This window comes from Gymnoscopelus braueri (genome assembly GCF_963280865.1).
Source record: "Gymnoscopelus braueri genome assembly, chromosome: 12".
In the NCBI taxonomy this organism is placed as follows: Eukaryota; Metazoa; Chordata; class Actinopteri; order Myctophiformes; family Myctophidae; genus Gymnoscopelus; species Gymnoscopelus braueri.
In genome coordinates this window covers 44484165-44556253 of record NC_137614.1, presented here as the reverse complement: position 1 = coordinate 44556253, position 72089 = coordinate 44484165, and the positions used below count along the sequence as shown (strand labels likewise).

Below are 72089 nucleotides of genomic sequence, written 5' to 3'. Positions count from 1 at the left end.
CACATGATTTTGGGGGTCCTTGACATGAAAAAGGAGAACCACTGACATAGAAACATACATTTTTCAGAATACTGTTGGGATTTAGAAGACATTTGTAGAATCGGCTTCAGGTCTTAATGGGTCAAATAATAGTTTCTGTGAGGTCGAGGTTAGGGCTAGGCATACTTTTTGTGAGGTTAGGTTTAGGGTTAAGGTTAGATTTAGGCGTATAGTTTTAGTGAGGTAAGGTTAGGGATTAGGCCTACCTGGGCGAAACACCAAAGAAAGAGGGAACAACGTGTCTTTACCATAGAAATGTATTGCATATACTCACATGTTTTATTTTATTGTTATAATTAATATCTTATTTTGATCAAAGCCACTGTTATGGTATTTGGTTGCATGCATAGTTCAGTTACAGTTATACTACTTGAAGAAGCCTTTTATTGTTGTGAAACTTTTGTAACTGATATGTTTTTTTTTTCCATTTCCTCCAGTTTTTTGTCTCATTGGAGACCATTTTTTTACACGCTTGATTTAGAACATACGTTGGATCAATGGTCACAATTTTCTCACGCTTTGCGCTAAACTTTATTACATTTATTTAGGGTTTCACTTGCATCTCAGTTGACGAGATGCTTCAGCAAGGGAGGTTTTGTGGGAAGGGGTTTTCCCCCTCTTCATACTGTTGTACAGTTTGTTTGTTTGTTTTATTCTTGCACTATTAGGGTCAAATCAGATCTCTAGCATACATTGTGGGCGTCCTTTTCACCTGTGGTTCTCAAAGTGGGTTCTGGGACCCCCAGGGGTCCTTGGGGGGTTTCAGGGGGTCCTCAGCAAATTGTGTTAATACAGCATCACAATCATTTTAACCACTTTATCGATGTATTTTTGGCTATTCAAAAATAGCAGATTTACAAGCTTGTACACATCTGCTATTTAAAAAAAACAAGACCAGGAGACCTGGTTCTGCCAGACCCAGAATGAAGTCCTAGTATGTAACACACCTACAAACCACTTTATAACTGAAGTTCATGATGTCATGAATAGTTCGTGACGAAAGGGGACGTCACGAACTTTTTTTGGGCTGGGGCCGGAGGACAAATGGCCCCTGCCCATGTATGGACGAAACAGGTACAAAGCCTCATGTAAGCCCGACCGACCCCTTGGGTCTGGCAACAAAAATAGGAAAAAATGATTTTGAATATTTTTTTGAATTTTCCAACACAAATCTCTTTTGGGGTCCCTGGCACAAACCCGAACCTCTAGTTTTATCACTGGAGGTCCTTAACACATTCCCTGCCAGGTATAATTGAATTAATTCATCCGCTGCTGCCAGCATTTTTTACCTTATTTTGACGATCTTTGGAGAGCCGCGGAAGCCACGTTGTGGAAACGGATGTAAACAAAGAGTGGGGGTGGGGGAGGGTCTCCTCTATCCACGGAACAATTTTGCCGGTGGATAGATTGGTCATTTTAGTTGCTATCGCCCGTTGAATAAGGCTTGATTTCACCAACAAATAGAAGAAATCCGAGCTAGATGTGTTTTTCTACAAATCCTAATATAGGAGTGGGCGGAAGTTTTTTTTGGATGACATCACATCCGTCCATCCCTTCTCTCAGAGTCGAGGGATCATTCCAAAGTTGTGTTAGAGCGCCCTCTTGTGGAATTGTTTGAATTGACGGAGATCTCCATCAATGGCAGGGAATGTGTTACATTACATTACATTACATGTACGCCATTGGCATGACTCAACATCTGACTGGGATTTTAAGGCTAAGATGTACACGCTAATGGGTGCCTCGAGTCCAATGAGAACGACACGATCTCTCGCCGCGCAACACGTGAAAGCACTAGTCATCCAACGTGGGCCTTTCCCTTCGGGCTCAACCTTCCTCCAGGAGAAGGTCACTGAATTGAATATCCACAGATCAGATGTGGAGCCGGCAAATATGCACAGCTCTCCGTTGTGGACGAAGGCTGAATGAAACCCACTTTTTTCTGGAAGGAGCTGTGCACTAGGCAAGCTCAGCCAGCAGTTGGTCTCTGTGTCAAACACGCTGATGGTGTTGTACATCATCTGGCCCCCCCAGCCCCCACATACAAACATCTTCGCCCCGATCATGGTGGCAGAATGCCACGCTGAAGTAGGTGCCGGAGTTCCTCTGGTGTCGATTGAAGACCAGACCATTGAGGCGGTGTCCAACTTGTAAATGTCATTGGTGCATTCATCCAGCTTGTTGAATCCTCCATGGACGTACATGTCCTTTCCCAAGGCACATACAGAGTACCCTTCCGTTACCTCTGGAATAGTCCCGGAAACATTTGGCTTGAACCATCGGTGGGTGCTGACATCAAATGCATGTAACACAACGCTGAAGTCCCCATGGCAATTAACCTCACCCACGACGTAGATGATATTTTGTATCAGCACAGCTTTGTGGCCCCAGAACGTAGAGGGAACCGCAAGGGGAGGTTCTCCTTTAGTTGTCACTGCGGGCAACTTCATCCAGCATGAAGACACAGTGTTGAAGACGTATACATTACATACATGGATCATCGTATCATCCATGTTGTCCACGCCGTCATCGTCTCCAAAGCAGAACACCATGTCCCCCACTGCCACGGCAGCGAAGCATGTCGTTGGGCCTCCATTCACTTTTGTCAGCGTCCAGTGCGACATCTTAAGCACAAAATGGGTAGAATGGGCGACTGCACAAATCGGCCGTTGTTAGGCAACATGCTTTATGTTTTGTGTGACATCAGACCTTCGCTCTGGTCAGCCTACAGTATATAAGGTTGTGCGCAGAGACGTCAAGAGAAGCACACATCGATAGACATCAAGAGACGGGTTGAAGACAGTGAAAGATCACTCAAGAGAGATTAACCATTATCAGGATCAATACTATGATGACATATGACATCATCAGGGATCCATATATGGACATATACTCGGAGGCCAGTCTATGATGTCGGTACTGGGACATCATATTGATGCCATCAGGGATCCATATATGGGGATTTGTGTATTTATGGAATTTTGTGTATTTGCGCGGCCCTAACACCTCACTGCCGATCCGGCCGATATGGCAATATATGGAGATCGGTTTCTGTCATTGCTTGCCCCTTTATGCCCTTATATGGAGATCCCTGATGTCATCAGTACATGCCCATATATGGGCATTTGTCGGGGTTATGTCTGAGTAAAGTAAAGTGTAAAGTAACTATGTATATTTACTCAAGTACTGTACTTAAGTACAATTTTGAGGCATTTTTGAGCCCTATATGTGAGGTTTGGACCCCACCCATTGCACCCCCCCCAACCCTGCGCTGTGATTGGCCACCATTATACCCCCCTAACCCTGCACCGTGATTGGCCAATCACAGTCTATTCAGGACTGTGATTGGCTAGTGAAACATGACACATGTGCATAGCCCTATAAATAGGACTATGCACTTAAAAAAACCTCATTTATGTTTTTTTTTAAGTTAGGGGTGTACAATGGTTGGTCCACAATATTACTTTTCTTTAAGTGAACTTCCATCACTGTGATGACCACTGTGACCACACCGCCCACTTCACACTGGGTGTGATTTTTACTTTACTGGAGTATTTCCAATTTTCAGTACTTTTACTGCACTCCACATCTCAGAGGCAAATATTGTACTTTTATTCCACTACAAGTATCTGCAAACTTTAGTTACTTATTCTTTGCAGATATACATTATTATATTATAAAGCATACATTAACCACTTTAACCCTATTTTATCTCTAGGCTATTTGAACAGATCTACAAGCTCACAACGTGTCGCATCGCGACACGTTGTGAGCTAGTAGATCTACTACATTTTAGTACTTTTACTTTTGGTACTTTAAGTACATTTTGTTAACAATACTTTTGTACTTTTACTCAAGTAAATTTTGAATTCTGGACTTTTACTTGTAACAGAGTATTCAATAATGCAGTATTGATACTTTTACTTAAGTAAGAAATGTGAGTACGTTTTTGTTGTACCCGTTTGTCTGTCTTAATGCCCATATAAGTAGATATCTATATTTCTGTCTGTTTCCCTTGTGTCCAATTCATGCACAGATATGGAGATCTCTATCCATCTGCCTGTGTCTCCTTTATGCCCATATATAGAGTTCTGTGTTAGCCAGGCCCAAATATGAGTCCAGCCCAGTCTCATGGGATTTGCGGATTTATCTGTACTAGAGGTTCGGGCCCTCACATCTACAGTAGAGCATTAGTTCTCAAAGTGGGGTCTGGGGACCCCCCAGGGGGGTCCTTGGGGCGGGGGTGTACCTAGCAAAATTAGTTAAAAAAGCGTTTATCCCCTTTATCCATATTTTACACTTTGTGGCTATTCAACACGACTAGGAGACCTGGTTCTGCCAGACCCAGACTTCACATGACGTGTCAGCCTGTGTCTATGCCCATGTATGGACGAAAGGGGGACAGACTTTTATGGCTGGGGCCTAAGGACAAAGTGACCAAAACCAGTTTTTTGCCCATGTATGGAGAAAACAGGTACAAAACATGCCCATGTATGGACGAAAGGGGGACAGACTTTTATGGCTGGGGCCTAAGGACAAAGTGACCATGCCCATGTATGGAGAAAACAGTTACAAAGCCTCATGTAAGCCAGACCCCTGGGTCCGGCAAAAAATAAGTGTACAAGACTATAATCAATAAAAGGTTTAAGCATGGGTTGAGAGACCTCTTAACTCGACCTCAGCTGGGAAAAGCTATTTTTAAGGGTTTTGAATGCGGTCTACAAGGCCTTGAGGTCTTTTGCAGGTTTGTTCAGCTTCGGCAGGGCAATGATGGCAGCATGGGCCAGGTTTTCAGGATCTTGGACCTCTGGAAACACGACGAGAAGAATGAGCAGAGCCAATCAGATTTCAGCTGCTGTGAAGTCTCCTGAGAGATTTGCAATGGCGCTGGCCACCCTGGAGAGAGAAGACGCCTCATGCGACATCAGGCAGGCAAAGTCTGCTCATGAGTCTTCCCCAACCCATACACCCCGAACACAATGTTATTTGCTCATAATTTTCAGGAAAAAAGAGCATTTCCTCCTAACGTCCTCTAAAAGCTTAAACATCCCACATTGCTCATAAAAGCAAAGTTGGTGCATAGAACTCCCGTCCCTGGGCCTAGTAAAACATTACACCGGGGATAGCAGTCAGCAGGTGCAATTGAGGCCAAGTGCTTCATTATAGAATGTTACTCCTTGAGGTTGGTTCAGCCTTCAATGTCACTGGCTGTGCACAGGACTTAGTGTAAAGCCACTGGAGTTGCTGGTGCATGTCCGGATTGTCAATAACCTTTTCCCCCATAACCTCTCCCGAGGACTTTAAAGAGGTTAGTGGACAGTGGACACTGGCCCATGAAGCTGGCTCTGATCTAGGTTCTGTTGTGTTCTGAACCATATCAGTCAAGAAAAGACAGGTTTGCTGCTTGGGGGTGGGAGGGTGGGGTGTGTGTAGGGGTGCGAGTGTGTATTGCATGTTGATCTTCAAAATGTTGGAGCAGCAATACAAATTTTACACTGAGAGGCAGTGTGCAGAATGTATTATTTTTCATTGTTCTTCAAAATGTTAAAATGCTCACTAAATAGATACATGCCTCATATACTGTATGCACACATACAGTACACAAAAGTACAGAAGCACATGCGCGTCCCCCAGTGCACATACACACACCTCACTCTTCCAAGGTTCATTTGTCAAGATGACAGCTGGACTCAGGCTGAGGTGGAGTTTGCCAAACCGAACCCTCGCTGGTTTAGTAGCAGCCAGAACATCCTGAGAAACATTCTGACACACATTCAGTCCTGCAGTGTGTGTGTGTGTGTGCGTGTGTGTGTGTGTGTGTGTGTGTGCACACTCATTTCCTAACACACACAGCAGCAGCAAGGTGCGGTCCAGCCACTCTCCAGCTTGCCTGTCTTTGGCATGGGCACACTTGGCGGAAAGAGGCACAATTTTGCGGCTCCCACTCAGTCAACATTAAATAAAAAAGGACCCCTCACACACACACACACACACACACACACACACACACACACACACACACACACACACACACATACACACACACACATACAGTATGTTTACCTGATAACGCCTCTGAGGTGTTGTTCCCACTAGGCTGGAGGGGGCGCTGTAGCCTACACTTACAATACACTACACTATGCTCTCCAAACTGCCGCCCCCAGCTGTGTTCACAGAAAACCACAGGATGATGCAACAGGATGTTGGTAAGACTAGACCGATGGGGCAACATAAGACAGATTGAGGCGGGCAGCGTTCGATCAAGCCAAGGCCACAATGTGCGGTCAGGATAGATGATTCCGTCCCCTCTGCTCACACCACTTTGCAAAAAAAGATTTCTCGTGCCAGGTTAGTGTCCAATCACAGTCCTCAGCGACCCCTGGCCGATGTCCCATTGGTCACCTGGCTTCCTGTTTCTAGACAGCAGGGCTCACATCCCATTACAGAGTTCTGCTGAGGCAGTCAATTTAAAGCTACTTTGCTTCTCCCCCTCCTCTCTTCCTCCTCTCTCTCTTTTTTTACTCATATTTTCTCTCTAGTCTGCATTTCTCCCCCTGGCTGCAGAGTGCTGGATCTTGAATTGAGCACAACAAGGGAGGGAACCAAGGAAGCGGGAGAGGGAGGGTGTGGGGTGTGAAAGATGGACATTGTGTAAATGCACATGCAAGGAGGGGTTAAATGACACAAGTGCAGTAGTAGCAAATTTCCCCCAATGTCTCCTTGTCTGTCTTTCTGTCTCTGTGTCTCTGTCTCTGTGTGTCTTTCTCTCTCTCTCTCCTCTCTCTCTCTCTCTCTCTCTCTCTCTCTCTCTCTCTCTCTCTCTCTCTCTCTCTCTCTCTCTCTCTCTCTCTCTCTCTCTCTCTCTCTAAATGTCTACCTCAGTCTAATTATCCAGATTGTGTCTCATGGGGGTGAGGGGAGGTGGAGAGGGCTCCTTCATATTGTCCTTGTCAAAGCCTGAGGGATTGGCTAAAGAAGTCATGCATGCAAGTACAACCATCACATTCCTCATTCATGACTCAGAGAGAGAGAGAGAGAGAGAGAGAGGAGAGAGAGAGAGAGAGAGAGAGAGAGAGAGAGAGAGAGATATGAATGAAATGGTAGCCCTTTACACAGTGAAGTGAAAATGAAGGGGTGTTGCCTCTTTTTGTCTGCCATGGACAGAGGAGATTGAGCAGGGAGGATTTGTTCCATTGTTACATCCAGGGAGAAAAGCATCCCTAATTTGCCATAAGCCTGCGCTATCAAAGACCAGGGCCCTTTTCTCACACAGGCAATAATTGGAAAAGTCATTCACCGCTTAACTTCCATTAACACGGATTTTGCAGTGATGTGGATAGAATTTCTTTTTTTTTTACAGTCTCAGCTGCCTCATCTGTCCGCCAATCAAACTACAGCCACCAAAGTACACATACAGGATAGTGTGTCGGCCACATACTGTAATAGTAATGTCCCTGGTATGATTTCCCCCTCTCTGCCCTCAGTGTACTGTCTCCCTGCTGTCTATGTTAAAAAATAATAGCAGTACCCATACAGTACCCTTTCTCTTAGCCTCACGCAATCTCTTTTTCTCTCAATCTTCCTTTCCCTCTCTTAGTTCTCACACTCGCACACGTGCACATTGTTTCAGATCTTACCCGTGCACGGTGTGTGCACATGGGAGTGTTGTACTGTAGGTCTGCATGCTCACGTGTATCCTCGTCAGACTTGATGCTGTTAAGTCAGTGTTTTCATTCTTAAATGCCCATGCCGGCGTCAGTACAGTACATGTCATTGTCTGTTCGTATAGCTTCCACCATATATTGTATTTTATGTATGTAGATCATATTTCTGTTAGTGGATTTCTTTTTGGCTCAAGTTCAATATTTTTTTATTTATTTTTTAGACGTGTTTCTATACTAAATCATTGAAACATTACCAAACGTACCTGAATAATTGTGTTGCATGGACATTATGGCCCTTTAAATTGATACCTCGAAACATAAATTCAGTCATTTGTTTTCTTTTGAAGGAACACAACGTTCAGCAACAAAACAGAACAAAGGTCCCCTTAAAAGAGCGGACCTGACTCAAAGCGTGCGTGCATACTGTATTTTACAGGAACGGATCTCCTTTACTTATTTATCTTTTAAGTCTGCTTTATATGATCTAACAGACAAAAAAATATAAAGATCTATCGGCAGATCGCAGCCTCCTCCTCATCTGCCTCTCGTCGATGCTCTTTCTGTTCAGAGCTAACAAGCTCAGGTTGTGACCTGTTGGCCAGTACCTCTGTATCTCTGCTTGCCCGTACAGCCTCACCACCATAGTGTTAAAGGAACATCTCTCTCTACTTGTTTATATGGAACACCTGGCTCCCTTTGCTTAGGGCACTCAAGCTATGGTGGGCCCAGCTATATCCATGGCTTTCAGATGTTTAGGTGTTTGCTGTGACTTTGCTGTCTGCTGCAAGTGCCAGTGTCTGGGCTTAGTTGCTACTTCAGCACAGTCACTCCCTGAACCACCAGCACACCACACACCCTAATTGGTACAGTTATGACAGGCCTGTGTGTGTGTGTGTGTGTGTGTGTGTGTGTGTGTGTGTGTGTGTGTGTGTGTGTGTGTGTGTGTGTGTGTGTGTGTGTGTGCGTGTGCGCGTGTTTGTTTTTGTTTCTGTGTGTGTGTGTGTGTGCTTGTACTGTATGCCTTCAAGATTTTTCTGAAATCATCATGAAAGAAAATGCATTCCAACAGCTATTTCACTTTTATTCATGTCATTACTTTTCCCTCAACATTGTGTATCGTCTGTCTATCTGTCTGTTGTAAAGTACAGTAAAGTTGTATTGTTATTTTCTGTCTAAAGAAGCTATAAGACCTCCAATATTTTTTTGAGTGGACAGAACACCCATAACTCTGGGCAATACCAATTGGCTGGCATAAGACTTGTGACCGATGCTCTGACGTCATGACATCACCACTCCCGTTATCAGCCCTCGGTCACCTGGCTCATCGCTCTTTTCTACAACTTCTCTCACTTGGCACGGAGAGGAGAACCTCCTGGACCGACACGCTTAAAGGGATAGTTCACCCAAAACATTACTTTTTTTCTATTGATTAGTCACCCCATGGAGACTTGAATTCATGGATATCTTTTAGCTTTTGTCGCATTCCTAAGCCAATAATTTCATGACCAACGGAATTATTGGCTAAGGAATGCACCAAAAACTAAAAAATATCCATGAATTCAAGTCTCCATGAGGTGTAATAGATCATTTTGGGGGTGAACTATCCCTTTAACTGCCCCGCATGGAAGCTTTCTACACGGAATTCGTAGAAAGCTTACCCATAAAAATGTACGCTACATCAACGCCCGAGACAGCCACTCACATTGTGTCGGTTGTCTGGGCCCGGACCAAGCACGGTACTCACTAGAGAGTGACGCTGACTGCCCTCACTGAATGAGGATCAGAGCCAAAACCCTTCAACGCAGGTGCTTCAAAGTGCGTCACACTCTATAGCGTGTGATGAGATTGTGGCTGATTGGGGTGGCTGATACTCTATAGTCTATACTATAGAGCATTGGTTCTCAACCTTTTCAGGCCGCGACCCCCCCTCCCCCCCCCCCCCAGGGGACCCCCCACCCTGACAAGCACTTGGAATTGTAGGAGTTGTGAAAATAGCCGATCTACAAGCTCACAACCCTAACCCACAGGTTGAAAACCACTGCTGTCTTTAGTATACCTGGAGTATCATCCACCCGTCAGCGGAGACACAGCTTCAGAGAGAGATCATATCATTGATTACCAAAGAGGTGATAAGAGAGGTACTCCCTCATCAAACTGTGGGTTTATTCTAGCTATCTTCTCCTTCCGAAGAAAAGGGGCTGCATCCTATTCTGGACCTTTCTTTTCTTTCTTTTTCCTTTATTTATTCAGGGGAGACCATTGAGAGCAAAGCTCTCCTTTTCAAGGACGCCCTGATAACAGCATTTAAAACAAATGAAATGCATACATAATGAAAAACCATAACAAACATTTGAATCAAATTACGATCATCACAGATACAAATAAATATAGTGTTACATGAAACAGGAGCAGTTACTATGCAATGTGTCCTCAAGAAGTACCCTAAATGTTTCTACTGAGACCAATCGCTCCAGTTTCAGAGAGTCCTGAAGTTTGTTCCATTTGTGTGGAGCATAATACATGAAAGCAGTCTTTCCTTGTTCACTGTTCTTCCGTGGACTTGTATATCTAATGTGTGATTGTGAACGCGTTGCATGTCCAGTAACCTTTGGCTCTAAAAGTGAAGATAGGTACAGAGGAAGCTTACCACACAAGGCCTTATAAATAAATAACATACAATGCTGCTCTCTCCGCACTGCGAATGAAGGCCAACCCACTTTATCATATAAAATACAGTGATGAGTGAGATAATCATCACCACTGATAAAACGTAGGGCACTGTGGTAGACTGCATCGAGAGGCTTAAGTGTGGAGGTTGAAGCATGCATGTATAGCACGTCACCATAGTCAAACACAGACATTATGACAGATTGAATAACAGTTTTTCTGCTGGTAAAGGAAAAGCAGGACCTGTTTCTGTAGAGGAAACCAATCTGTCAGTTTTTTAAAAGGTTCTCCACATGAATCTTAAATGAGAGCTTGGAATCTAGCCAAATGCCCAGGTATTTATAAGAGGAGACCAGCTCAATTTGTTCACCTTTAAGAGTGTAAATACCCGATGAGGGATTTATGTTTGGAGACCTAGTAGAGTAAATACCATACATTTAGTTTTTTTTTAGTTCAGAACAAGCTTAAGTTTAATTAAAGCCCACTGAAACCTATTGAAGGCAGTCTGCAAATTTGCAGTGGCCACTTCTAGCGTTGGGCCAATGCAGTATAAAATTGTGTCGTCCGCATAGAAATGGACATCACAGTGCGGGGTGGGGATTGCAATATTATTAACATAGAGAGTAAATAAAAGGGGGCCCAAAATTGAGCCCTGCGGGACACCTTTACCAATAGACAGAGAACTAGTTTTAGATATTTGTCTGGGTGGCGATAAGATCACCTAAGAGCTCTCAATCACCATCTACGGTTGTACACGTTCAGGATTAGCCTGGTAAACCTGATTCTCGAGCATCTGTCTGCCCTCTGTTGATGGAACTTGCTTTGGCCTGCACAGAGCATTTACTCCAGAGGCATCGCCCTAAACTCTGGAATTCAGGGCCCGCCTGACACCAGACAGTGTAGCGTCCCCATAGGGAGTTTACCATTAACAGAGCTCCAAAGTCCAAACACCCACAGCAGAATCAGCTGAGGCTGTTCAGCATGTACTGTAAGCCACCAGCATTGCGCTATCCAACATGAACCCCTTTAGAGCTTGCCAATGCTAACACATGTACAGTAGATCTAGCCAAGGTCAGCTAGAGTAAAGTTTAAACAAGGTTTAAATAACATAGCCAGCCAAGGTTAACTCGCATAGATCCATCCAATGCTGGGCCGTGGAGCTAGCTCAGCTCTGCTGATGTACGGTAATTAGTGGATGCTTTCCATCCAAAGACGCTAATGATTATATATGCCAATATGTCACATTGCTACAGTGTGATGCTGACAGCATCTCTACAGTACTCACTATCAGGGCAGCCCTGTTTAAATATGTATGGATCAAGAGGCATCGACAGTACAGTCAAACCAAAAGCTCCCCCAAATCTCTAATACATTTCTGCACATGATGTCGGTGATCAGGGCCACGTTAACCCAATGGGCTACATGGGCTGCTACAATTTTGTGGGAGGTCTAACAGATGTGACATATGAGAATTTCAAACGGCCTTTCATTGGGCAAATCAGTGGGAAATCTGACAATTTATGAATGCATCATGCAAGAAACCACAAATGTGAATCACATATCGAGGTCAGGTGCCCTTATAAAGTTCACCAACAGGGCTTTGACTTCTACTCAAAATTCCAAAAGTTTTGCTACATTTCTTACCATCTTGGGGTTATTGTAGCCTGAAACATACTCCACAACACGAAAGTTTGCAAACAAAAAATGACAATGCCTGCCGCAACTGGCACAAGCACACATCCCTGGTGAATATCTTATGCACTGGTGGAGGTAATACACCCACATAGGGTCACATTTTAAACTACAGTCTGTTATATTGTGAAAGATAGAGCAGAATAGAACACAAATCCAAGAACACAGCTTCATTCTGTAGCCTACTACTATAGAAGCCCTCACTGCAACATCAACATGTCATGCTTGCCTCGCTAGTGACTGGTAACACTATTAGTATTATTATTATTAATTAATTAATAGTAGTAGTAGTCATATTTATTATGGTGTCATGTACTGTTAGTTGAGGACACTGTAACAGCATATTAACAGGTTAGATATCCCCAGCCTCTCTACACAGCAGTAGTGGTAGAAGTGTGTTCTCATCTATTCTCTTCATCTCCTCGGCCCTGTTTTCCCTGGGGAACCAGTATCATGATCATTTTCCAGTTTTACCAAGCAGAGTGGAGCTAAGCTCACTGATAAGATCTCCTTAAGACCTAGACAAGCTGTCAGTAATGAAGGGAATTGCTTTGATCTGTCGACAAATAGGTTTCTGATGCATGGTGATGTCTGTCTGTCTGTCTGTCTGTCTGTCTGTCTGTCTGTCTGTCTGTCTGTCTGTCTGTCTGTCTCTCTCTCTCTCTCTCTCTCTCTCTCTCTCTCTCTCTCTCTCTCTCTCTCTCTCTCTCTCTCTTCTCTCTCTCTCTCTCTCTCTCTCTCTACACATTATATCAAGACAATAGAGAGTGTATCAGAGCAAGAGAGGGAGAAGTGGAAGCCCAAAAGGGCTTTTGATTATTGGGGCTCTTGAAAGTGAATTCCTTTATCATTTATTACCAAATGAAGTGCAGTGGGTGATTAAGTGTGTGTGTGTGTGTGTGTGTGTGTGTGTGTGTGTGTGTGTGTGTGTGTGTGTGTGTGTGTGTGTGTGTGTGTGTGTGTGTGTGTGTGTGTGTGTGTGTGTGTGTGTGTGTGTGTGTGTGTGTGTGTGTGTGTGTGTGTGTGTGTGTGTGTGTGTGTGTGGGCGTGTGCAAGAGAGAGGGGGGGAAAGAAGAGGGAGAGAGAATTAGATCTCCTTTCTGTTCATTAAAACCCAAAGTGCTGTAGATTTACGAGTCTCTCCATGTCCACTGCATCATCCCAGCTGTCATCAATTTGCTCCTCCACTGGCGTTAGTGGAATGACAGAAATGTCACTATTTAAATGACATCCTGTCTGTCACAATATATTGTGGGATATATGGTGGAGGTGTGTGTGTGTGTGTGTGTGTGTGTGTGTGTGTGTGTGTGTGTGTGTGTGTGTGTGTGTGTGTGTGTGCGTGTGCGTGCGGCGATTACATCAAGGCAGTGGCATCACGTGAATGTTGAACTGTCCCAACAAGGCGGAATTTTGTTGAGCATCAGGCGGGTAACAGCAATGCTCAAATCTCTGGTGTGGCCTTCAGCGTTTCGTTGTGACTACATGAGCATTGTGGGAGGGAGAGGTAATTAGTTGGAATGACTGTGAAAACCCACAGCTCAGTCTCTCCCCTCCAGCAGGAAGTCTTGGAAGCAGGTGGGAAATAAGGGGGCGGAGGAATGCCTGAATGGAATTATGGAGATCCATCACCTACTAACTGGTGAAGATTTATACAACACTGTCAAGGCAAAGTAATTTCATTTCTCATGCATGGCTTCTGTCCACACAGAAAACCCTGAAATGATGGAGAGGAGAGGAGAGGAGGACACTGTTAGTCAGTGTAGTGTTTAATGCCTGTGGAGTCAGTTTTGTCTTTAGCGGAGGGTCATAGTGGTAGATGGAGTCAGTGTTGTCTTTAGAGGAGGGTCATAGTGGTAGATGGAGTCAGTGTTGCCCCCTAGAGGAGGGTCATAGTGGTACAGTGGTAGGTAGTTCCTCTTCCTGTTTTATGAGGTAAGTGTTCTTTAAAGTAATAACCATTGACGCCTGGAGCTCGTTAATTACCATAGCTGTCAGTTGTAATTCACAGAGATATGAGCACAGTCCTTTGAAGAATAACCCGCCATCACCCTTCCCCCCTCCACCCCCCCCCCCCCAGTTCCCTGAAGAAAACACACACACACACACACACACACACACACACACACACACACACACACACACACACACACACACACACACACACACACACACACACACACACACACACACACACACACACACATATTCATGAATAACTTGGCGCCTATTCATGATGACATTGTGGTGTGATGACAGTGCTTCCTGAATTTCTACAGGGAACTGATTGCTTATGTTTTACGCTGTGTACACAGGTTCAACCTTATCGTTAGCGCGGGAGAAGTCTCCTGTCTGTCTACTGTGCATTGACACAGATCTAGATGGAGGAGAGCCATGACGATGGCACAGTGATGATGATGAGGAAGGTGATGATGGCAGTGTTGGCGATAATGACAGGTTGTTATTCCACTGCTAGGAGCAGCCAAGATGACACCTGTCTAATATCGTATGTCCTTCCCTTGTCCTTGTTAGTTGCTCGAGCTATTTTCTTGGCAGGGCAGATTTCCTGGTGTGTCAAAAGTGTGGCTAAATTGGTTCCATGAGAGGAAGATGGAGACAGCTTTGGACAGTGTCAGACTGTTTAGGTGTACTCGTGGCTCTGCCCTGAAATAGTCCCTGATTAGAAGAGAGAAGCTGGCTGATACTGTGTCTGTATGTGCACTCACACATACTGCATTTTGTGCATTTTGTGCGTGCGTGCGTGCATTTTGTGCGTGCGTGCGTGCGTGCGTGCGTGCGTGCGTGAGAAAATGATGCAACACCTCAGTGTAAGTCACGGACCTGACACTGAGCTTATATACTGTACTCCTGTAGCGCTTTATTTGGTGAGAGAACCTGAATGAAGACACATGATGTATGATTCCATGGGCGTAAAATACGGCTTTCTGCCATTCTGTGTGTGTGTGTTTGTGCGTGAGAGTGCGTGAGAGTGTGTGTTTACTTCCAATTTATAATATACAATATCAGATTGCAGCAATAATAGTGTGATTAAAGAATCATAGAGCTCCAGTAATGAACCCATGTTACAGTAATAAACATCTTGCAGTATGTATGGCATCGACAGATGGGATACACTATGGCCCTAATACTGTGTGTATTTGCGCTCTCTCTCTCTCTCTCTCTCTCTCTCTCTCTCTCTCTCTCTCTCTCTCTCTCTCTCTCTCTCTCTCTCTCTCTCTCTCTCTCTCTCTCTCTCTCTCTCTCTCTCTCACAGATCCGTTCAGACCAGGACAGGGACATCTCGATCCGTTACAGCGTCACAGGGGTCGGAGCAGACCAGCCACCCAATGAGGTGTTCAGCATTGACCCTCTAGCTGGCAAGATGTATGTCACCAAACCTCTGGATCGAGAGCATTGCTCATCGTACCATGTGAGTTACGTCTATATGTCTTGCTGCCCCATCCTTGTGGAATGCACTCCCCAAAACTCTCAGGGATGCCCTCTCCCAAAACTCTCAGGGATGCCCCCACCCTCCAAACCTTCCAAACCGCCCTCAAAATCCACCTCATCTGAAAGGGAAACATGAATGGCACCTTTAGGTATGTTCACCTATTCACCCAGTATCTTCGATTTATTTCAGGTCCAGAACAACTCCATCAACTGATAGTCAGCTGTAGTCTGCGCGCAGTGTGTGCAGGAGCAACGTTTATCACCATTTAACACCCAGGGCCCTATCTTATTATTTATATATATATACTTATAGCATTTTTTGCTATAGCCGATCTACAAGCTCACAACGTGTCAATGTATATTGGCTATTTTCACTCTTCTAAAATGTTTTTCAAAATAGTTAAAAATGCCTAAAAAGTTATGGCATAAGGCCCCTTATGCAAGATAGGGCCCCCAATGTCTCCCAATCAGTTCTCCCGACATAGTTCATAATACTCAGAACAAGCTTGGTTTGTCAGACCATTTACATTGCCAACTCTAGAGTGTTTGACACTTTAACATTAACGCTGTGTATTGTCTTTGTTCTCTTTTCTGATTCTCTCCTGTGGATCTATTGTATGGATGTGTCCACGAACGCATGCACACACACACACACACACACACACACACACACACACACACACACACACACACACACACACACACACACACACACTAATATGACATTGGATGGAACCCACAAGCATTGTTTCATTTTCCTTTCCTTCTGTTCTTTCTCTGGGTGTGTTTGTCTGTCTCTTATGTGAACCTAGTTGAACTTAGAGTCCCATGGAGCCGACTGGCAGGCTCAGTGTTACAGCAGGAGCTGAGCAGATTTATACCCAGGAGAGGGCCCCCGATCGATGACATGATTTGTTAAGAAAGGTCCAGGCGTGCTGACAGCCGTTTCTAAGTTAAACACTGTGTTCGCTGCAAGAAGAATAGTGTCCATCTATACAGGGAGCGGGGAGCTATTGAACGGACAGATCAGGATAGAGGATACACATGTCAACAAGAGCAGATCTTCAAGCTAACAACATGTCACGGTGCAACGCTTTGTTAGCTTGAGGATCTGTTCTTGGAATGGGTCGCTCCATTGAGGATAAATTGATCTTATGTTGATCTGCCACTATATGACTCCTCTTCCAAAGTCCGCTGAGACCTTCCAAAATATCACCAAAGAAGAAGAAAATGAACTTGTGAATGAATAAGCTCCGGTTGAACACTACGGGCACGCCCATGCGTGTTTTTTGCTCGTGCATGTCACGGTTGTCAGTGTTTAAAAAGTGTATTTTCATCAAGAACAAGATGTTGTTTTTACCGGAGCTTTATACAAAATGATAGAAGACATTTGCGACACACTATGAGCAGTGTTTTGGAGTTTATAAACAGATTGACTGACTCTCTGTATACTGGACTGATAACCACTACCAAAGCATGCCGCTGATTATTAGATGTCCGAATAATTACTAGATTTCACTATTTTTAATGTAGGCTTTTGGATGATGGGCCCACCTTCAAATGATCTGCTTCCCCAGTTCATCATTTCATTGCTGTTAAGAAGTCATGGACGTTTGAATTTCGTTATTCAATATTTTGTCCAGGTTAAAATTTCAAAAGTAAAAATTTGACTTTACTTTATTTTGTTTACTTCATACTTCAACCAAGGACAGAAGTTATGGTCCAGGTCTCCCTCATTTCCAAAATAATAAGCATTTCTAAATTCAAAAGCAGCCGTGCAGCAACACACATTCTTCTGAGAGGAAAGCTTGGAGCCTCGCAGTGTTCCTGGGTCTGCCGTTATCTCCATCAGGATACTGCTGAGCTGTGCCGGGCACGCTCTGTTTTCTCCCCCTGCCTTTCAAGATAATAACTTTAATGTGGACCCACAATTACATTTTGCCTTCTTTAAACAGGGTGGTAATCTCTGACTCTTGACATTATTGAATTAGAGAGCGAGGCACATGCGGGATGGAGGGTGGATGGGGGGTGTACAGTGTGTGTGTGTGTGTGTGTGTGGTGGGGGGGGGTTCTGGGTAGAGATAAGATCCTGGCTCTTACACCGTTGTGGTGCGGCGTGATGCGATGGCAGCGTGCAGATATTGGGTGAAGGACAGTCAGACAATGCACAGGGGGAAAAGTAAAGTCAAATTAACCTTAGAGACCTGAATTTCCGTGAGGTGGAGGGTGAGAGGCAGTGGAGTAGAAGAGGATCGCATAGGATAGCAGGCGGAGAGGCACAGATTGGGAAAAGAACTTCAACCTGTCTGAGGAGAGGAAGGCGAGCGAAAATGCTCCTTATTTCTATTCCCTGCCACAAGGAGACAGGCCCTGTTGTTGGCTGGAGGCTATTTCAGTTGTCTGGCTGTCATGGTCGAGGCGGTGCCCAGGTTGTGGTCCTCTCATGAGACACATAAGAGCTCCCTTACCTACTCTCTCCTTGCCTAAAATGAAATGAAAAATAATAAATAAATAAAAATACAAAATCTGCTCTTGTTACAAGCTTTTGTCCTCCCCCTTACCTCTCTATCCTTCCATATACAGTACATGTTTTCACTTTCCTTTCTCATCCCCATCCAATTCTGTCGTCTTTATTCTGTTCACTGTTATAAATAGTGCAATAGTCCTACCTAATCAGCAGCTGCTGAGCCACTGCTTGCGAAACCTGGATGTGAACCGGTAGCAGCTCTTCACAGGGTTTGTTAGAGCCACTATGATCATGCTGTTATTAGACGTGTCCAGGCTCTACATAAAACTGTACATCAATTGTCTCAATAGTGCCTCACAAGTGGACACACCAACGGAAGTAAACAGCTGACTGGCACTATGCCACCTAGGGACACGGAGCAGCAGCCTCATGACATTGTTGTTTGCCACTCCAAGCCTCTGCATGCTTTTTTACTCTGTAGGAGTGACTATATGAGTTATAATAATTGGTACGGTGAAACACACCACCTCCGGAGAGAACAAAGCAAATGTCTTCGTAGTTTTATTAGTTACATCATTGCTCTTGGTTTGTATAAACCAAACGCAAATGTGTATTGAATTTAAACATTTCACAGATTTCTTCCTCTTTGTGAAGAAAGATAACTTTTTCAGATTTCATTAGTGGGAAAGAACTTATATTGAGACAGGAAAGACATGCACATCCACACCCAAAGTTGGGCAGGTGCTAAGCGAAAAAATGTAACATGAAAACTAAAAGAGAGCGCTCGCACACTGTGGGCTCCAGTTGCAGAATTGTCTATTGCACCTGAGTGCTGCTGTGACGTTTCGAGCTCTCGACCGAAATGTTTCGGACGTTTTGCCCTTCCTCAGGGCGAGAGCCCAAAACGTCACTCAGGTGCAATAATAACTGCAACTGGAGCCCACAGCGTGCGACGAGCGTTCTCTTTTAGTTTTCAAAAAAACTTAAATTGACCACAATATGAATTCCATGTATCAATACTGCCCATGCAAAATAAAACCATACAGTCTTAACAAACCACTGACTCCCTTTGTGTGTGTGTGTGTGTGTGTGTGTGTGTGTGTGTGTGTGTGTGTGTGTGTGCGCGTGTGTGTGTGTGTCCGTCCAGCTACGAGCCCATGCTGTGGACATGAACGGGAACCAGGTGGAGAACCCCATAGACCTCTACATCTATGTCATTGACATGAACGACAACAGACCCGAGTTCAAGAACCAGGTCTACAACGGATCTGTGGACGAAGGCTCCAAGCCAGGTAGTCACATAATGTGGATGGATGGAAGAATGGATGATGGTTAAATAATGAATCAAAATAACATGAAAGGAAGATTAAGTTAAAGAAAGGCTGGTTCAGGTCAACTGATATTATATAAGTACGGGGGAACAAGACAAGTGGTGTCATTAAAAAGTAAGACCACACCAGTGCGGCTCTGAAGAAACAAAGTTGTCCATTCCTTTTGATTTAGTAGACAGTTGGAGGGTCTTGTCCTGTGGTGGATGTTCATTTATCCGGCTATTAGTGTCCATAAAGAAGAGAGGGATGTGGGGAGGGAAAGGAGATTGAGTTTTAAATGTACCACAGTGCAGCACTGCTGGCTCATTTTATATCTAACCTCATAGAGCGGTCTCTCTCTCTCTCTCTTTCACTCTGTGTGTGTGTGTGTGTGTGTGTGTGTGTGTGTGTGTGTGTGTGTGTGTGTGTGTGTGTGTGTGTGTGTGTGTGTGTGTGTGTGTGTGTGTGTGTGTGTGTGTGTGTGTGTGTGTGTGGGGGGGGGGGGGGGTGTGTGGGGGGGGTGTGTGTGTGAGAGACACATTTTTTACTTTGTTTGTCTTTCTTTCTTATACACATAATATGATTTATATTTTCTGAATTGTTTGAGCTCAGATCAAGCTGAAACCTTGCCCAGATTTAATGGCATGTTGTGCCAAAATGAACTTGTTATTTGATTCAGTGAATGGATGATGTCTGGTTTCTGTTTATTGTATCCAAGCAATTGGAAAAAAAAATCTGTAGGGTTTTGAAATATGAAACTTTTGATTAGCCGTCGTGAAGATTGTATCCAAGGTTTTGAAAAATGACCTGAAGGCTCTGAAATTTATATCAAAGAGATTGTGAAAAACTGTAGAGTCATTAACCCGACATAATCCCACCAGGCACAGCACAGGACGCCCGTACAAACGGACCACATTAAATCCCCTAAGAGTGCAGCTTAATGAAATTACCCAGGCAATATGTGACGTGCTGCGATTCTTCAACCCCCCCCCCCCCCACGATCCCTCTATCTTTAGAAAAAGAGATGGATAGGAGATAGTGTTTCAACTTGGAACCAAACCAAATGTGCAGCTCCTCTCTATTCTCGAGCCGCCACTCTGTACCAGCCGTCCCAGGGAGTCCTTTAAACGACCCCCGCTGGCCAAGTCGTTGACAAATGTTGCTTTGAAATATAATGAAGTTTGAAATGGGCGCCGCGGTTACAATTATCCTTGGACAGAGGCTGTCACTGGCATGATATCACTATCTCTGGCTAATTAGCCTGGCCTCCAACCCAGTGGGCGGAGAGAGACTGAGACAGACAGAGTTGTCGATGGATAGCAGACAGTGATTCGAGTTAAAAAGAAACAGAACAAGATTTTAAATAAAAAATATCTGTGTACTCATGATGTAACGGTATGAAATTTTACAGTGCGTTATCAAACAAAATACTGTGGTATACAGTATTTGGCGGTATTAAAGGACGACTTCACCCATTTTCAACCTATCTTCATATAATAGGTCCTCACTAATGCTCATGATAAAATGGTACAATTTTTTTCTAATCAGTCTGTGTCTTAGAGGAGGGCTGTGGACAGTTCAGAAACCCGTCTACCAGTGACATCATCGATGGGGAATCCAAGCTAATAGAAACTGCAGGCTTTGTATTCCTGGAAAGTCGCAATGCAATAATAGATCCTATTGTTCTCGCCTAAATAAAAATCGGAAAAAAATCCTGCCTAATGATGATGTCACTGGTAGACGGGTTTCTGGCCTATCCACAGCCCTCCTATGAGACAAAGACCAAGTAGAATTTTTTTTTATCATTTTATCATGAGCATTAGTGAGGACCTATTATATGAAGATAGGTTGAAAATGGGTGAAGTCGTCCTTTAAGTATATATTTTGAAAAAAGAAGAAAAAATTGTACTAGAGCCCATCAAAAAACAAACAAAAACAAGTATCATTCTTTGATGAATAAATATTTTATTAGCCTATGAAATTAATGCCTTTAAGAGCCGACTGCACTATGCCTTATGCCCAGACAGTGCAATCTTACGTCTCTCCCTCTCTGCCCATGGACGAGGCAGTCTGACATTGATTGCCTTGGAATAAATAATATTTATCACTCACACATTGCTGGTTATAGAGAACTTTAAATTACAGCAATCGCTTGTGTTCTGGATTCATTAAACTGAATCTGGTGTTGTTATAGCATACGCAGATCAAATTTTATTTGTCTTTGATACGCTTAACTGGCAACTGCTCATAAAAACACAACGTCACACTTTTGTGCATTACAGTAAAATTGTAATGACAATCACATTCACAATCACTTAATTCATACGCGTTGAACCTGAACTCTGCAGTCGCACTGGGAAGTAATAATACCGTAATACGTTATACCGTTACATGCCTAGTTGCCTACTCATGATAGTCTCGCTTGACCTCCCCGGACTCGTTCCAGAGTCCGGGGACATTGGAGGCAAAGACCTGCTTGTACAGTGGTACAGCGGGTTGATTTTGACAGATTTCCCCCCTCTTCCATAGGTACATATGTGATGCACATGTCTGCGTTTGATGCTGATGACAACACCACGGCCAATGGCATGGTGCGCTACCGCATTCTGTCCCAGACGCCACACAGCCCTATCCCCAACATGTTCACCATCAACAGTGAGACCGGAGACATCGTGACTGTGGCGGCAGGTCTCGATCGTGAGGTCAGTTCTGTTCTCGTCTGTGGTATATTTAACCAATAGAACACTTGAGGTTGTGTGTTATAGTAAATAACATCAAAAGCTGAGTTGTACTATTGATTGCTCAAGTTCAAAATGTCCTTGCATTGAGGAGGGTAGTGGGTGTGGGGATGATTGATGTTTGTTTCTGTGTTTGGCAAGTTACTTAAAAAAAAGTAACTAGTTGTAGTTACTAGTTACTGCTCTCCAAAAGTTACTTAAATACTTTACTCTAGTTACTGCATTATAAAAGTAACTTTAGTAGTTATGTTACTAGTTACTTTTGCGTTACTTTCATTTATTTTTCTTCTAAATTAATGTATACATTTTCATGTTGCTGCAGCACAAGACGTGCGTGCGTGCGTGCGTGCGTGCGTGCGTGCAGGCATGGGAGTGATTTTGAAAGAGTGGTTTCATTGTCTGTCATGTTGCTAATGGAAGGAGATGCCCATTGAGGCCTTCGGCTGGCCCTGACATAAGAGTTGAAAGAATGAATGTGACCTTCCATAAGAGTTGAGGCTATCCTCCACCCACTCAGTGCACCATCACTGAGGGTCAATAGATGGAAAGGGTTGTCAGCTAGAAAGGCCTTGATTCAATCATTGAAAACAATCTCACTTTTGAATGTAACACTGTAATGTTTATAGGAGAGGTCAACGATGACTTTTCGGCCATGACTCTCTTTTACAAATCCTACATAACCAATTTGATATTTTTCCCTGTTACGGTGGTCTAAAAATCTAAAAAGAATTTGGCACCAGTGTAGTGAATACAACCAGGACAGGTGTCCAGCAGAGTAGCCTGTCTGTTCTGTGTTAACAGTGAGGTGGTGAAAAGGGCAAATTCCATTCAGTCTGACTGTACCCACCCTCTTCATCAGGAGGTTCAATCCCTAACCTATTCAGCTTCCCCTCAGTCAAGAACAGTATTGGAACTAATGTGCTACAAAGTAACATGTTACTGTAGTGCGACTACATTTTGTGGAAACTAGTAACCAACGTAACTAGCAACTTTTTACATACATGCCGAGTGGGAGTGTTAATGAGGGTGCACACGTGGTCTTGTCTTGGTTTGGAGCTGAGACGGAGCTGAGAGGGGGGCTGTCTAATCCTCCTGATGGGGAGTTACGGCCTAATTGGGATATTTACGAGCTGACAACCGTTTCCACCTATTGACCCCTAGTGATGGTGCACTGAGATGGGTGGTGTCACAGTCTCAGACTGTGCCTGTCTAGGTGTTGTATTTCTATGTTGTGTTCTAGTCGTTCTGGTTCTATGTTGTCTTCTCCAGCTGTATCTCATGTGTAATCAGCCCTCATGTGTATATTAGTCTTGTTCCCCAGTCAGTGCTTGTCGGATCATTGTTTGTGTCACATCCTCTGTCTGTATGTTAGTCTTTAATAAAATCCCAATCTTGGGTTTGAACACTACTCTGCCTGGCTGTCTGCATTTGGGTCCTCACCACACCACCAGATCGTGACAGGTGGAGGATAGCCTCTGAACGCAGTGCACATTTAAGGCCATCGGCTGGCCCTGACATAAGAGATGAAGGAATGAACGTGACCTTCCATAAGAGTTGAACACATTTATGTGTATAGTATTTACAATTTGTCATCAAACTTTCAATTAGGAGTAAAACATACAATCCTGTTTGTCGACGGTAGGATCAACCACTTCAACAAACTCTCTGTTCATTTTGACTCTGTGATGTTATTGCAAATAACACACAGCTCTCAGCCAATTATATTGCTTGATCAGAACCAGCTGTTGTATATCCAGTACTTAATCTGTAAGGTTGTAAATGTAACATATGAATAAAGGAATTAGATCATAAGAATAAATAATCGTATACATCGAATTCAATATCTGGTCCCCTGGCAGCAACATTACAGCAAAAGTACAGATATTTGATATGTATTTTTGTGCAGGAACAGCCAAACCGCATTGTTTATTCTTTAGAGATGTGACGCTTGGTGGCCATTTCTCAACACAGCTCAGCCTTTTTATTTAGTAAATTGCCTCCCTCTGCGGTCACCTTGTTTATAGAGCTGTATAAGTTATGACAAGATCCAAATGTGTTTATTCTCATGTGACATGGTCTACAGGGATGTGCTAACAAGGACTCTGCAAAGAAATCGCTCTGACAGATCATCTCCCTAAACTGTCACCACTGACAGACCTATTAACAACACATCACACAAGGCTTCATGTGGTCGGTGCGAATGTGTGTGTGCGAGTAAATGTGTCTATACGTGTGTGCGCGCGTGTGTGAAAACGATAGAGAAGGACTATAAGAGTTAGAATGCCCTTGACACTTGTCAGGCAAATACAAAAGCAAATATAATCATATCTACACTCAATGGAGCACAAATGGATCAGGCTTTGAAGGTATGGGGGTGCTATGCCTTTGGTTGCTTTGTAGGCCAACATCAGTGTTTTATACTCGGTGCGGGCAGCAACTGGGAGCCAACAACTAATACTGTAAACTTTCCCATGGAAAGAGCTATTAGGTTATGCTTATGTTTATATAACTGTTGCGCAAATCAAATAAATCATTCACAGAAATGGAGGGAGCGTAAAATCGGGGAGACATGTTAACATTTTGTCTGGTTGAAGACCAAGCCTGCTGCAGCATTCTGGATCATTTGAAGGGGCTTAAGTGCACATGCCGGGAGGAGGGAGTTGCAGTACAATTGGTGTACTTCATCTAGACAACATAGATTGTAGTATTCTAATTACAGTAGACTACTGCCTTTTATCACCATAGTGACAGACTGTGGTCAGTCAGCTTCATATTCCTACAGTGGACGTTGGGGGTGCCCTTCTACCACTGTAATAAGTTTGAGGAAAAAATAGGCGTTGCCTTTAGGCCTAAAAAGTATTAAAATACCGGTAGCTATCTAGTGCTGCCATTTTGCTGTCACAGGTCAAGGTTCAACAAGGTACAATATGTTTCAAATATAGAAGACCAGAATGTTGATAAACTTGGACAAGACCAAAACATGTGGAAAAGACTGGCAGGGAAAGTAGGATCGATTGCCGGAAAGATCCTTGACAGCTTAACCTTAGACGTGTGCAACGATGTATTGTACAATCTTGAACTGAATAAGGCCATGCCTTGCACAGATGGATGAAGAGTGGATCCGCTTAACATAAGTTAAGCGGACATAAGTTCCTTCCATATGAAAAAAAAAACACTTCGTCTGTGATTAGGTGGGATTTTTGTTCTACATTTCAGAACACTCATGTCCACTGCCGGTGGGCACTCATGCTCTTGTCAGCACTGACTCATCTCTTGTCAGCACTTGTCCTTGACTTCGTCCAAATCCCTGCCTCTCCCTCGGTCTCCTGACATCCTGTGCTACTTTGCTGCTCAAGGACTCCGAGGGTCCTTGCTGGACTTGTGAGAGCTTCGACGATGGCAGTCCTCCAGAGGAAGGTCTGGGATGTTGTGGCGTTGTCACCGTGCTGAGAGGTTCAGATGAGCTCTATATAATTACTCCCTTGTTTAATTAGCGAGAGTGCTTGTGTGTACATGCACTGATGGGACGGCCAGACACATCTCAGCTTTTTAAACAATATGTGAAAATACAGTATAGGAATGTGTGTGTGTGTGTGTGTGTGTGTGTGTGTGTGTGTGTGTGTGTGTGTGCGTGTGTGCGTGCGTGTGCGTGTGTGTGTGCGTGTGTGTGTGTTCATTCATGTGTGTCATTGTTTATGTCCATACTTGCCGAGTGGGAGTGTTAATGAGGGTGCACATGTGGGGCTGGAGTCGTGCGTCTTGGTTTGGAGCTGAGACGGAGCTGTCTAATCCTCCTGATGTGGAGTCACGGCCTAATTGGGATATTTACTAGTAATTAGCAGGTGAGAGAGATGCTGGGAGTGTAATTTAGAATCCCAGTGACGCGATGCATTATCCCGAAAGGCAGCTTCTGTACCTTGTCCTTCCTGCTGCCCATTAACCACACTCTGGGTCAGGAAGAGGGAGAGAGGGAGAGAGGGAGGGGGCGCCACACATCCAGTATCACAGCAGCAAACGGCACTTGTACAACTGTACAAATAAGTCTAGCGATAGAATTTCAGCGGCCCCACCGAAGTGATACTGTGTTGTCCCCAAAGATGAAGCCGCGTTTGTCATTGTCTCATATTAATGCATCGCCCATACTCCATTAATCTCTGTCAGTCGGATCATTGTCTTCACATCTGTCCAACAGAGATGCTAAATAAGTATTGTCTGTCTCGACACACCCAGGGGGAGCCACCACTCTACAGCAGCTCTCAGATGTTGCCGAGCCTAGATCCCTTTCTTTCTGTCTTTTCTGGAGAGGAGACGGGGGACGGGGGACGGCTGATTGGATTGTGGATTGATTGATAGATTTTTATGTCATACACCATACTGTAGGTGTAACTGATGCGGGAACAGTGGGTCGAGCCGGTTTCGGCTGAGCTTCAGATGCAATCATCACGTCTGAAACAACTCCATGTCTGTCATGATCATCTAACCAACAGAAGTTAACACAAATAGATTATATTTTACAAAACAGAACAAAACAATTGAGAGGAAAAATGTATACAATACCTTCAGCATTTGTTGTCATTGAAAACATAGACCAAAAAGGTGTACGCTGAAGCCTTAGTTTATCGTGCTACCCTTTTAACATTTGAATAACTATCAGGTAAGAAAATACAACAAAAAAATAAACAAACAACCTAAACTAACAACACAAAAAAACAAAAAAATAACAACAAATCACTTGGATTTACAAAACAGAAAAAAAAGAAAACAAATAACAGAAATCAACCTTCTCGTTATTCAGTATAATATCAGTCAAGTATACTTTATGTCATAGTAGAATAATATAGCATATAATATGGTATAGTATGTAATAAGTATGTAGTCTAATATAGTGCCTACTACCATGGCAATATATACCATCATTATGCCATCAGTGTCACTGATGACATCACTGAACGCCAACCGGAAAACACCACCGGAACACGATTGTTTTTTCTTTTTTTTCGAAACCGGATCACACGGCTCAGTTTAGAATGAATACCAGGCTTTCCTCCACGGTGGAAAGCACGGTGATGCGAGGTTACACCAGGACCACAGAGAACTCCTACACAAGTTGTGTTGTAGACACCAGGACCACGGAGAGCTCCTTACACAAGGAAGGATGTGTTGACACCAGCACCATGGCCAGTTCCTACACAAACTGTTGTTTTTCCTCTGCATTCAGGCTCTTAACTGTTGACTGGTCAGGTGGGTAGGAGCCAAGGCTGCTGTTTTCTGCTGATGATGACTCATATGGTGCTTCTTCTGTTCTCCTTCTCTCCCACAGAAAGTGTCCCAGTACACCATCATCGTGCAGGCGACGGACATGGAGGGCAACCTGAACTTTGGTCTCTCCAACACGGCCACAGCCATCATAATGGTCTCCGACATCAACGACAATCCCCCCATGCTCACCTCCAGAACCGTGAGTGAATGGAAGGAAATGAGGGAGCTAGTGAGGTGGCAAGGGAGGGAGAAAGACAGAGGGAAGGAAAGTGTGAATGGTGGATGGTGTGATGCGGGGGAGGGGTGGTGGACAGATGAAGAGAGCAGTAACTGAGGGAGTGAAAATAGAAGTGATGGAATAATATAGAAACAAAACAATGGAGTGAGGAGCAAAAGGTTTGAGTAAGGGAGGGGCTGTAGTGACTTAATATGAAAATAGAAAAAGTGCTCAGCACAGGTCTCCGCCAGGTAGGTTATTGTGGGCCAGCAATGTTTGGAATTCGCTAATCAGGATGGAATATGAAAAATCGGATGGATCTCTCTCTCTCTCTCTCTCTCTCTCTCTCTCTCTCTCTCTCTCTCTCTCTCTCTCTCTCTCAGTTCCAGTAAGTGTACAGCAGAGCTGGGTGGATCATGGTAGGCTGGCTAAGAACAGGGAAATGACAAATCTCAGAGGAATTAATTGCTCTAGGTAAGAGAAGCAAATGTACAATAACGTAAGAGGGCTACAGGGATGGAGGTAGTCTGTATTATTTATAGCTAGAGGGGCAGAAGCATAAGCGACAAGGCAGGTTCATGTGACCTGTATCCCAGGATACATTATAGCTTAATGGTATGATGAAGAGTTTCTCTACATCCAGGTGTCTGTGTTTGTGTGTGTGTGTGTGTGCGCGTGTACGTGTAAGGATAGGCCTCTTGGGTAGATAAGATGCTTAGCACTGCAACTGTGATCACAGCAGCTGTGGCAGTACCTACCTGCAGTAGGCCTTGCTCTAGGAAGGCGCTAACAGATTAGCATTAGCATTCACCCTGGGGCTCATTAAGACCCTCACGGTGGTGAGCAAGCGTGGTTGTATCAGCTTGTGTCAGCCAAAGCGTACATCACAGAAACTGCTACTGTACATCTCACACAGCAGGGGAGACACGGGGAGCAAGAGGGAAAATGACAGAAGGTGGAGAAAAGTGAGGGGGTGTGCACTCCAAAGGGAATTATAAAACAGTAAATGCATCTCTGGATTCAACAAACAGACAACAAAGACCCACGGGGGAAAGAAGACTGCAAAAAAAAAGCAACAAAATGTAAATGAATTATAAAGAGATGATTGCAGTGACACAAAAGGTTTCAGAGAAAAATATATTACATATCATGCAAGCTAACAGATAGAAACCATTGGGTGCACTGAAGGGTATGTCACTCACTTTAGTTCATGAAGTAGATAGAGGACAGGTGAAACATTTTGTGGAAAAGGTCCTCTCTATTTGACATTGTAAATCTTATTCTTGACAAAATGTAACACATTTCCCAATTCCTTCAACCACACATTAACCACTGAAGGTTTTGTCCAAGATTTTGGATTTTGGAAGATGTCTTCTCGCTAACAGAATAGACAGTGAGATGACCTGCTGGGCTTCAGACGTGTCCCTCACCCCATCCAGAAAGGTGTTTAAAGAGAGAAGTTGATTGGTGGAGCACAGCCAAGTGATGGTGAAGAAGAAGAAGAAAGGAGGAAAAAGTGTGAAGAGGAGATGAGAATGAAGGATTGTTTTAAACAGTACCAGTGATGAATCACAGACATGGATTGTTGTAAATCAAAAGTCTTCCTTGACCCACCACCCCCACCCCGCACCCCTCTCGTCTACATTAGCATTCTCTTGTGACATCAGCATATGGATGACAGTGGCCAGTAATAGATTGGTATTCTCTAACTGTATTTCGGTGTGTTTAAGTGCATGTCCATCATCACCACAGAAACAAGTTAATGCTATCATGGATATTGATGATGAACTTTAGTGGAGGATTTGGAGCTGTGATGAGCAGAGCACTTTTCACCCGCTCCTCTCATAAATCATCCAGTTTAGCAGTGGGGTAACATGAAAGCCATTTTGTGAGAACGCAGGGCGATAATGCAAATATTTACTGTTTGCAGTAAACCCCATACATCCACACTATCAAAGTGTCCCAGAAATAGAAAGTTTTGGGGATTTGTCTTTAATGTTGATTAATATTTAATCACGCCTATCAGAAGCTGGCCTATTTTTCAAGGCGGCTGTGTGTGTGTGTGTGTGTGTGTGTGTGTGTGTGTATACTCCCTCATGTTATGATATTCAGATCGTCATACATGTATGCATTATTTGCACGTTATAGACAGACCATACCAAATAAGATATTACATGTTATGATTTTAAAGATGTTTATTGCATCATATGATATAATGCAGAAGGGATATATAGACGGTCCGGAGAGAGGGATGTAAGAATGGAGGGATGGGGGATGAGCGTTCAGGGATGAAGGAAGGATTCAGGGTCATGAATGGATGGATGTAGTAGTAGGATGTTGTTGTTGTTGTTGTGTGTGTGTGTGAAACCCTTGCAGTCAGGGGGAAATCCCTGTGCAGTACAGGAGGTAGCACCACCGCTGTGCCTTGGCCTCCTTCCTGCTTCTCATCTCCACAACGTCCCCATGATTAGGTTCCATGTCACATGTCTTCTCTTCCCATCTCCCCCTCTACCTCCTCCACTAGTTCCTCCACTGCCAACACAGTGACAGGTGGGTGGCTGCGCTGGCATGAGTTGTTTTGTCGAACGCTGCGTCCCGTGCCAGTCACAGTGAAAGAGCCTGTTCTCCGCCTCGCCTTTGTTCCATCGTGAGCGACATGATATCAGAGAAAGAGAGGAATGAATATCAGATCAGAGAATCTGAGTCTCTAATGAATGCGGTCTCACACCTGGTTCATTATTAACAGCTCCTGAACCAGTGTCAGGTTAGAGTGAAGGCAGTGAAGTGAAGTTAACTGGTACTAGTCAAAGACACAAAGACATCATGTGGTTTCTAACATGACGAGATTAAAATAGAACCAGTAGGAGGTAGAGAGAGAGAGTACGTCTGAACTACGTAAATAAAGATGATTGTTCATCTCTTACAATCCGTTTTGCCATCTACTTTCAATAAGTAGGGAGACCACCTCCAACCACTGCAGATGTTATATTGCATTAACATCTCTACCATACATATTGGTAAAATAACATTTTATTCATACAAATATATCCAGGTTGTAGCTTTTAACTAGGATATTGATAATAAGAGAGCTGTGCAGAGCCCCAATGTTAACCACATAAAATGGAACCCTTAACACATTCGCTGCCAGGGGCTTTCTAATGCTGGCAGGTAGCTTCTGACAATTTTTTCAAGAACACACACACACACACACACACACACACACACACACACACACACACACACACACACACACACACACACACACACACACACACACACACACACACACACACACACACACACACACTGACCTGATCTGCCCGCTGCCGTGGGCTGTTTGCTGGCCTGATGTTGAGGGATGCCAGACAGTGTATTATGGTCTGGTGGAGTGTTAGGGGGGCTTTGCTATTTTATATCCTTCACTCAAATAAGCAGCTCAGTTACTCTTCTTGCCTGTAGCCACATGGCCACACAAGCCTGTTGTGTGTGATGTGATGCGATGAAGAGGAGGCCGAGTTTGATCGACATATTTCTGGGATGGGTACATGTCACTGTTGTACGGTACTTGGACATATCTCTCTCTCTCTCTCTCTCTCTCTCTCTCTCTCTCTCTCTCTCTCTCTCCTCTCTCTCTCTCTCTCTCTCTCTCTCTCTCTCTCTCTCTCTCTCTCTCTGCTTTAATCCCCTGAGTCTGGATAGCTTTGATCAATCCCACCAGAACAGACAGACGACAGACAGAGCTTCACTCTTCATCAGGCTTATCAGGACAAAGCACATGTCTCTGTAGAGCAGGAGAACATCTTCAAACCTCTCATACAGACTTACACAGCTGCTTGAGCCTCTGTCACTGCAGCCCTCTCTGTCTGTCACCACACATTCCATCCTCCTCTGCCTTAATGCCTTTAAACACAATGGAATATTATTGCTCTCATGGGACGTCAATAGAGAATGGAGAGGTGTGTGTGTGTGTGTGTGTGTGTGTGTGTGTGTGTGTGTGTGTGTGTGTGTGTGTGTGTGTGTGTGTGTGTGTGTGTGTGTGTGTGTGTGTGTGTGTGTGTGTGTGTGTGTGTGTGTGTGTGTGTGTGTGTGTGTGAGTGAGTGAGTGAGTGAGTGAGAGAGAGAGAGTGTTTTTTTTTTTACTGTATTGAAAGAGTGGCCTCGTTACGCTTGCTATAACTGCAAACCCAAAAGGAAGGGAAGTGAGAGTCGGCTTATATTGTAAAATACACATGAACATGGTGGTGAAAGGCACTCAGTGGCACATTGTAAAAATTGACGTCCTCAAATGGCTCGTGAAAGATCCCAGGCTGCAGCTCCAGCCAAGATAAAGACGGATTGAAGCACTATTGTGGTGTAGGCTAACATTCTCCCCCCCCCCCCCCTCTCTCTCTCTCTCTCTCTCTCTCTCTCTCTCTCCCTCCCATCCTCCGTCAGTTTACAGGTGAGGTTCCAGAGAACAGGGTGGACGTGGCGGTGGCTAACCTGACTGTGATCGATGCCGACCAGCCTCACTCGCCCAACTGGAACGCTGTGTACCGGATCATCAGTGGAGACCCCACCGGACACTTCACCATCCGCACCGACCCGGTCTCCAACGACGGCATGGTCACCGTGGTGAAGGTAAGATGCCAAGTGAAACTGAGACCGTAAAATCTGCACACCAAGTAGCTGTCTTTAAAATGATTTCTAATCCTCAAAGGTAGTGACGTTTTGAGCAGCAACGCTCTACCTCAGATTTCGGGTTCCAGTGCCTGTCTTTTTAAAAATATTTTTTTAAGCTAAAATGCCAACCAATGAGCATGTAGCCCGCCTCCCACCCCATAAAAGTTAATGTTGTATTGTACACACACATGAAGTGGTGTTATATCACTATGTGGTGTGTCGGGTGGCCGTTTTGCTGTCAGGATGGTTGTTAACAGCAATAGTCCAGGGAATCACCTGAGGACACATTGCGGTCCTTTGCCTTTGAAAAAACCCTTCATGTCCAAATGAGGGATTGGAGACCTCTGTGTCCTTCATAGCCCACACACAAGCGTGCAGACTTGCAACACAATAGCTGCTGAACCCATTGTAGGAATTTGGTATTGATTTCTCAATTACAATCTAGTGTTTTTATGCAGTCATAAAGTAGTAGTTACTGTGGCTGCAACAACAAAGTCTTGTCTTTTAACAACTTGCTCTGGTAGAGTTAAACTCTGACACACTGTTTAATGCTTCAGCCCATTTAGACTTTTACTTTTAATACTTTTTTGTTTTGCTTTTTTCTTTAAGACTTTATATTACGGTCGGGTCTATAATGTGTTATAACCACATTTATAATGCATTATAACACTTGTTATAAATGTCTAAAATGATGCACTTATAACAAGGTATGGAGTATTATAACTTGTAATAATTTATGAGTGGTCATAATGCATTATAAACTCAGTGGAACAGGACATTATAACTACCAGGTAATCACATTTATAATGCATCATAATGCATTATAATGCACTTATAATGCTTCATAACACTCGTTATCAATATTTATGATTATGCATAACAACTTTAAAAAGACACTATATAACTAACTAAGTTAAAGGGATATTTAACTTTCCCCCCAAAATTGGGTCATTTTATCGTCTACTCAGGCTTTTGGGAGCACCCCGGACAGTTTTTAAGTTGCTTGATTCAGTATTTAGATATTTGATATTAATTTAGTCAGACACGCCCCCTTCCTATACAAGCCCATTGTAACTTCAAACTCCATTTTAACCATGTTGGATCAATCGGAAACACCCGTCCTTGGTTCTGGTGACAGAGATTGTCCTTCTAATACGTGAGGAGACGTTTTTTTAAAATTACTCATTCAGTATATGCCTAGTTTCATATTGTTTGTAAATGTTGTTCCCAGTTATCTATGTTTGCCCTGCAGGTAAAGTCTATCCGAGTTTAACTCTACCAGAACAGGTGTGTGTATTTGTCTGTCTGTCCTTGAATGTACTTCATTGTAGCAGGTGCTTCATGTAAATAACTTGATTATTTACCCAAAGCTGACGACCCTGGGGTATTTTTCCTGTGCTCAAGGCTCCTGCAATGTGATTCTCATATACTGTATTACAATAATATTTAAAACAGGAGGCAATAACACCTCTCTAATTCCCACAGCGCCCAGAGCACCGAGCGCTGGCATTTTGCTTCTCTTCATTATCTCTAGATGACTGCCTTTTATAATCTTTTCCTCTCCACTCAGTTCCTGATGTAAAATTCAGCAGGCAGCTGTAAGCTTCCGTAGTGACCCCATGGGAAGTTATCAGGAAATCATAAAATAAGAGACAGGACTCCCAAGGGAACAGCGACGACTAGACTGTCTCAGAGAGTAAACAAAGAAGACTTAGACTCTCTCTGGGGACCAGGAGCTGGAATGGCTACCCACACTAATCGGCTTCATATCAAACAACCTGGGATAGGCAGGCGAGAAGTCACTGGAAGGCTCTGCGTTGGTATTTCTACTGTGAGTGTTTACCAGGGCCTCTGTGGCTGCTGGCAGATACATCGCTACATTGCACTGACATCTACGTTTGTTGCAATCTCCCAGCAGGGACCCCGGCTCCTCTCTGAACAAGGGCTGAGGTCTCAACCAGAACATGTCACACGTTTAGACTGCTCTCTGGGGAGCTCATGAGGCAGCGTCCTCACTGGTGATAGCGTCGGCACACAAACAAGTGTTCACGTAAACACACAAACACCATCCTCGGATGACTCATTAAGATATGTAAATCACAGCTTATGACGAATGCAGAGGATGGCAGCGCGAGTGGAGGAGAGGAGTGATCAGAATAGGGAGGAGAGAGAGTGGGTGGATCTCAAGGAGACGAGAGATAAGTCAGAGGGGGGACACAGCACAGCGATGTGGGGGGGGTGGGAGATTTGTTTGCTTGTGGGCAACTGGTTGAGGCCACGTTATTGAACTCTCATCCCTCATCCGCATCCTACCCTCAGGCTGTGTGTGTGTGTGTGTGTGTGTGTGTGTGTGTGTGTGTGTGTGTGTGTGTGTGTGTGTGTGTGTGTGTGTGTGTGTGTGTGTGTGTGTGTGTGTGTGTGTGTGTGTGTGTGTGTGTGTGTGTGTGTGTGTGTGTGTGTGTGTGTGGGGGGGGGGGGTGTGTGGGGGGTGTGTGTGGGGGTGTCTGTGTGTGTGTAAACCCCCAGTGCTCTGAATACCAGTGGCTGTTTATAAGTGATCCTTGAGCATAGAACAGCTTGTTGATTGGCTGCCTGAGGATGCACCACAGGGTCACTACTCATGGGCTCGAGTACATAACATTACACAACACAACAGTATACTACACAACTGTACACAACACTTTGTCTTCCTCCTTTTTGTACCTTTTGCACTCTACTGTGTTTGTTGTATTGTTTGCTTGTTTTTATATATGGGCCCTGGGGACTATGGATGGAAATTAGCATTCTTGCTAAATCTGGTGTATTTACATTACATCATTATTTTTGTTCATTAATAATATGCGATGTCCCGATAAACCAAATAAACAAATACAATGAAGGTGAGCCAGTAGGGTACAACAGCACCCCCATCTCGAAATAATTTGTTCCAGGGACCCCCCAGAAGCAATGATTTGAGTTGCAAATGTTCGCTTTAAAAATATATATATTCAAAGATTTACACACATTTTCAAGATATTCAGCACAACAATTGAATGGGGTTGGAGATGTCCTGTGGGGTGGAATTTGGCAATGATCACGTGGTGCCACCAGTACGACACATCTTCAGTCGTGGGCCCCGACCTCATTGGGTGTTTCGGCCATTTATCACAAGACCCACCACAGGCTAATCAGACCTGGGTGTGTGTTGCGCGGTGGCACCATGTGGTCATTTGGTAGCCCATGTTGCGTCCCTATGTTTCAGCCACAGCCAGTGACTGCTCCTTTCAGCGGCAGTGCCAAGTTCTTTGATTGCCTTCCGCTGGGCCAGCCCTCTGATCCCTACCTCATTCAGGAGCCTTCTGGTGGAACTGGCTACAAAGCCTCTGCAGCCCACCTCCATTGACTGGCCACACAGGAATTCATCCATTAAGACCAAGAACGCATCTGTGTCATTTTAGATTTCTTTGATATACCAGCTCATAGCAATGTTCGCTTGAAAAAAAATAATATATTCATTCAAGATTTTCACGATTTTTCAAAAATAGCAGATCTACAAGCTCAAAGCGCTATGAGCTTGCATGCTATTTTTGAATAGCCCAAAGAAATTTAAAAATGACACAGATGCTTTTCCGGTCTTAATGGGTTAATTTTGTAATTTGGGGTTTAATATTGTAACAACTAAAAACAGTGTGCGAGCGACGAGCGTTCTCTTTTAGTTTTCTTTTTTTCCCCGCTTAGCACCTGCCCAACTTTGGGTGTGGATGTGCATGTCTTTCCTCCCTTCATAAAACTGATAAAAAACTCAACAGTACACATACCAACACCTTCCCACATATATAAGACATGTCTCCATCTGGCACACAAGACCACGGAGCTGTCTGCATGATGACGGATGCTTCCTTACATCGGGCTGTCACACGCCGTCCACTGATAACACTAAGCCTTAAGGCATCACAACATACAGATGAGCTCACAGTCTTTTATCGTCAGCATCAAAAGCAACAGACATGAGCCCTGTGACGATAATCATCAAACTTATGTAAAAATGTTCCAGCATCACCTACAAGCAGTGTCATTCCCCCCCCCCCCCCCTTCCTCTCTCACTCTCTCTCTCACTATTTCTATCTCTCTGTTCATTTCAACCTATACCGGTATGTGGTTTACATTAGGAGAGCGCAGAGCTGACACTCCAGTTTAGGCTCAGCCGGCAGAAACCACTGTAGATGTAGACACACGCACGCGCGCACACACACGCGCACGCACACACACACACACACACACACACACACACACACACACACACACACACACACACACACACACACACACACACACACACACACACACACACACACACACACACACACACACACACACACACACACACACACACACACACACACACACAGAGAGAGGTGAATACGGCAGAGTCAATACAAGAGCCTATGAATAGTTTAAGCCTGGCCGGCTCCACTCAACGCAAGGGTGGTAATTACAGGTGTGGAGGGTTGAAATGGTGGGCGGCGGTTTTGGGGGTGGATTGTTGGAAGAGGAGGCGAAGGTTTAGGGAAGTTTAAAGATAAGAGGTTCAATTCATCTGTGGATGATTTCGATGAGGTGCCGTCTGGTATTATAATGAACTAGAGGTTCGGGCCGCTGTGAGGCACACCTACGTCGCACTGCCTATCCGACCAATATGTCTGAGTCATATAGTGTTGGGGGGCTTTGTCTGAGTCCCTTTTGTGCCCATAAATGGAGATCTCTGTATCTGTAATATGTTAATACAATATAACTAGCACATCTGCAGTGTTTGGCGGTGTTTTTTCTACTCTTCCATCGAGACATCTTGACCCTGGTGTCGGGGATTACACCTGTCAGTAAGTTATTTGAAGTAGATGGTGCACCGGATTGGACACTAGATGTGTACCTGCCTTTATTAGTACATACTGTATTTGTTTATATGTTGCAATTACCTCTCTCGATCTGGAGAGGGAGACAACATACATACTGTAGACTTACAAAATGTAGCTTTAACGCTGTGAGGACGTTGCAATCTAGTGTTGTACGAGTGAACTTCACAGTAATAGAACACCCTTTTGTTTTGTTTAGTAAAATCAAGCATGTGATACATTCAGAATCAGACACACTCTGAAATGAGCACTGTATTTATTCCCTCCGGCTGGGTTCTAAAAACCTCTCTCCACACGCTAGCCTACCTCCAGTGTTTTCTCTACAGAAGAACTGAATATAACAACCTTTACCGGGACTTACTGTATCTCATCCCTCTCATTACCTCTAGCCGGTGGACTTTGAGATGAACCGTGCCTTCATGCTGACGGTGGTGGTATCCAACCAGGCCCAGCTGGCCAGCGGCATCCAGTCCTCGCTCCAGTCCACAGCGGGCGTCACCATCTCCGTCCAGGACGTTAACGAGCCACCTTACTTCCCCACCAACCCCAAGCACATCCGCTTTGAGGAGGGTGTCCCTGCAGGCACCAGCCTGACAACATTCTCTGCCTCCGACCCCGACAGGCTGCAGATGCCACAGACCATCAGGTACACACTAACTGGATTAACCACTTAAACCCTATTGACAGAAGTACAAAGTACTAAGTACTAAGTATAGTATATAGTATATTATACAGCCTGAGGATGCGGTGTCCTACTCATAGTACTTTGTACTTCGGTCAACAATACAACTTTTTCCCCTCTTCACCAAATTGCTTTGTGACACGTTGTGAGCTTGTGGATCTGCTATTTTCGCCGAATGCTCTTCGCAGAATAGGGATACTGTAGTATGGTAGTATGGTTAAACGAGGTACAGTTCCTGGAGCGCGGGGAGCTCGCCTCCCATTATGTGCTCTGCTGATCAAACTACTCGCTGTGGGCTGATCTTTTCTCGGGCAGTACAGTTCCCATACCAGGCTGTAACATAGCCTGATAGAACGCCTTCAACTGAGCTGCTGTAGTACAGTCTGAGGATGCGGTGTCCTACTCTGAACTTCTTCAGGCGGCGAAGCCAGTACAGTCGCTACTGAGCCTTTTTCCTCAAGTGTGTGGTGCGTGTCTCCCATTTGAGCTCCTCCTCGATGTGTACAACGAGAAACTTGCTGACCCTTTCCACTACAGCGCCATCGATGAGGATGGGCGCATGATCGTGGCCTTCTGAAGTCCACGATCAGCTCCTTGGTCTTGTCGACGTTAAGGGCGAGGTTGTTTTCCCGGCACCAGAGTTGATCTCATCTCTATAGTCAGACTCGTCATTGTTGACGATTTGACCTATCACTGTCGTGTCGTCTGCATACTTTATGATGGTGTTGGAGTCATGTGTGGCTGTGCAGTCATACGTGTACAGGGAGTAGAGGAGAGGGCTCAGCACGCATCCCTGGGGTGCTCCAGTGTTGAGGGTCAGGGGGTCAGATGTGATGCTGCCCATTCTCACCACCTGATGTCGGTTTGACATCAGGTGGCCCAAGCACATGCTTGGGTTTAGCCCCAGGTCTCGGAGCTTTGTGTCAAGTTTTGGTGTTGAATGCTGAGCTGTAGTCCACAAACATTTGTCCTTCAACAGCTTGTTATCCATGTGCGAGAGGACTGTGTGGAGAGCCATGGCAATAGCGTCATCGGTGGATCTGTTTTTTCGGTATGCAAACTGCCACGGTTCCAGCGAGGCAGGTAGCGTGGAGCAGATGTATTCCCTCACCAGCTTCTCAAAGCATTTGCTGACTTTCGGGGTGAGAGCTTTGGCTTTTTTGGGGATGGGCACAATGGTTGACATTTTGAACCCTGCGGGTACCACAGCCTGGGAGAGGGAGAGGTTGAAGATGTCAGCGAAGACACCCGCCAGCTGGTCTGCACATGCTTTAAGGGCCCGGCCTGGAATCCCATCAGGTCCCGCCGCCTTCTGGATGTTGACCCGTTTGAAGGCTGTGCGCACGTCATCCTCCGAGATGGTTAGAGGGCTGGTCTCCTCTGCTGGTGCTGCTGATGGTCCAGGTGTCCAGTTCGTTGGGGAGGGAGGCAGTTGGGTTCACTTCACTTCTGGTTTTTGCTTTTCCGTCCGTCAAGGATTGTAGCATAGCGTCTGTGTCCTCGGACCAGATTCGGATCTAGCACTTTGAGATTTTCACAAATGTAAAGTGCATTGTAAATAAAATCCATTATTTATCTGCTAATTAGCCTTAGTCAACTCAACGTAAACGTGGACTTCTTATGGTTGTGGCGACGATTCAACGTTGTCACACACACCACACCACACACACCACGCCACACCACACACACCACACCGCGCGCAGTGAGCAGCGCTCCTCTCCAAACGTTAAACTATGCATACAAAGTGCACAACCCAAAAATATGCATACAGTTTGGGTGCGCACATCACCGGGTATGGACTAGTTTTTAATTTAATGTTTACAAACCGTTCAAAGGTCAAGGTCATATACATACAGTAGCATGTGCCGTGGGTGTAGCATCTCTCTGAGTGCATTTCTATTTCAGTGTGTTCAAATTCTATTTACATTTACTCTGTTTTTCTGGTTCAAATGACCTTCAGCCTTGAGGCATTTAGAATAGTGAGGTTCTACAGAATATGGCCAGGTGCTATATTGTCCAACTGAATATTTCCTCCTGTACACAGAGATTTCTAATTGAAGTGCACGGCTTGTGAATCATCCCTGCATAATTATGCAAATTCAGCGGGTAGAAAGGCCTCTTGGCCAAGTTCCATCTCAGCAGTTCGAGGTCAGGGGGCAGGGATGGGGCTATATCTTGACATTGCCCATCTCTCAAAGGCTGCAGAGATTATGAGCCAGTCTAGCACTCCGAGTAACAAGGTTAAGAGGGTTAATAAGGAGCACTAAATTCTGGGTTAAACACACACACACACACACACACACACGCACATGCACACACACACACACACAGCTGGCCAAGGCCCAAAAGGCCTGACACAGCATTCTGTCTACCTGCAGCGTTCTGTCTTTATGTTAAAGCTCTATGGATTTTAAATGTAAACCAACCTTTAAATGACCAGCTGGCCTTCCACCGTGCTGACAACCTAATTGAAAATGCACCTGCAATATTGTCAGTGGTGCACATCAACCTTTTTACGTGAGTCAGTATAGATACGTATATACCTGGTCAAATAAGCGTTGTAAGTACTTGAGTTTAAAAGTGAAGACTCAATCCCTGAAGAAAACCTTTCCAGGTCGAAAAGTTGGTATTCATTTAATACATTATCCTGCATCGTCGTGGCTTTGAGTGTGCAGCCTTTTCTTCACTTTTAGACTTATTTACCAAGGTCAGCAGCACCTCATCAATGCTGGTGTGCGCCCTTCTCCTGTTTGTTTGCCAAGTGTAGAGCCCTTTACCTTTAGGTACTCCTGCGAGGGGCAACTGGGTTGACTTTAGAATGACGCGTGCAATTCATTCAATGTCCAGAGAGTGCTTGTATCTTTGGATATGTCAATCCATTTATTAACTCCATATAAAGGTGACAAACTCATTAAACAAAGACATGAAAACGTTGATCTGGCACGGCATGAACACAGTCAAAAACTGTTTGGCCTTCCCCAGCACACACCTGCCCACAATCATCCATTGCCAGGTATATAATGGTTACCGTGGCAACCACCCACTGACGGTGATTGATTAAGGCCACACCATTCATTTAAATTAAATTAAACAAAATAAACAGAAAGTAATTTTGTCTCCAACACCAAGTACTCGAGTTTAAGCACAATTGAGTATTCAAAAGTAAAATGTCTTTCAGAATTTCAACTTGACATTTTATAAATGATTTTTTTAAATGTGTTTGTTTTTGTCATCTTGTGTTGTGTATCTTTGTAGGAGTGGTTCTCAGGTGTTTTCCATTACATCTCCCCAGCCAAGGCTAAGTAAAGTCTAGCAACTTTTGGCACTGGGAGGCAAACTGGAACTGAAAGTTTGATGTAATGCATTGAGCCGGGTGGACAAGCAAATGAAAAAACACTATATTTGAATGATTGTGGACTTGAAATAATTATGACACATTGTTTTCTGATCTAATTTTCTTTCCGATGTGTGCACTATATCATTTTATTGAGATATCTAAATACCACAAAATACGTTTCTGACTGGGCTGTTTGGCTTCTCTAGCTGAGCCAGATGAATCTGCCAGAACAAACTTCATAGTCTACTGCCCAGTCAGAAACGTACTCTGTACTCCTTAGCTACCTCAGTAAAACTATAGTGTGCACAATGAAAAATGTGATATGTCTTATTTTATTGTCCACTCAGCTCTCATTGACTTAAATGCATTCCATCAAACCTTCAGCTCCAGTCAGTCTATATTGTGCATGGTATGGTGTAGATCGTGCCCCTCGATCCTCCTTGATCCCAGCCTTTCTTTCAAAAGCACGATGTTGCTCCCATGAGAACAATTCTTTGTTCAGAAGGGTTAGAACATGGAGCTGAGGGAAGATATAAAAGCAATACATCTGAGCCAAGTATTGATATTTCCTCCTCATCACAGAGTAGCGATGCAGGTGGACCCACATGCAGAGACCAAAGAAGAATCCCTGATTAAAGGCATTTCAGGCCAGGGAAAGAAACATAAGCTTGTTCAGTTCATGTGGGAGGGAGGCAGGCGGGTTCTCTGCACTTCTGGTTTCTGCTTTGCAGTCCGTCATAGTGTGTATCGCCTGCCATGTACAGTACGACGAGTACTACCGTCTGAATACCAGCACCCACACATCAACTACAGTAGTACCGTCTGAATACCAGCGCCCACACATCAGATAGAGTAGTACCACCCGAATACCAGCGCCCACACATCAAACAGAGTAGTACCTTTGTGACCTCATCAAAGGCACCGCTCACTTCACACTGGGTGTGATTTCTTTTACACAGAATCAAATGTTTTATGGTCATAATTCACCAGGAGCCTGGATGGCTTGGTTCCAGGCTTAAAATAATCAATATAAATATTTTTTTAAATCTCTATGTGCTGAATGAATGGGCTTTCTATCTGTGGAACCAGAGCCGATAAACAAAATGTCCGCCACAGTAGCACGAGGCGGCTTGACAGATGCATGCCCCGGCCATGACGTATTGTACAAGTACACCCTCTGGACATGACGCCAATCCAACCCTTGAGTGTCAAGCAGGGAGGCATTGGATCCCCTTTTTAAAATCTTTTGGACACTCTATACTCTAAACACAAGGCCACTGAGCTGTAGGGTGAAGTTCCTCCCCATCATCGTATAGTCTGTTTATTTTTCTCAACAGTGCTTCAGGCTTGGCCGGAAGCCAAACCAAGCCTTATCTTCCCACAGACCTGATAACCGCAAAAGTGCCAGGGAGGCATTTTATGTAGCTTTGCCCCCGTTCATCAAAGAGTTAGGTGATATATCTCATTATTTGAATGAGGAATGGGAAGATGCTTTTGCTCGTGACACACCATTTTCGTTGTGTCTAATTTATGTTTGGGTTCTTGGCATAATGACAAAGAGGTAGATATATCTCTCTGTAAAATGGATGGTGGAGTTACAGTAAGTGATGACGATAGAGAGTTGTGAAAGTGGAAAGTAAAGTGAAACAGACCTGATTGTTGTGGCAATGGAGAGATAGATGAGTGCAGGTGGTGGTTTGAACCCGACAGGTGCTCATCAGACGAGGGGGACGGGGAAGCAGACGGACAGTGTCCTGGGGGGACGTTGGGGGTTGATTTGGACTATGAGGGCAAAGTGGAGGTGGGGGACAATGGAGGGCAGAGGGAGGTATCATGCATCATCTGTCAGATGCTGCACGTTCAGGTTAACATGGGATTGGGAGACGCTCGCATCAGTGTTGATTTTGACAGCACATTTTGATTCAGTTTTAGTCATAGTCTTTTGAATCAAATTCCATTTAGTTTTAGACTTATTTTAGTCATCTGAAATGTTATAGTTTTAGTCTAGTTTAGTCGACTAAATATCATAAGATTATAGTCGAATAAATCTACAGTTGATTTAGTCAACTAAAAAGTATTTTGACGGTGCCTTGATAGTGTCGTAATGGCTGATTTTACACTTGGTTGCATGCTGAAAATAGCCGATCTACAAGCCCACAACGCGTCGCAGCGCGACGCGTTGTGGGCTTGTAGATCTGCTATTTTCAGAGCGCAACACCCGAGCGCAACCAAACATTAAATGTTTTAGTTCTACTGGATCTCTTCTCCACTAGTACCTCTCTAACATTTTAGTCTAGTTTTTATTTCTTGACCAAATTTTCAATATATCTAGTCTAGTTTTAGTCATCACAGCATAGTTTTAATTTCGTTTTAATTTCGTTTTCGTCAGTGAAAAAAGGTAGTCGACGAACATTTTTCGTCATAGTTTTAGTCGACGAAATCAACACTGGCTCGCATAAATGATTACCCACAACACCGTGCCTGAGCTTGGGCTCGGGGTCATGGGTTTGAAAAATAAATGTCGTACCTCCTCCCTGCTGCTTGCTAACATCAGTAAACCTGCCAGCCTTAATCATCCATTCACCACACACACTCACACACACCGACCCCCAAATGAGACAAACTTCAGTGTAGGACTTTGAAAAATTTAAAAACTTTCACACCACAATGTACGTTAATTAGGTGTTTTTTTCACACTGGGTGAACAAGTAGTGTTTACCTTTTCAACTAAACTGAAAACACTTCATTAAAAGTTAGTCTTGGCCACTGACTGCCAGTTGCCCCACAGCGGTGTTGCTAATGGTGGGTATTTGTAAACAAGAACACAGCAGCTGCCTTCCAAAAAACGTGTTCTAGTGGTCCGATTAGCCCTACTGTTTAATTGAAAGCTACCTGAAAACCCTGAACCGAAATAAATAAAAACAGATTAAGAGGAAGCCATTGAAGAATTAAGGCACCCAGACTTGGATCTGCTTTCAGCACCCTGCTGACATGCCCTTAACCTGCCTGAGGTTTTCTTAGGGAAAAAAGAAGAAAACACAAGGCTAATTATCCTCTGGATCGTCTCTTAAATGACTAGGAAAATTAGCTAGGTCGGTGGGTCATTATGTGCTTAATTTACTTCACATGTGTTTTATTACATCTGCATTGAGCACTGTTTGGGAGACTTAATTAAAATGCAACGGTGAACCCAGAGGCCTGGCTCTGGGAACAGACCTTGGTGCCTTCTACCTTTTCATCATCATCAGAGGGCTCTAATACACATTTTTATATATATAAACATTTCGCATTTGTATGCTTTATTTCAGATAGCTCAGTGTAGAGACTACAGGAAACCAAGGGCAGAGAGAGAGGAGAGACATTCGAGACCAGACGGGGGTTGGATTCAAACCGGGTCCTTGCAATCACTAGGAGGATAATGGTCTGTGCACTAACTGGCTGAGTCAGGCGCTTCGGCTCTAGTCTAGCCTACTAATATGTCTGGTGACATCTAAATTCAGTGAATGGACTGGGTGGAAACAAATAGGAGGGAAAACATTTGATATTAGAAGATTTTGTCGGCCACAAAGTTATTGCCATTTGAAGTGTTAACACTGCTGCAGCATAATGTGCATATTCGTCGTGCATATTAGTTTTTTTTTGGATTGTGGCAAGTTTGGTGCGGATCGGAGCAATGGTGTGGCCCCTGGCAGCAGAAAGCTGGATTGTATAATGTTGCCCCTGGTGTGACTATTCTCATTGTTGACCCCTGAACAGTGTTTGTGCCAAGTTTGGTGCAGCTTGGAGCAATGGTGCAATGTGACACAGTAAGCTGGGTTGTACAACGTTGGCCCACGGTGTTGACTAATCTCATGACAGGTTTGTTACCAGTGATTTTCTCCATTATGAATTTAGACATATCCAGATCACATTACTGTGCTTCAACCAGTGACTGTGAGTTTCCCCTCGTTCCTCTTTTGTCTCTTACTACCTTTTCACACTTTTATCCCTCCCCCCACTGTGCTAGACATGCTCCAGCCCCGCCACTCATTTCACAGTCTGACAGTCAGTGGCCACGGGGCTCAGCTCACCTCGGGAGTGCAGGAATATCACCTCTATGATTCCCTTTCCTGTACTGCGCTACACCGCTAGGAACTCAGCCACTGCCTGCTGGGAAAATCCCTCCTCCTTCTCTGCAGGGGAGAGGAGATTACACCCTCCACATCGGCACCCATCCATCCCCAACACCCCCCAAACACACCCACCCATACTATGGTAAAAATGCACCTGCATAAATAGGTTATTTGTTTGTATTTGTTTGTAAATTGTATTTAGCTATAAGCAGACGTGATACATAGAATATAGAAACCAAGTTGAGGTCATATCCATTTTGATTTAGATGGCTTTAAGAGTTGAATATATCATATAACAAACCGGCGTTGTGGGCCCCTGGCTGACTTTCACTAAATGAAATCAGATAGATGTGGAAACGTTGTAGCGTGCAGGCCAGAGTGTCATCGGCACACGCCACACGACTGATGGTGCATGTTCATAAGTACAATTGCCGCCGCCAGGGTTGCAGGCGGTGAACCCAGAAATGCAAAGGAAATGAGAAAAAGATGAGTAGATGGAAGAGAAGGATGAGGAGGCGTGTGAATACAATAGATGAGGGCTGAGGCGGTACAGGTTCAGGTCACATGATGAGGAGAGAGAGGCGGTAGAGGGTCAGAGAGATCAGATGGAATTGAAAGAGCAGAGCAGAAAGAGCAGATCAAGTACTGCTGGAGAAGTGAGATAAGATTTAAATCCTTGTTCCTCCCCTGCCTGCTAGCTCAGGCTGATGTCTTCACCTCGTATATCTATTGTCCTATTGAACCAAGAGGGCCAAGGACATTTTGCTGGAACCCAACCTCTTCCACCCACACCTAGATTGTGTGTGTGTCGCACGCACGCACGCACGCACGCACGCACGCACGCACGCACGCACGCACGCACGCACGCACGCACGCACGCACGCACGCACGCACGCACGCACGCACGCACGCACGCACGCACGCGCACACGCGCACACGCACACACGCACACACGCACACACACACAAAATACACTGAACAATAATACCATTCGCTCTAGCCTTCTCTTCTCAAATGCAAGTGAACTTACCCAAATTAATCTTCGCTATGCAAACAAAATCTTACGCACGCACACGTGTGTGTATGTGTGTGTGTGTGTGTGTGTGTGTGTGTGTGTGTGTGTGTGTGTGTGTGTGTGTGTGTGTGTGTGTGTGTGTGTGTGGGCAACGTGTAGCTGCTTGAAATGTGAGTCACAAAGCATGAAAGGAAATGTGTTTGGTTTGTTTGTAACTTCTCTATTGATGTGTCCTTGTGCACACTCAGGTACTCAAAGTTGAACGACCCTGCAGACTGGCTGGCCATCAACAGAACCAACGGTCAGATCGTTACCACGGCAACCCTGGACCGAGAGTCCATCTATGTCAAAAACAATATCTATGAAGCCACCTTCCTGGCCACAGACAATGGTAAGAAGCCTCTTTCTACATGTTTCTTACAGTGTTTAGTTTATCCGGAAAATAGGAAAGACAAAGGCACTTTGTTCAGTCCTACAAGAGTGCTTCTTCCTACAGGAGTGCTTCTTTTTATCCTTGTCATTTCCATGCAACTTTTATCCTTTCATCTCTGTATGAAAGCACAGTTCATTAATCAGTGCCAAAACCAAACTCCAGACTGAACTTTGTGTGGTTCTAGAAGCATAGAGGACATGGAGTCTGGGCTCGCTGTCTCCGGTTCAGAGAGAAGTACAGCTGGCTTAGAGCTGGCAGCCATGAATCCATACTGATTCTTAGCTTAGCCGAGCACAAACTCAATCAGTTTCGTTTTTCTCAAGCAAGAAGCTTCTGCTTTCTTCCTCAAAAAGTGCCTTATCAGTGACGCGCAGTGCATTGGTTTTGTTTACTTGAAGTTGGGGTGGCTGTGAACCACTGTGTGTGTGTGTGTGTGTGTGTGTGTGTGTGTGTGTGTGTGTGTGTGTGTGTGTGTGTGTGTGTGTGTGTGTGTGTGTGTGTGTGTGTGTGTGTGTGTGTGTGTGTGTGTGTGTGTGTGTGTTGTGTGTGTGTGTATTCTGGTGTGACATCACACATGTGTTTGCATATGTGCGTAATTGACAATTTCAGAGAGCTTGTCGCATTGAATTGTTTGTGCAGCGAGGGAAAAGGATGGTTGGATTAGAAAGCACGTTTCACATGCTCTCCTAATTTTTCAACCACATCCATCCCTCTATCTCCGTCTCCGTCTCCGTCTCTCTCTCTCTCTCTCTCTCTCTCTCTCTCTCTCTCTCTCTCTCTCTCTCTCTCAACTCTGCAAACTTTGATGTGTCTGAGCTGACTTTTGTGTGTAAGGAGATTTGAGACTCATTCCACCCCTGCACATATTTATAACACACATGTAATACACAATTATAGCCTGCAATGCAGAATTATAACACACATACGCAATTATAATGCAATTAAATTTGATATAGTGCAAAATCACAACAAGTTGTCTCAAGACACTTTACAAATATGAATATGATGACAGAAACAAAAACACTAATACAAGCAATAGCAACAGCAGTTGTAAAAACTATGATGATAGTGTAAGATAATATATAATGGTATAATATATTATAGTAGAAATCCACATTCATGTTCCATGGAAACCCTCTGGAGGTCCACGATCACACCCGCAGTCTACAGCCGGGGGGTTCCGTGATCACAGTCCATGGAACCCTGCGGAATGGGAGACACAGAAACTCTGGGGAAGGGAAGGGGTCCCCGGATGTTGAGTTAGTGACAGGCCTAAAGGCCAGACCGCACCAGTGCAAACCCACACAAACTAAGTGGGGGAGAAGAGAAGAGGGTACGGATGGACAGGAAGGGAAGAACAACTTATTTTGAGTTTAGGAGTAGGTAATTGCGGGTCACCAAGTCTTTATATTGTTTAGAAATGCTGGAAGTTTAGTTTGCTGATTTGTTTCATCTGGCTTCATCGATATACTGTACATAATTGAGTATCATCCACATAACGATGGCAATTTATCGAGTGTTTCCTTTGATTTTACCTGAAGGAAGCATGTGTATGGTGAAGGGTATTGGTCTAAGTACAGAACCTGGGGGACTCTGTATCTAACTGTTTCATGTATGGAAGATTTATCATTAACGTGTCGTGTACAAACTGAAAGCGATCTGATAGATAAGACTCAAACCAGCTTAGTGCGGCTCCCTTAATGCCAACCAGATGCCCTAGTCTCTGCAACCGGATGTGATGAACAATGGTATCAAATGCAGCACTAAGGTCAAACAAAGTACAGAGAGAAGTCCTTTGTTTGATCCAATTAGGACGTAATTATGTGAGAATTATGTAAGACTTGAGTGACTGAGAGGGTTGAAGGACGGGGCAGAGATACAGGAGGACAGTCTGGTGAGAAGAAGACATTATTATCATGTTCCTGCACCATCTGTTTTACGCCTACAACATACACTTATACGTTCAAGCACTCCTATGTTGTTGTGGATGTTGTTTTGTCTTCAAAGAACATAAGTCCAGCTTTCCAAGAAGTCCCTTTTCAAATTGCTCAGCTGCCATCAACAAGAGAAACTTAATACAAATCCTTTTGAGGAATTTACACAGACATAATTATGTATTTAGCTGGTTAAAACCCACATAATTCTCCTATCAGCTGTAGCAAGCTGCTACTGCATGTCCCACATGCATAACTGAGATGAACAAACTGGGAGACTACATAGCTCCTCACGTGTGTGTGTGTATGTGTGTACGTATGCCTGCATGTATGGATACATCATACTGTCTGCCTGTATATATGTCTTTATCTCAGCGACTCGGTGGGTTCTTGGGGTAGTTCCCCTCCAGCCACTGGCTTGGTGGGGCGTGGTGGGGAAATGATTCTTAATTGGAGGCAGCCAAGGGTTGCCAACCCCTGGCACACACTCAATAAACAGCTCTGCCGCTCACACTGCTCACGACTCACTAATTCCGAGCCTCTTTCTGTTTTTTTCAAAGCTGTCCTTTTCCCATCACACCTCATGTGCACACGCACACAGACCCCCCCCCCCCCCCCCCCCCACACACACACACACTCACACACACACACACACACACACACACACACACACACACACACACACACACACACACACACACACACATACAAACATACACTCATCGCTCCGCTTTCTTGCTCCCTCGCTTTTGTTCTTTATTCCGAAATGTTGTTTTCTCTCTAATCAATGCAAATAGCTTTGAGATGTGTCTGTGCGTGCGTGCCTGTACGTTGTATGCATGTGACCATGTTCATCGGCATGGAAGAGTGAACTCTCACAGAAGCCTCAGAAAAGTGATAAAACACCAGACAGATGGGCCTTTGTGTACAAACACATCCTCTTGGGGGCTCGCAACGTATGTCGAAAAATCCACCCGGACGTGGACTTGTTTTACTGTGTTACAGTCATCATTAATGAACCTCTGTGCCTCTCTGGGCGTTTAGGTGTGCTGTGCATGTATTGCTGACGGAGTGGGAAGGGTTTGATTTGGCCATAAGGGGAAAGAGGTGGAATACAGAACTGTCAGACGTATTTCTGTCAAACGCAGAAAGTCTCCTCTGGGCCTCTCTCTTCCACCTCTCTCATTTGAGTACAAACTCTCAGCATCCATCTGGAACAGAGCCTCTCATTCACTACAGCCCTGTAGTGAATGAGAGGCCCTGTGCAGGTGGACAAGACACCTCATATTCTCCTCCTGCCCTCATTCATGCTTCCAGGCTCTCCTGCAGCCAGCGGGACGGGCACTCTGCAGATATACCTGATAGATATTAATGACAACCCCCCGGCGCTGGTGCCCAAGGAGTCTCAGATCTGTGAGCGGGTGAACAGGAATGCCAACGGGGCCAACATCACGGCGGCCGACGCGGACATCGAGCCCAACGCTGGGCCCTTCGTCTTCGAGCTGCCCAGCTTCCCCTCCAGCGTTCGGCGTAACTGGACCATAACCCGGATCAACGGTGGGGAGAGGTCGTAGGCAGAGGACATACAGTATGGCCTGTACTAGTACCAGAGACTCATACCAGAGCAACATACAGTAGCTATACAGCAGTGCTCCTTTTATGAGCATTTAGCTGATTGAAGAGGGTAGAAGCGTGCACCTGTATTGTATTGATACGGTGCTGATTATCAGGAACATCAGCAATGTCTAAGAGATGAGGCACACCGATAAATCCAATGCAATACTTGCAACACTATTTTTTGCAGACAAGCTGTCTTCTGTGATGACAACTGAATTTCCCCAGCGGGATCTCTATAAAGGTCTGTCTATCTTCTTCAGTTCCTTTTTCATCCTGAAGAAGCCAGCTTGTCTGCCAAAATGTCTATAATAAAGTATTGCATCGGAGTTAGGAGAGTGCGGTATCTCTCTTACACCGAAGCATTTGGCTGTCACACGCTTTCCCCAGAATAATACCTAATACTCCAGTTGTTGTTGTTTGTATTTCGGTAGCAACATCTCTCCTCTCTCTCATCACAGGGGACTATGCCCGTTTGGGTTTGCGGTACCAAGTGTATTTGGAGCCGGGGATGTACGAGGTCCCTGTAATCGTGTCGGACTCGGGGAACCCTCCCCTGTCCAATAGGTCCGTCATCAGGTTGAAGGTGTGCCCCTGCGATGAGAACGGAGACTGTACCACCCTGGGGGCTGTGGCTGCCGCCGGGCTGGGCACTGGAGCCATCATTTCTATACTTATCTGCATCATCATTCTTCTCAGTAAGTATACACACACACACACACACACACACACACACACACACACACACACACACACACACACACACACACACACACACACACACACAGCCATAATGTCAAAGTTGGCAGTGATTTTCTTTGATTGTCATCTCTCCCAAGCAGAGTGTATTGGGGCATCATAAAACATTCAGCAGGTTGTAGCACGTAAACAGTACAGTTTGTATTATAGATACATGCCCCGCCCTCCCCCCCGGTCGTTGAAATCCTCTCCTGCATCTGTTGACATACAAGTCTTTGTCTGTTAGGGTAAATCTGCTATATGTCTTGGAAAGACATTACGCTGCCGGGTATCTTTATTCCCATGTGTTGCAGCACTCACGCACTTTTCAAACGGATTTGAGATTCATGTACTCCTGCAGCTGTATTCCAACTGAATTTAAAACGTGGACGGGGACGAGCTCTGTCCCTCTCAGGAGGGACAGAGCTCATACAGTAGAGTGCGAAAGCAAGACTTTTTACAAGAAATTATTTATCACTGTGTAGCATACTGTATTAATCCATCCATAATTTGCAGAGCTTTGAACCCTCTCTCTCTCATGTCCCTCCCTCCCTCCCTCCCTCCCTCCCTCCCGCGCTCGTGTGAGTGTGTTGAGGGGTGGTAGCCCAGTATGATGATGTTTTATAGAAGTGTGGACCACCTGGTTGTAGCTGAACATGATGGCTGTGTCCTACAGGCATGGTGCTTCTGTTCGTGGTGTGGATGAAGCGCAGAGAAAAGGAGAGGCAGACGAAGCAGCTTCTCATCGATCCCGAGGACGACGTCCGAGATAACATCCTGAAATACGACGAGGAGGGAGGGGGCGAGGAGGACCAGGTGAGCACAATTTACAATTTAGTATTCAGTACAATATAGTGGAGGAATTAGTGGCAGAGAAAACATGTATGTGCTAGAAAGTAACTAGGAGCACAAGTAGACCTCAAGCCTAGCATCTATCTAAATAACATGGCACTTGTCTACAAGTGTTCACGTTTTGTTTTTATTATTTTTATTTTGTATTGCTATTTCTATTTTTGATTGTGTATAAATCTGCCCTAAGTTTACTTGATTTTTAGTTTAACTACATTGTTTAGTTATGTTTCTGTTTGCCAATTCTTTTTCTGGCATTCTACTGTTTATTGTCTTGATGTGAAGCACTTTGGGTTGCAATTTTGTATGAAAGGTGCTATACAAATAAAGTTATTATTATTATTATTATTAAGTAAACAACATAGCATCTATATGAATTATATACCTACAGTTGCATCTAAATAAAATGACCTGGCATCTATCTAAATGATATGTATACCCAGTGGTGGAAAAAGTACTCAAATTCTTCACTTAAGTAAAAGTACCAATACTGCAATATAAAAATACTCTGTTACAAGTAAAAGTCCAGAATTAAAAATGTACTTGAGTAAAAGTACAAAAGTATTGGCATAAAAATGTACTTAAAGTACCAAAAGTAAAAGTACTACATTTTTGAAAATAGCAGATCTACAAGCTCACAACGCGTCGCATCACGACGCGTTGTGAGCTTGTAGATCTGCTATTTTCAAATAGCCTAGGTATAAAATAGGGCTAAAGTGGTTAATGTATGTTTCATTATATCATAGTTTATATCTGAAAAGTAACTAGTAAATAAAGTTTTCAAGTAAATGTAGTGGAGTAAAAGTACAACATTTGCCTCTGAGATGTAGTGGAGTAGAAGTGAAAATATTGGAAATTGGAAATACTCAAGTAAAGTACAAATACCACAAAATTGTACTTAAGTACAGTACTTAAGTAAATGTACTTAGTTACTTTCCACCACTGTATATACCTACCTAGCATCTATGTAAATAACATACTGGGCACCTGTATACAAGTACACAGCATACCTAGCATCTATCTAAATTACATACAGTAGCTAGCATCTATCTCAACAAGCAACGCTGATCCAGCTGTTTCCCTGTGACAGGACTATGACCTGAGCCAGCTTCAGCAGCCAGACTCTCTGGAGCACATCATCAGTAAGCCTCCAGGTGTCCGCAGGGTGGACGAACGCCCCATCATCCCCGAGTCACAGTATCCTATCCGGCCTCTCATCCCCCACCCCGGAGACATAGGAGACTTCATCCATGAGGTGAGCTTAATGTGGGCACACGCTCATTCTGATTCACCTAACCTAACCCTACAGCTAAACCTAAGGGCTTAACGTTAAAAAAAAAAGACCCTTGGAAGGCAAGGATCAGGAAAATGTCCTCTCTCTGTCAAATGTTCAGATTTTCCACAATTTCCATGTTGGAAACACACTTAGATATCAAAAAACCTCATCATTTTGTTAGTTTCATGAGTTTCATTGTTTATCCATGCACACTTTACATTGATGTAGCGTTCAGTGTGATCATGAGTTGTTGAATGCTGTTCAATCTGCAAGCTTAAGTACTGTAAACTGCCAGAAGCAACGTTTGAGTTTTGTTTTACGTGACAGCTGTTATCACAATACACACACACGCACACGCACACGCACACACACACACACACACACACACACACACACACACACACACACACACACACACACACACACACACACACACACACACACACACACACGTGTGCGATCTTGGTATACTCATGGTAGAAAACACTGACAGGCTTCTGACAGTTCATTCACACTTGAGGTGTTGGCAGCTGTTCAGCTTTGATCCATTCCAAACCCCCACCCCCCCTCTCTCTCTCTTTCTCTCACTGCCTGTCTGTTTCTCTCTCTCTATCTCTGTCACACACACACCTGATGTTTCTCCAGCAGTCTGGTAAAAACTCATGCCCAACAAACACATGGTGTTTTGGCCACCCACTGTATCCCTGAGGAGGTGGAGGCATTTTAGCTTCCTGTCCACAGTGTCTCTCGAGCCCTCCCGTAGAAGTGGATGAAATGTCTATTCATAGAACAGCATCAACATGGCTGCCGCTGTTAATAAATGACTGTAGGTCCCGGTCGTAATTTAAACCAGATTTCATGGCCATCTAGCCTGTGATACCTCCCGATGGCCACCTCACATTGTTGCTTTTTAACCATTCTCTCTTTGAAGTAAAAGAAAAAGACTTCAAATGAACCGATGAACCGTACATTTTAATAATTAATGGTCATCAATGGTCATTACGAAAGGCAAACTCAGTGTACAAACAGGACGGACAAAACTGTGTCGCACATGCAACATCAAAGATCCATGCCTGGTGGAATCCAGGCGTTAGTCTTGTTGCGATTTTTAAATCAACCCACCCTTCATTGTCACTTAGTCTCACTTAATCGGTGGCCGTGGCTTAGTCAGTATAGAGGGCGTCAGGTGACCTATGACCTCATGATCATAAGGTCACAGGTTCGCTCTCCGGTCCACCCAATATACGTGTCGAATTGTCCCCGATGTCAAGACATTTGACCTTAACTGCTTCCCACGAGCACTCATCGATTGAGCAGTCATCAACTGGGTGAAGCTGAAACTGAAGACCAATCAGAATCCTCGGCGTCCGAGACCACCCATTTCACATAGGAAGACGGCCAGACTGACAAGCGAGTCAGTCTGGATCCCAGGCTACCAAAATGTATTAATTTCTTGGTTCTCTTATAGGCCTGTGGATACTGACGACTGTGTTCCTTTCTCTCTGTGCTGTCCAAGGGTCTGCGAGCAGCGGACAACGACCCCACAGCCCCTCCCTACGACTCCCTGCTGGTGTTCGACTACGAGGGCGGCGGCTCCAACGCCGGCTCCGTCAGCTCCCTCAACACCTCCAGCTCAGGAGACCAGGACTATGACTACCTCAACGACTGGGGCCCCCGCTTCAAAAAGCTGGCGGACATGTATGGAGGAGGGGACGAAGATTAAACTCTGTGCATTTTCACAAATGTGCACCCACACACACATATGTACACGTGCAGACACAAATACACACACCTCTGCCCTGTCAGCTGGCCTGCCATGCTCTGTCCCCCAACACATCAGGGCTGAACGCTGTTCCTGAACACACATAATGATGACAACACACACTGACAAACTAACTGACCAACCAACCAATCAAATATTCTGCCACAGTGAACCGTGCCGAGAGAAGCAGTACTGGGTGCCATTTTTCTTGCCTCCTCTCCAGCTCTAAAACTGTCCCAGACTGAAAATGGAACCTTGGACTGCAGGCTTCATTGTTTGTATTTCACAAAGAAAAATAGTTTTTTGTTTAATTATAATATAATTAAACAAAAAGCTTTTTGTTTTATGTGAGACGTACAGAGGTGTTAGTTTTGTCTGATTTAACATTTATTGGAGTTTGAGTTCAGCTTCTGTTGTCCACACTCCCCTTAAGATGTGAGCCGTTTACTGTTGCTGAGGGTTCACGACCCTTTCTTCACCAAAAGCCCTTCTGTCTGTCGTTGTACAGATACGTATATGTTAGGCTCCGCTGCTTGCTTTGTCTGAGGAGAAGAAAAGACAGAAACAATACAGACATTTAAGTCCTTCCTGTGTGGAAGGCCTTGGCTCATTCTTTCTTGAACTTGAATTACTTAGAACAGAAGCACTGTTGTTAAAGAAGTGCCTTCAGTGGTGCGTATCTTGCAGACTCCTGCTAACTCAGGATTGGTTGCCATTTTCTGGACCCTTTAACTTGGACATTCCCTTGTTATTTGTGTTTTCCTGCAGGGCCATGGTAGCTGCGGGATGTGCGTTATTGCTGCTTCTGGAGGCATCACTGACATATGAGGGTGTTTTGTTTAGACATACTGTACATAAGCCAACAATGGCTCATTGTAAGTTAAAGAGTCTGGCACATCTGAGCTCCTAGATCATAGCCAACTTGAATGTGATCAAATCACAAGAATGGAACGACATCGGAGAAGAAGATATGTGTCCTTGTTAATAATGGCTTTGATAGCAGTTGTGTTCGTTTTGAGCTCTCATTATTTTGCACCTACTGTAACACTTGATAAGGCGTGTTGCTGAGTTTTGATAAAATTGATATTATGCTATTTGAAGTACATATGAGGGTTATTTAAGTTAAGGTGGGGTTTTGCATGTTTATCCACACACCCAAAGGTTATCGTCATGATACCAGTTATTGTGAGGTAAATGTGTTGAAAAATAAATAAGTTCAGTGTTATTACAACAGACTTTTGTACAATCTGCGTTGCTGGTCCCTGTTACAGTAAAGGAGAGAGCTGAGCCTCAGAAAGGGATTTGGCCACAATCACAATCTGTCTCCCTTCAGACGGCTCTTCATTCGTCTGAAAATGTTTGGCTCCTAAGTACAGAGAAGTTAGAACACCCCCCTGAAAGAACTACAGACTTCATGAAAACTGCACTTTGAAGATCTTCACAGAGTTATAAACAACTTGGTGCCTCACTGATGCCGTCTATTGCAGAGGACAATATGTTGTCTTTAAAAAGAATGTCATTACCCAAGACCAAGAGATCTCTTAATCCTTATCATTCCACTGGATTTCATATTTGAACAAATATTAAACATGCAAAATCTTTCACAGGGGACATTGGGATATTTTGATCAATAACAATCATTGTCCGTTGAGCAGATACTGCAATTTTGTCTGTATAAGCTACACACATACACCAAGTCATCTATGCAAATTGTAAATTGGTATTGTCTTTTATTATGGACATTCAATATGTTATAATATAGGTTGATACTTTAACGATTTTCTGCCTCTTACCGTATTGTGTTATTTTCATTCTCTCTCCATTAAGGTTATGGCCATGCATCACCTTGTACTGATGCAGGAAAGGTCTTCTGCATGTTCTACGCTGTACTGGGTATTCCTCTTACTCTAGTCATGTTCCAGAGCCTGGGTGAGAGGATGAATTATGTTTGTCCGCTATCTCCTCTGCAAGATAAAGCAGTGTCTGAGCTTAGAACAAACTGAAGTCTCCGTGGAGAACATGGTACTGGTGGGCTTCCTGTCCTGCATCGGAACGCTGTGTGCACTGTGCAGCCTTCTCTCACTTTGAGGGCTGGACATTCTTCCATGCATACTACTATTCCTTCATCACACTGACCACCATTGGATTTGGTAACTTTGTGGTCCTGCAGAAGAAGGAGGACCTCCAGTTTTGATAGGCTATACTATTTTCTGGTACACCTCATTTCTGCAACTTCTGTTGTTCTTTAAATTGTTGCTATTTAAAATGGGTCTGCTTATATGTAAAGCAAGGATATAAGCTTTTCTCCTGCTTGGATAACTGCAGTATTTATTTTATGAATTGTATTTGTCTATTTGCAATTAGTCCAAAGTGTGATGCATGATAAAGGGGAGGTAGAGCACGCAATGTAATGCATGAGTGCTCTTGCGCTCGTGCACTCAAAGCACAAGACACTTTGGTAGATGTTTTCATTGTGTAGTTACCTTGTCATGATGTAAATAGGCCCCTCATTGACTTACATTGTACGGGGAAACAGCTGTTAAAGTCACTCTTTTAGCACATAAATGAACGCAAACCAAATAACATCACAAATTCCAGGAATTTGGCATTTTTTTAAATTACTTCATTAATGCTGTACTGGGTTTTGTGTTGTTATATCTTGGAAGAACCAGGTTTTCTTTGCGTTCGTTTATGTGCTGAAAGTGTGACTTTGAAAGCTGTATCACCGTACAGCTATAAGTCCATGTGGAGGCTAGTTAATAATCAATTCATAATCAACAGTGCAGCGGAGCAAGATATCGCGCCAACTGGACTAGTTACATCATGACAAGGTACTGTAACTACACAGCCAAAACCTCTACCAAAGGGTCCTTGTGCTTTAATGTAAAATGATTTTGAAAAGTATTCATTTATAATTGTATTTCTTCCACAGTGATTCTGTATTCGAAAGATCTTTGTTAAAGTAACAAAATAATGTAACTTTGTACTATAATGGACCTGGGTTCAAATTGGTAAATGGTGCATTACTGCTTTAATGACACGACTTTCATTCATACCAAGAATAATTATGCTTTACAGGCAGGGCCTTAAAATACTTTTTTATGAGCACATGGCTCATATGGCCTTTACTTAGCCCAGCTGAGTTAATTAATTATCACATTATTATTTATCACTGGGACAAAATGTCAGAGTGCATTTTCTGGCACTAAGGCACAGATCATGTACAGAAATTTCTTTTTTTATGTGATTGAACACCTTAATGGATGTAGCCCATGCTTGAGACGTTGCAAGATCTTGTTGAAACATATTGTATTTCCCATATTTCCCATTGGTTCTATAAATTCCACAAAAATCAGTTTGTCCGTCCGTCCGCTTAGGCATATCTCCAGAGCCGTTCATCCAATTGACTTCAAACATGGCAGGTATTACTGAGGAAGCAAACGTATTCAAGTTGCTCTTTACCATGCAGTTGGAATGCGGGCTCGACCTCTACAAAAGGACCTGAGGACCCAAGGAAGTGCAGTGTCGAGTGTTAAGTCCATTGGATGAGCTGTTCCCCAGAACCGACCCTTACCGACCCAGCACACAGGTAGTACTTCAAAATGATCAAACTGTGGGGTGCCTGGTAGCTCAGCCAGTTAGTGCACTGACAATAATTCTCCTTGTGAGTCTCGAGGATCCAAGGTCAAGTCCAAGTCCTGTCACGTCTCGCATCTCTCTTCTCTCTCTCTGCTCTAGGTTTCCTGCCTTTATACACTCACCTATCAAATAAAAGCATAAAAATGCCAAAAATTTATCATCTTTTTTGTGACCTGTTTTCCTCCCTCTTTCCCTGTAATGTGTGAGATTTGGTTGACAGTGTTGTTTGATTCGGGTCTCACAAATATTATTCTATTAAACCTAAAGAAAGGATCACAACAACAACAAAAAAAGTGTGATGTCTGCTTCTGCTGACTCCGTTTGACTTACATACCGATATCCTTGGAATCATAAATCATGACGTCCTCATCAACGTGACACAACACGAAAGCCTGTCGCGTCAAACATCTGATGCGTGGTCAGATGTTGCCCAACTCGTCACCGTGGTATGACCTGGGTGTGTGAATATGTTCATTTGATTTGGTGGTCAATCTGTTTATGAAATTAGGTAGCTGATATATTGCCCTTTTAGCGCTAGGTATACTCTTGGTTGCTTGTTTTAGAAGAGAATGCACTTAATGCTTCTGGTGATTAGTAGTTTCGTTCCCTATGTTGAATGCACTAATAGCGTCTGCTAAATGACTGTAATGTAATAATGTAATATGGTGATGGATGCAAGATTCTATGGCTTCATCCATAGGACTCAATTTCTGCTGAAATGTTTCTACAGTACCGTCCTTCACATGCCTCTGTAGACCTTCACTTGCGCCAAAAAAGAAAAAAAAGAGGTGAAGGATGCCAACACCATGGACTACTGAGTCCGCCTGGTCTACAGAGGCAGTGCAACTATAATTACCAAACCACAAATATAAAATTAAATATTTAAAGAGGGGAGAGAAGCCTGAAGTGACTTTGTGATGGGCGCTGTAGTGCGTTGGTTCTCAAAGTAGGGTCCGGGGACCCCCAGGCGTCTTTGCAAAAATAGTTAATGGTGTCACAATCATTTTAACCACTTCATCCATATTTCATACTTTGGCTATACAAAAATAGCAGATATACAAGCTCATAGTGCATCACTTCGAGCTTGTAGATCTGCAATTTTTTTTGAAAGATCTTGAAGATTTGTGCAAATATTTGAATATTATTTTTTTAAAGTTTAAAACAAACACAAATCTTTGCTTCTGGGGGGGGGGTCCCTGGCACAAACACTTTTCAGATGGGGGTCCATGGCCGAATATATATCAATTTGACATGAAAAAGTTTGAGAACCACTGCTGTAGTGAACCAGTTCATTATCTACACATGGATATAATGAATAATTTATGTCTAGTCAAATCTCACTGTACCCTTTATAAACAATTTAGATTTTTGGTTCCTGACTTGCTATCTCACAGTCTTGACCTCTGTTCTTTACCATCACGTATCTCATTGGTTTTTGTTTTTGAATCATGAAGTCGTCTTACATAAATTGTCCCCCAAGCAAAAATTCTATTGCCATCTGTTGATCTGCAGGAATACAATTTGACAGATAAATAAAACGAATTTTGTACTAGAATCTGGAATGGTGATTGGTAATGAATAGCCATCTGCTCTGGCTGCTCTAGGGAATAAACGGGGATATTTAATCACTTCCCCACAACCCCACTCTTGAAAATGCTCCCACTTTGCTCCAAACATTATTGTTGTGCTACCAATCATTGACAGTGACCGATGATGTGACTGCAATGAACTCTTGTGAAATCGTAAATTTTCATCATACTGTGCATGAAAAAGACAAATGGAGGGATTGTGGTTGGGCTGTAGCTCGAGGCTGAGCTGGTTGGTGAGGCAATAACGTTAGCTGGAGCTGCAAATAAATTATATCTGAAAAGATCACATTATAGTGATAAGCAAGCATAATGTTTTGCTATTTCTGAATCTGGAAACTTCAAAATAGCTTTCCAGTCTGTTTGCAGACTTGGAAGGACGATGCTCAAAACATTGCCCTGAACTGAACCACTGCTCTTGTTTTTTAAAAGTCCAGTGTGCAGCCATCCTTGCACTTTGCCTGCTTGACACGCTGTGGTACACATGAAAGAAAGTCATCTAATTCCGAATTTTATTGCTATAATAATATTGCTCCTACTAAGTGCTTGACTTGTTTTTACTGTTAGTTCTTCAAGTTTAAGTTGATCTTAAAAGATGGATCTCTATGTGCTCAACACATTGTTTCAACAATGTTTTAAACTAAGGAAAACAACACAGCCGGATGCTCACAGGAGAAACAAGTGGTTAAGAGTAGTTGAAAGTGGTGCAGCTCCTGGATCAAATGGGAAAATGATGCAAACACAGCGGATCTGGGCAATCCCAAAAATGAGGAAAAAGCCTTTATTAAAACAAGGAAAACGCCAACATGTTTCGACCACAACATGTCGTCATCAGGGTGAAAATTAAAATGTTTGTTGTGGTGGAAACATGTCGACGTTTGCCTTGTTTTAATAAAGGCTTTTTCCTCCTTTTACTATCGAGTTCCCGGATCCGCAGTTTTTAAAAAACATATTAGATTTAAGCCAGTAAATGATGCTTTGCTCAACTGAACCAGGCTACCTCTTGTTTGAGACTAAATTATATTTGCTACTACCTCATGTAAACAAGTGCAATAGAGAAAGTACATTTGGGCCTACTCTGGAACACGTTGTACCCATCTGTCTGCCTGTGTCCCTTTTATGCCCATATAGGGATATCCCTGATGTCATCAGTATATGCCCATGTATCGTATACGGATCTGGGTAGTTGGATTGGTGGTTCCGGACAACCGAATCTCCATTATGTCCAAAGACTTTATGCCGGGCACTCCCTCGGGTCCACAGTCTTCCTCTCCTCTTCCAAATGCCAACTTACCTAATGTACCTTTCACATAGAGAGTTCAAGCTCAAATATGAATGTATGCTGTATGTCTATTTAATTATAGTGCACATAACTAGCCTATGCATAATATGCTTGTGTTGTGAGCTTTTTTTCCCTCTTTGAGTCATATGATTTAACAAAAACATTCAGCGAATAATCTAGTAAAACAACATCGACCAAATGACCATTTGGTCAATAGAAATATCGCTCCTACTAAGTGCTTGACTTGTTAGACCAAACCGTTAGTTCTTCAAGTTGAAGTTGATCTTAAAAGATGGATCTCTAGTAGGCCTACCTACTTTATTGTCGGTGCAGATTGTTCCCAGAGGAGGGCACTGTAGCACCACTTTAGACATTTTATTCAAATCAATTCACATCTGATATTCAGGATTCTGGTATTGACAGCTGATGTTTAATGACTGCTGTGTGCCCCAAAAGAGCTTTACCTCCAAGTACCCCCCATACATGCATGCACGCAGTTAGGCATGCTCGCACACACCCACACTCTCTGTCTATCTCTCTCTTTTACTATGCACCTCTTTTTCTCACACTCACAAACACACACACACACACGCACGCACGCACGCGCTCACAGACACACACACACACACACACACACACACACACACACACACACACACACACACACACACACACACTCACAGATGTACATCTCCGTCAGAGCTCACTGCTTCATATTACTTCAGAGCCAGCGGATTTGAGGCTTACAAAGTAGTTTATTTTGTTACCCCTGCAGACAAGGTATCTCATGCCAGTAGTTACGCAGATCCTTGTCTTCATCATGTTGATATGCTCTGCAGAGGCAGAGACATCTATGTCCTCTCCTAGCCAGACGCTCCTAGATCTCCTTTTTTATTTATTAAGGCACAGGCAGCATACACGGACGGACGCATTTCGCCGTCAAGCCTCCTCAGCGTGTATGGCAATGTACACCAACTGTGTCAATTACAAAGGTGGGACCTGGGTCAAACACCGAAATTGGTCCGTCTAGACACAAAATGGTTCACTATAGGCCTAGTCAACAACAAGCAATACATGACTCCCTTGTTGAACTGAGGACATGTGCATACAAAAGTACAAAATACACAAGCAGTAGTTAAAACAGTCATTGTAGGTACACTCCCTTGACTTACTGTCATAAACAGGAATGCAGTGACAAAATACAGTACACACAAATGTCAGAATGTAGATTACACTGTCCTACTGTATGTAACTTACACCACTCTGATACACCACCTCAGACCAGACCAGGCCAGTCCACACCAATGCAACTCCTTGCAACAAAACCGTTTTAGGGGCCGTTGCAGCTGTGTGGACTGGCCTGTAGATACAAACTCAGCCTAACAGCAGTTACTCTTTTAACCCTTTGGGGTGTTTGGTCTGAGGTTGTGTATCCAAAAAGCTTCTCTTTGTCAAATAAGCTTATCTCTGTCACCACCTCTCTTTAAAGGCTGTACAGTCTCAATGCCTTGGAATCTCAAGGAACACACATGCCCTGCTGAATTAAAATGTATTCACCTATTCTCGTCTTTAGTTCCATCTTTGTTTTGCCACATGGACATTTCAACAGATAGACCACATTTAGTTTTACATGTAAAAAAAGACAAATGGGGACTATATATTGCTAGTTGACTAGGCCTATAGTGATCCATTTTGTGTCTGGACGGACAGATTTCAGTGTTTCACCCAGGTCGCCGCTTTATAATTGACACAGCTGGTCTACATTGCTATGAGGAAGGCTTGACGCCGAAACGTTTCCGTGTGTGCTGGCTATTCTTCCCATTTTATGAGTCTTCTTGAGCCATGCACCCGGCAACTTGTATCTAAACAGACTGAGTGTGCTCGTTTTTGTTTCTGCTTTGCTCCTAGATCGCCTCCTACTAAAACGTCAGGGCACATCGGACATCAAAATTCAATGTAGGGCATACAACTGGATGGAAGCTATACTCTGACAATCAGCATGTTCCATTTCGTTTCACTTCATCATTCAGTCTGAAAGTGCTCCCATTGCAGCCGTTTTCCGAGATGGTCGTTGTAGAATAGGGAGTGATAGTTTTTGTCTCCGCCAGGCCGAAAGGCATGGCGAGAGAGCACCCTGTCCGTTTTGCACCCTGTCCGTCCGTCCGTCCGTCCGTCCGTGTGTCCTGTCCGTCCGTTAGCAGCTAATCCCCGGCACCGTTGGCCCAGTCGCTGCGAAACTGCACACACACTCCCTCGATGCCAATTCAGAACCTCTGCCCCAAATTTGTCACATGGGCCTGTTATAGCACCACCAGGAGGCCGATTTGTGCAAAACCCATTTTTTAATATTACTACAAATCTTATCCAAATGTCATGCAAATCGGTGCACAGTATCTCTATGATGGTCATGTGATCAACACGGATATGTCCAATTTCCCATATTCCATCCTCATTGGCTAAGGTTGGCTTCCAAAGTTTGCAGGATTGTCCCGTTTTGAACAAAATGCCTCAAATCATGAACGCGATTTCCGTGAAATTTCACACGCACATTCCCTCTAGGCCGAGGAAGAAATGCCACCCTTTTCATATTGGCCTGTTATAGCACCACCAGCAGGTCAAATTTAGCAAAACACATTTTCGGAACAAAATGCCTCAAATCATGAATGCAGTGTCCGATTGCTGTGAAAGGCCTAAGAATAAATGGCACCATTTTCATATTGGGCTATTATAGCGCCACTAGGAGGCCACACTAACCTACCTGACCTGGTGGAGCACTTTATCAATTTTTTTTGTTTTGCTTTTAAACAATGCTTTCTAATAATTTAGAGTAAACAATATTTTACCTCCCTTTTCTCTCCAATTTAGTCATTATGCCAATTAACTCATTGACTGCCAGAAATAAAACATTGTTTGCTAAGCCACTGCCAGTGATTTTCGAGTGTTTTCACTAACCTTTGAAAAATCATAGAATATTTATATCCAGTATGATCGATCCCCCGATCGCTTTAAAAGACGTACGGGGGTCTCGTAGACTCTAGAAATTGTGCCGCCGCGATGGTCCATTCCATAACTGTGGGCAGTTGAATGAGGGGTGGTTTTCGCCAAAAGCAACAGAAAGCAGAGAAAAGGCTTTTCTTTTTTTTTGTACACAGACGTGCTGTTTTTTTGCGATCACATGATTTTCTGCTTCTGTGCCTCTGAGGGAGTCAGATGGTCACTCGCGACCATACGTAGGGTGTAGGGACGTAGGGCCTTCGTCCTACTCCTCCCGCCCATATGGGCATATAAGCATGCCCATATATGGGCATTTACTGATGACAGGGGATATCCATATATGGGCATAAAAGGGACATGGACTGACAAATACAGAGATCTCCATATATGGGCATATCAGTCGGATTGGCGGTGCAACATAGGTGTGAGGGCTGCCCAAAATTCTAGTGTAAAAAAAAAGCAACACAACGACAACATTTATTTTATTTTGACATTTAATTAGAGCATAAGCCCCCTCAAACATTGTGGTAGCTCCCCTCTCTCTCTCTCTCTCTCTCTCTCTCTCTCTCTCTCCGCTCTCGCTGTGTTCAATTGCCTATTTTATCAAGTTATGCGCATCAGCATCTATTCCCTTGCTGTAAAGGGAACTTTATCTTTAAAACATGCCTTGTATCCATCTACTTTATCTTTTAATGTTTAAAGATAAATTTGTATTTGGCGGCATTTTCACAGCTGCGTTGCTCTCGTGTATTTTATCCCCGCTGGAAAAAAATGCTGCTGGGTCTCAGCGCGCTGGCCTGTTGCTGTCCATCGTCAGTGGCGCTGAAGCATTCACCAATCGATGCATAGATCAACGTGGATGTTTTAATTTCCAATGCAGGGGAGAACAGCAGTGAAAGTGTGTCCCTACTGACCAAAGGTTATTGTCGAATAACTCCCTGCAACCAAACCTCTATTACATGGCGCGGACCATGCACGTACTGTATCAGTGGTGTGTCCTTGTGCTCCCAATCTGCTCTCGTCAGAGCTGCAAACTTACATATTAGTAAGATACATAATAGGCTACTTGTAAATTCTCTTTATTATTTATGTATTTATTTTATGGAGGTCGAGTCGGGTTTGGGTCGTTGATTAACACATCTTTTTGGGTCAGGTAGGACTCTCATAATGGGTCAGGCCAAAAAATATAAATAAACGACCCACACATCACTTGTAGGCTGAGATCACCGATAATACGGCTACGAAAGACTATACCTCCTATACTGTATGTTAGACTTGACATTGTATTTGCTTACGTTACGCTGGGACAGTGAACTCGACTCTGCTTTCTTGTTTGATGTTGCGTAATGCAAGTGTGCTGCCTCTGTCAGGATCATGAGTGGCAGTTAAATAGCCTATAGGTGCATACAATATGTTATTTATATTATATTCCAATTTTATAAGCTCTGAACTATATAGTGTTGTAAATCATGACAATCCATTCATGTTTGGGGTTGATATCACAAACCAAAGAGGTTGCCAATGGGGTCATAACCTATGAAGAATGGGGATTACATGCAAAACATAGCTGGAGCTGCTACGGTGGATGGTGATTGGCTGATGAGCACCGCATTCCACAGACATTTGTGACGACTCTTTCTAACCTCTCTGTCACAAACTAGTAAGTAGGCTATCTAAGAAAAAAACTAACCATACAAGGAAATATAACAAAATTATAGGATGATATACTGTATATCTCCCTGCCCTTATTATGCTATGCTGATGTTCGCTACGATGCATAATGAAAGGCATGTGTGACCGGGCACTTACCCTGCCTGACCCTTAAGATTATGAGGAGAGGAAGAGAGCAATGCTGTGGTACTCTCTGGGTACCAGAAGTTAGTTGGAATCTGGACTGGGCCAGTGCCCTGGGGCCTCGGACTGCCTGGGGGCCTTCAACTATAGGCTTTAGCCAACAATCCAATTCAAGTCTCTCTGCTGTAAATTGCTCGAGGCACTTGATCTGCAGTCAGCGTGCCCAAATATGTTATGGCACTTTGGATCTCTCTAACTTTGCCAACTGTGACAAACTGCCAGGGTGAGCAGACATTTAACCTTTTAGGCAGAATAAAAAATTATCTGCAAAACACGTCTCAGCTCATTGTCATTTATGTCAATAGAGTCAGATCTTGCCAGACACCTAGATTTTGACGATCAAGTCATAGTAGATGACTCTGCAAGGAGGAAATCCCATTTTCACCTTCTTTAGCATTTCATGCGTTTTGCATGTCCTCAGTTCAACAAGGGAGTCACTCACTTATGTTGTAGTTGTAACAAAAAATCATTACCCTTTCTGTCTCACCAATACATAATGAAACCTGTTTGTAATAGTAAAATCCCACCAGGCATTGTCACAGCAGAAACACATGTACAGTCAAAGGATTTGCCAAGCTGAGGACTGGACGTGTTTAGATTATCTCATTGGATCAGGCGCATGTCAGTTTGAGAAAAACTAATCTGACTTGACATTACTTATCTTTGAGACATCTGAGACATTTTGAATTTGATTTATAATTGCATTTTCCCCCCTATTTTGCACACTGCTTTACACTGGTATCAAGTCAGTGTGTGTGTGTGTGTGTGTGTGTGTGTGTGTGTGTGTGTGTGTGTGTGTGTGTGTGTGTGTGTGTGTGTGTGTGTGTGTGTGTGTGTGTGTGTGTGTGTGTGTGTGTGTGTGTGTGTGTGTGTGTGTGTGTGTGATAGTATTTACTGTACGTGTGCACACATACTACATACTAATGTATATTATATAAAAGTATATGTTGTTTTGTTATTCAACACGCTTAAGACAGAAGTGATTAGGTTACCCAATGAGCATATACCAATAATGTTGGCCATATGGTAAAACTATCTCAATTGCCACATATGGTCCATGTGTAGAGCATAGGCAGTATTTGCCTTGTGATATGACATTTCCCACCACTATCAAAAATGAGAGTCCATTATCACTGAAATTTAATAGGCCACTGGTAATTAGAGAACTCCTTTCTCTATTAAATAATGGAATTAAAACATTACCATGGAAAGCTTCCTGCACAGTTACAGAGCCACCATCAGAGAGAGGGCTGTATTTTTTGTGGTCCTGTCGTTATTTTATTATATAAAAGCCTGTGGGGTGTTTTGGTTCGGCACAGTCTAAATTCTAGAAGCAAGAAAGGGGAAACAGCGGAGACAGGACAGGGGTCCCTTAGGGCCGTGAAACAACCTCAGCCTGCATCCTCCCCGCATAATTGAACAGATTAACCATGAACAGCTGTTACCTGTTAAAATGACCCGCTTTCATTATATCGTCATGGACAAGAGGTCTGATAGCATCTGCATGCTACAGCTGTCAGCAATTCTGATTAGCTTTCCCGTTCCTGCTTTCGGTATATCATGACAAACATAATTACATTGACATCTCTTTTATATGGAATTTACAAATTGCCAAGCGCACACAGCATGCCAAGTGTCCATCCATTAGTGAAGACTCAGAGGGAAGTCACAGACGGGGCTTGTGTGACAGTAGAAGTCGAATCATAATAAACCTTTAATCCTTTGAAGTTGTTGGCCAATGTCACATATAGGCTAGTTACGAGCAACTTTTATTTAAATGTCAGTAACCTTTAATGACATTATTGAGTTGGAAGAATCAACTAGTGACCACTAGTCCACAACACATCAACACAACTACGCAACAGCAACACACAGGTCTTAAAGGATGACTTCACCCATTTTCTCCATTTTCATCTTTATAATATATAAGTGGTCCTCACTAATGCTCATAATATGGCACCATTTTCGTCTACTCGGTCTGCGTCTCAGACGAGGGCTGTGGACAGTTCAGAAACCCGCCTACCAGCATTAGTGAGGACCAACTATATGAAGATAGGCGGAAAATGGGTGAAGTGATCCTTTAAGGCCATGCAGAATCTACGACTTTTTCACGCACGCACGCACACACACACACACACACACACACACACACACACACACACACACACACACACACACACACACACACACACACACACACACACACACACACACACACACACACACACACACACACACACACACACACACACACACGCAAGCAATTTCTAGGGCAGGGGGCAGGGATGGAGCTATATCTTGACATTGCCCATCTCTCAAAGGCTGCAAAGATTATGAGCCAGTCTAGCACTCTGAGTAACAAGGTTAAGAGGGTTAATAAGAGCACTAGTTTCTGGGTTAAACACACGCACGCACACACACACACACACACACACACACACACACACACACACACACACACACACACACACACACACACACACCCCTATGCTAAAGACTGTTCATTTTGTTTTGAACAGCACCCACCATGTGTTGTCTTGTCTACTGTGAGTCCTTTTGTATGGTTTAGATGTACACTATTATAATGGCAAATTTGATAATTCAAATTTGATGCGCTTTGATGTAATTTTGTTTAGAATGATTTCAAAGAATAGAAAAAGAAAGTACAAATCTAACAACAAGCCACAAATCAGGCTGCCTGCTTGTTTTCTCAGGCACCCACCTGTCCACAGGCTCTTTCAAACGGACAGATCAGACAGATGGTTGGCTTATGTTGACAGTGAGTGTGCGAGTGATAGATGAATAGCTGTGGCTAGCTGTGGAGCCTAATGTCATTAGGATGTAAAGAATGGAATGTAAATCTCATTTTGGGCAGTACTGTGGGCCCAGTGCTCCACTCCACCTCTATCCCTCACCAGCCATAATGTGGTCAACTCTGCAGTTATTCACCATTGGGAGCGGCTAGGTGACTCAGGAGGAAAAATAGATCTCAACCAGCTCAAGGCTTTAGATTCCCTCATAGCTCGTTTAAATGGTCCTATCACAATAAACTGCAGCTGTTCAAAACATGCCCCCAACTTCCTTCCTGGAACACCGTTTGAGAACCACTGCCTCACTTACACCATTTGTGGTCTTGTTGACTCTTTGAACCCAATGATTTGTCTTTGAGAGCCCACTTCTCCCCTGCAGTGCATTACCCTGATGTCAGGTTCACTGTGGGGGCATTGGCAATTTGCATAGAGACGGAATAAATCAGCACAGATGTACGACAATAAAGGCAATGCGATACGGCTATTTAGACAGACGGCATCTTTGGATCCTATAGATCAGATGGAGTAAACGCATTACTGGGAATGGTTTGCAGAACAGAACACACATCCCTATACCCACCATCTCTGTTTCACTAGTCTGCTGGTCTGGGTCCAGGGGCAGTCCTCTGAAAGAACCATTAGATGCAGATTCCCATCTGGCCTGGGCCATTCCCTCCACCTCCCCTTCTGTCCCACGTATCCTCAGGCCATCAGAGAGGAAATGAGAATCACTGTGGAAAAACATGGGGAAACTTTAAGGATATAGGGGTGGATGACTGGGCTTGTCTTGTCTGTAGAGCCCCTTAAAGCTCACATGTACCTAGAAATAATGTTAAGGTGGCTAGGTTCAATGTAGCCTGACAGTGTGTTTGAGTGGGTTTGAGTCCGGATCCCGACGGCCTTTGCTGCATGTCACTCCCCATCTCTCTCCCCATTTCCTGTCAGTCTACTGTCCTATCCATAAAGGCATATAAAGCCCCAAAAGAAAATCTTTAAAAAAAAGAAATATGTTAAGGTAAATCTAGATGGGGTATAAGTCTTTGTTCAGACTGCATGTGTTTCTCAAATCGAAACGTCATCTTTGGCGGTAATTTTATATATATCTATGGAAGTATGATCCAGTTTTTTTTCTGTTTTCTAATTCTCTTGTTGTAGTAGTTAAGAATGTAACTCGCTGTCAAATAATGTGCACACACCTATTTGTCACGTTGATATTTTTCAGGTGAATGAGTTCTTACGGATCAACTCACTGCAATCAAAGTTCATGTCACAGCTGGACCACTTCTCAGACAAGCTGAAGTATGCCTTCCTATTCTATGCCGGCCTACTGGGGCCATGCATGTCGTGAACGATCGTCGGGAATCAGGGCCTGCATTCGAAATCGCATACCATTTAGTATGCCAAATTACTTTTTAATGTGTCCGAAGTAACTAAAGATAAAAATAGCATACTGTGTAGTATGTATACACTAGTATGTGGTTTCGGACGCACAATATACCTTTGAGTGGTTCTCACTCAGGAGTGAGATAGTTGAGATGAGTGAGATGGTTTTGAACCAGTGACCCAGTACATTGGAAGCATCTGTTTACCCATTGGAGCTCCCTGATGGCTGATACAGCACACCTTGTAACATGGAAGGCCAAGCAATGAAAACAACCAATAAGGTCCACTCTGGCAGTGTTTTTCAGCCTTGCTTAGGAAAAGTAAAAATAAACCTTGACATGGAAGTAGTACTTTTCAGCTTCAGTCTACTTTTGCAGAAGCCCGAGAAAGTTCTGAATTCCCCTTGAGGATCAAGAAAAGAGAACGATCAAATCAAAATGGTTGTTTCATGAGGAAAATCATGAGGCAAACTTTTTTCTTCCAACTTAAACTTTATTGTCACATCACAGGTTTACAGGTGTAAAGAAGTGGGTAAAGTTATTTGATAATCCCCCATCATTTGTTGATTTCAGGAAAGGGAGGGAGAATATAGGTAAAAAGAACAAGGAAAACAGGTCAGGTCTGTATACTGTACATGTACTTGTAGGTTAGATATTCCAGATAGTCCTGATATGAGTAGAGTAAGATAATTATGCATACAGGGTGCATGGGTAGAATAAATGGTAGTGGTATGAGGCAGTTAAAATACATAGCATGCAGTATAGTAAGTAACAGATTAAAAACAGCAGCAGATAAGGTGCGGCAATAGAACAGTGACAGATATGGAACATGTAGAATTTGTGTGACTTTTTTCACTGGTTAAAGAATTATTATGAGGTTGACCTCTTTCACTCCGCATTGATGAACTGAAAAATAGTCTTTATTGGCAGTATATGGGGAAAGAAAGATGCTTTCTGATCGATACAAATTGCAAGCCATCCACATGTATAATCCATAAAGGGTCAAAAAGCTGCACAGTGCACCGTGCTGATAACATAAGGACTCATCCAGTCAGACTGGTTGTTTTTTTGTTGGGGGACAAGACTGGGCAACCCCAAACTTTAGCAACACATCTACTGTAGGTGGGGAGATTGGATCAGACTGTTCTAGCGGGTTGTATTGATTCTGGTGTTTTTTTTGTTGTTATATGCGTGTGTCAGATAGGAGAGGGCTGTAGGTGTGTGTGTGTGTGTGTGTGTGTGTGTGTGTGTGTGTGTGTGTGTGTGTGTGTGTGTGTGTGTGTGTGTGTGTGTGTGTGTGTGTGTGTGTGTGTGTGTGTGTGTGTGTGTGTGTGTGTGTGTGTGTGTGTGAGAGAGAGATAAAGAGTGACAAGAAGAGCATGTGTGCATGTGTATGTGCCATGTGCATGCATGTTAGCACATGCACCGTATCGTCCCTGACTGTGTTCTCAAAGCAGGGGTTATGCTGTCTGACCGCACATTGACAGACTCTGTCAGTCAATCGATGAGGAGGAGATGAAGTCTGCTGCTGGTTCATTGACCTGCAGCGCTAAAGCACGCCGGGAGGTCATCGCATCTCACTCTGGACTGTCAGGTCAGCACTAATTGATCCATTCTACCTGGAGTTTCCTATATGCTGTTCATCAAACCGTGACAGTCAATTTTGAAACAGAAAATAAGAATTTCACTGTGAACAACCTGAAACGTGTTGGGATGTAGGGAGGGATGTCACCTTTAGT

General features: G+C 43.8%; 1 protein-coding gene across 1 annotated transcript; it reads left to right on the top strand.

The window, feature by feature from the left end:
• Positions 1-14440: 14440 nt before the first annotated feature.
• Positions 14441-54764, top strand: LOC308096600 (cadherin-4-like; the record flags this gene model as incomplete). Its single annotated transcript, XM_080444015.1, has 13 exons — positions 14441-14485; positions 15334-15489; positions 19124-19268; positions 21816-21988; positions 27345-27482; positions 31935-32120; positions 37441-37697; positions 46446-46588; positions 49882-50121; positions 50640-50876; positions 51593-51732; positions 52856-53020; positions 54558-54764. 13 exons carry the CDS (start codon positions 14441-14443, stop codon positions 54762-54764), a joined length of 2232 nt encoding a protein of 743 aa, XP_080300141.1.
• Positions 54765-72089: the final 17325 nt, after the last annotated feature.